Below are 72,089 nucleotides of genomic sequence, written 5' to 3' on the forward strand. Positions count from 1 at the left end.
AATACGCTCATAGTAACTTTCTGTATAATAACAACTCACTCATTCTTTTAAAAAATCAAAGAAAAAACAAAATGATTTATCCCTTCAACCGCTTTTCCAATATAGTGGCAACTTTTTATATAGGTAACAAAACTTTTCAATACGGTGGCAATTTTTTTATATAGGTAACAGAAAAGTAAGATAAGAGAAAACAAAATGATTGGTCCCTTGAGCGACCTTTTCAATATAGTGGTAACTTTCTATTTGGGTGACAAAAAAGTTAGATAAGTTTAAATTGTAACACGCTCACATTTGGAAACTTGAAATTTACACAAAAGAAAATTTATATTTTTTAATAAATATGTTGTCATATTATTTTATTGAAATTATTTGTAATATTTTATATAATATATATAAGGTTAATATCTCATTTTATTTTGATAATTTTTAATATTAATATGATTATAGTGTTATAAAATAATTTTTTATTTAAAAAATTACGTGGAATTCCTAAATATTTTATTTTTATTTTTTATTTTTATTTTTTTCTGCGTAAATACTAATTTTATTTAAAAAGAGAAAATTTATGTAAAATGAGGTCGAGACCTCAGAGGGGGCAGATGCCAGCCCTCAGTCAGAGATTCAGAGACGTACATTTCATGCTTTCTGTTGTTTTCAAATTACAGACTTCAAAAGATTTTGTGTTAGACCATGACCCCCTGAGATATTTCTGTTCTGATTCTAACATGACATAGCTAACATCTTTAGAGATTTTACTAAGACGCATGCTATCATGCCTACCATGAACAAAAAGACAAAATGGTACCCATCAAACCCATAGTTGTAACTGCAAACAGAGAGCAGGTTGGCTAGCGCCACGAGCTTAAACAAGAACATAAACCAGACACAGGACCAGAGACTTGGAAATGAAGACACATAGCAAAAACTACACAGAGCAAAGGCAAGAATGCCACCCGTCAGTGATGAACCGGCCTTAGTCTGCATGCTGTGGAGAGTCGGGCATGTCCTTATCCACCTGGCTAGACGAAGCGACCCAGGTGACGAAGCCATTGTCTTCATTTCCTTCAATGCCACCTTCAGGAGTAGTCACCAGGTTGAGAATGCAGCCTGCACGCTGAGACGACCCACAGGCCAGAATCTCGTTCTGAGTTGAGTCGGCCGGATGCAGAGGCACTTCAGAAATAGGGGTGTCATCCTGCATATTGTCCGCGTTAGACACCACCCTGGCCCTTTCCCCTTGAAGGATGTTATCTTCCTGAGATTGAGAGGAAGTAGCGTGAGCCGAGCTAGTAGGATTACTCTCTTCCTCATCGAGAATAACTGTGATGTTGGCCGTCAATACAGGCTTGTTGAGCCTACTGTGGAAGGTGAACCTGGTAGTCTGAAATGAATTGTGCGAAAGAGACCCAGCTTGACCCGGGGGCGGAGAAGAAGGGGAGGCCGATGCAATGGAAATGACATTCTACGGAGCAGGTCGAGAGGTTCTTCCTCTGTTCCCAGTGTTGCTTCCTCTGCGGGACTCCTCGACGGCGAGGCATACTTTGGATGACAGGTTGACTGAGAAAGCGAAGGAGGCGGAGCTGACGGGTGAGAATCTGAGCGCAGAGGAGCCCAACAACACCAATTAACCAGGCGAGCTTCCAAATAAGTTCAGCTAGGCAAGGGTGCGGGAAGAACCTTGAGCGGAGGTGAAACGAACCAGTGACAATGGCGTGAATTAGAAACGAAGCCATACATAAAACCTTACACAAATGCTCTTGAACCAGGCGCTCATAAATGCTAAACTGTGTGACCAACATACCGTTCTGCAGCAGATTAAATTTGCATGCCTTTGAAGGTGTTTGCCAGACCGAGGCGCATGCGATGGGGGTCGTCCGCCAGCCAGGTGCAGGGCCAGCTGCCTGCTCTGTGCAGCCCCTCATAAATAACATTTATTACCACCCGCATCCGGGTGTGTGTCATCCTCCTGAAGTTTATCCTGCATCACAATTTTCTGGAACTCAGAGAGTTGATCCTTGGAGGCTATGCTGGAGATTGTGCCTGCAAAGAATTCTGCCCCAATTTCCACTCCGAGATTAGCAAGAAAATCAGCGAGCTTGTTTCCTTCCCGCCTGGTGTGTCTGAAGGAAATTTCTTGATGCTGAGAAAGCCATCTGTCTATCAGCTCGAGTCTTTGGGCCATCCTCCAACTGTTGCTAATTTTATGTATGGGGGATCCATGCATTAGTTTTGTGACCATTCTTATAATGATTTGCGAATCCCCTTCTATGATAAGCGGAAAGAAGCTTCTGTCTTGAGCCAGGGTGAGACCTCTCCACAATCCCTCCAATTCTACTGAGTTGTTGGTATCTCAACCTTTTGAGCCCATAAAGATGAGCTGAGGAGTGCCATAGTGATCCCTGAAGACCCCCCCATACCATGCTTTTCCCGGATTACCCTTTGAGGCTCCATCGAAGTTAAGATGGAACATGTTACTGGGCGGCAGAGTCTATTTTGCTGATTCCCTTCTCTTCATAGTAGGATTATTTTTTATGATCGTCTGTTGATTTACCTGAATCTTCCAATTGTCCCACACTATTTTTCCCTGCGGAAATGAAGGGAAATCTTCTGGGTACCAGTCTTTGATTGATAGAGACTCCTCGATATTCTGATGTGTTTTGGTCCATATCTGCTCTATGGACATAGATTGATCCTTAAAAACTCTTCTGTTCTACTCTTTCCAGATGTTCCACATCAGTAGACCAGGGATAAGCTGCCATAGAGTGTTAAGGAGTTTGCTTTGATATGGCTCTTGACTCCAGTTGCGAATAGTAGCTCTTAGATCTCCTTGCACTTTGCCGTCTTTTTGGCATCAGAAGGCCACCTTTTCCCATAGCTTTCGTCCTATTTGACAGGTTTGCATTAGATGTATAGCTGTTTCCTCTTCTTGCTTACAGTTGAGACATATAGATGGGCCCGAGAAGCTTCTTTTCCTGAGATTATCCCATGTTAGAATTTTATTATGACATAGGAGCCATAAAAAAGTGGACACCTTCGGCCAGATGGATGAGTGCCAGATTTTATCCCATAAAGTGTCTTTGATTATCTGATCTTGGACTATTATCTTATACGCTTCCTTTGTGGTGAAGGTCCCTCTCTCTTCATATCCCCATCTTAGTATGTCCGGTTCTTCTGAGATAGGGATTTGCCGCTTTTGTAATTCTATGGAAAGATATTGCTGAACTTGCTCAGAGCCATGCAATATGATTTGATTTGCATCCATCCATTGTCTATATCCCTGTGTGGAAGAGGGGTTCCAAAACTGACTAACCTTGGCTAACTGATTGATATCCTGCTCTGGTAATGGAAGGTTAGGGAGTGCATCCTTTATCTTTGGGAGCTGCTGCCAGGAGTCTTCCCAAAATCTTGTTGTGCTTCCATTCTTGACTTCCCAGAAGCTGTGCTTTTGTATGAGATCTCTGTGTTGAATAGCCGAGTTCCAAATTACAGATCCCGTGCTTAATTCTGTCATCCGAATTCTCTCTTCCATAGGGCAATTGCTCGCATACTTTGCTGTCCAGAGGGAGGCCCAGGGGGTATTAGGATTTGCTAGCCACCTCCACCAGACTCTAGCTCCCATCGTCTTATTACTGTGCCCTGGATCTCTTAGCCCAATACCCCCAGCTTTCTTCGGAAGGCATACCTTGTCCCATTTAACCAGAGCCCACTTTCGATTGTGCCCTGAGCTACCCCATAAGAAGTTGCGCTGGAGATTCTTTATTTCCTTGAGAACCCATTTAGGAGCTGCAAGAATAAAAAAGAGATACAAGGACATGGAGTGGAGAATTGCCTTGATGAGAACAAATCTACTGGCCATATTAAGAGCTCTGTGAGTCCAGAGGGTGAGCCGAGCCTCTAGCTTTTCTAGCAAGTTTTTCCAAGATGAGTGCTTGAGGGCCGAGGCGATTAAAGGAACTCCAAGGTATTTGCAGGGTAGGGAAGCGATGGTGAAACCAAGGATACGGGCAATGGCTTTTTGGGTGGGAGCAGGGGTATTAAAGAAAAAGATTTGAGATTTGACACGATTAATAAGGGCTCCAGAGGCTTCAGAGAAGTTTGAAAGGAGGGATTTGAGGAGGCGAGCTTCTTGAACCGATGGATAACCAAAAAGCATGTTGTCGTCCACGAATTGCTGGTGGGAGTAAGTTGGGGAATTGTTGAAGGATAGGCCTTTTAGATGCTGAGAGAGCCGGGCAGAAGTTAGACTTCTACCTAGTCCTTCAGCCATAATAACAAAAAGAAAAGGTGAAAGGGGATCTCCCTGCCTGATACCCCTGGAAGGACGAAACGTTGCCGAGGGGATACCATTGATAAGAACAGAGAAAAAAGATGAAGACAAAAGATTAATAATCCATCTGACCCATGACGGGGCAAAACCAAAGGCAGTAAGAATTTTTTGAATGTAAACCCAGCTGATACTATCAAAAGCTTTTGATAAATCTATCTTAAGCAGCATACCTGGTTTTTTGGTCTGCTTCAAAGAATGGATTATCTCATGAGTTAAAATAATCCCATCCGTTATCTATCGGCCTTCTACATAACCAGATTGCTCGGGCGAGATTATGAGAGGGAGCAGCGGTTTTAGTCTGGTAGCTATAACTTTTGAGATGATTTTATAGATAATGTTGCATAGAGCAATCGGTCTGTACTTGTCTGGTGTATTGGATTCTTCCACCTTTGGTATTAAAGCAATGAATGTGGCATTCAGCCCTGGGTACATCCAACGTAAGGTGCGGGACTCCTCCACCACTTGCCATACCTCTATTTTAATAAGATCCCAAAACTTATGAAAAAAGTTTGATGTGAATCCATCCGGGCCCGGCGCTTTCCCTGCCTTCAATTGATGAACAACATCTTCAACTTCCTGCAAGTTGGTGGGCTTGAGGAGGAGACTATTATGCTCCTCTGTAATTACTTTTGGAATGTCCCTTAGGATCTTGTTTATAGCAGGCATTCTGTCCATACTGGGTTCTTGGTGAGCTTTCTTAAAGTATCTGAGAAATTCCTCTTCAATGCCTTCATGAGTCTCTATTCTATTCCCCTGCTCATTTTTGATATGGGTGATGTAATTGTTCATTCTGCGCTGCACTGTAGTTTTGTGGAAAAATTTTGTGTTCTTTTCCCCGTCTTTGAGCCATCTAATCCTCGATTACTGCCTCCAGAGGGTTTCCTCTTGTTGAGCTCTATCTAATATTTGGGATTCGATGTCTTGTTCCTGCTTGGTAAGTTCCTCGAAGCATCCTTCAGTGATGATTCTTTGCTGGACCATCTTCATTTCTTGATTAAGAGTAGCCTGAGCTTTAAAAATATTGCCAAAAGTGGTGTAATTCTAGCGTTTAATTTCACCTTTAAGGTGTTTTAGTTTTTGCTGAAACATGGACATCTTTGTACTACTGATAGGATCGAATTTGATCCAGGTTGATCTAACTAATTCATCAAAATCTGGATGAGTTAACTAGAATTCTTCGAACCGGAATGGACGCCTGATACTGTTACCTGGCCTGTTCCATTGAAGTTCGATAGGCCAGTGGTATGAGCCTGAAGCAGGAAGGATGGAAGCAATGAATTCCCCTCCCAGGTGAGTTGCATTGACTGAAATAAGGAATCTATCAAGACGCGAAGCTATCTGTTGTGATCCCTCTCTTTTATTGTTCCAAGTGAAGATGTCGTTGCTTGAAGGAACATCTACCAGCCAGTCGGTTTGAATAAAGTCTTTTAGCAGGTTCCCATATCTGTTTGTTCTGCTTCTGCCTCCCTGCTTTTCCTCCATTCTTGCTATCATGTTAAAATCGCCTCCACATATCCAAAGCGGGTATAGCCTGTCTGAGTTGAGCTCTGACAGTGTATTTAGAATTTGAGCTTTGTGTATAGTATCCTGAGGGAAGTATACATTAGTTAGATGTCCATGGGTGTTGGTGCCGATTAGATGAAATGTTGCCTGAATGAAGTTCTTGTTAGCATGTATGTTGTTGAGTTGAATGACTCGCGCATCCCAGAGAATTGCCAGTCCTCCCGACGCCCCTTGAGCATCAACAGCTGTTACTAGCCCTCCTGGCCAGGCTTTCGCTGCTATTTTTTCCAAAACTGTCGAGTTGCATTTAGTCTCCTGCAAAAAAAGTATACTTGGTTTTTCCTGCATAAGCATATTTTTTAATAGTCTGCCTTTCCTTGGGCCGTTGAGCCCCCTTATATTCCATGATATCAGCTTCATTGAGAAGGATGGGGGTTGGTGTTGAAGTACTTGGTCAGCTTGGCATACCTCCCTGACTCAACTAACACCTCGCCTATCTTGATGGTTCTTTCGAGGGTTGTTTTTCTTCCTCTCTTCTTGCTGTCCTTGGTGATAAACTTGCCATCCCATGGACTTCCTATCTGGACCCCCAAAGAGTATTTCTTCTGTGCACGATTAAGGACCTCTACCAGGTTATCCACTTGCCGGTCTGGTATTTTGTCAAAATTCCCTGTTTTGCATGCTTGCTCCAGTCCTAGGATATCCAATTCACCTATGTCTATATTCTCAGGATCTTCTTCCATGATCTGGGGTTCTTGAGAGGGTTCCTCTCTGTTAGGCCCCTATACTACTAGTGTAACCCCTTATTGTTATTGGTATAACCCACTTATTATATTGATGTACCCATGTAGTGCCCATATTGTTACTATTGTGCCCCACAGAAGCCCACTATTGTTATTATTGTGCCCTTACATTATTATTTTTATGTCGGCTCTGATTATGTTATGACCCCTTAGAATCCTATATATAGAAAGTAGGTCTTTTCATTTGTATCATCCAAGAATTGTTCATTTATGTAATGTAAGGGAGGTTGCCCCCTGAAAGAGGCTAAATTCTAAGGCGTTGATCTATCTTTTCTATCTTTTCTTGAGCTGGTTTCATAACATTTGGTATCAGAGCTTTGGATTCTAGGGTTTCGCTGCTCCAAACAGGTCATCGTGGCATTTTCGCTATAACTTTTTTTTCTGCGACGTTTCAGAAGTTGCAAGAGAAACCCATTTGAGAAGAAATTGCACTGAACCTTGGGTCAAAATTTCAGAGCTTTTTGTGCTATAGTTGCAGAGATATGATCTGAGGAAGTTGGTCTTTTTGCAGACTCTTGAATTACATTCCAAACAGGTGACCTGGGGAAAATCGTCATAACTTTCTTTCTGAGCATCGGATTGAAATTTAGTAAGAAGCTACAGAAAGTGGACAAACTGTAGTTTTCTTGTATATATTTTTCAGAGTCAAAGGTTGAAACAGTGACACGTGGCACTTCATACAAGTTCGCTCTACTGAACTAGTCTATAATCAGGTCATTGCGGGAGATTGTGCATAACTCTTTCTTGGAGAATCCAATTTGGATCAGACTAGTGGCATTGGAAAGAGGACACAGAAGGCTACTACAGGTCACAATTTCAGAACTTAAAGATCCGGAAGTACAGAGTTACAGTCGTTTCAAGGTCGAGCTCCTAAAATCAAGAAAAAGCAAGATGAGGAAGTTTGATGGCAAGGATCCGGTAAATTGGATACTTCAGATGGAGCAATATTTTGATCTAAATGGTGTACAACTGTTACAAAAGGTATGTATTGCATCTTCATATTTAGAACTAGATCAATTTTTATGGTACGAAGGGCTTTGTTCTCGTAAACAACTTGTTACGTGGTCAATTTTCACGGAGGAAATGATAGCACATTATGAGGATACAAAGAGCAACACCTTTTTTAGAGCAACACCACAACAATTGGAAAGAGTAAAAGGGCTTTGTGACATAGTGGAAAGCAAAATTATGGAAACCAAGAAGTGTACCCCTCACAACTATAAAGATGGAAGTGTTGTTTCTCCTAGCCTTCCACAACCTACAAGGGTTACACCACAACAATTGGATGAAAAAAGAGAAAAAGGGCTTTGTTACAATTGTGATAGCAAATGCACTAAAGGTTATAAGTGTGCTAAGAAGAAATTATTTTACATAGAATATGAAGAGGAGGAAGAAAAGGATCAAGAAACATCAAAAGAAGAAGATATATGCCAGGACCCCACCCTAGAGAAAGAAGAAATGAATCAAACCATATCTTGTAAAGCATTGGCAAGAATTACCACTCCTCAAACTCTCAAGATAGAAGGACATATCAAGAAGAAAATGGTGCAAGAAGTGAAATATCACATCAAGAAAGAAGAAATGAATCCAACCATATCTTGTAATTCATTGTTCGAAATTACCACTCCTCAAACTATCAAGATAGAAGGACGTATCAAGAAGAAAAATGTTCAAGAAGTGAAAGATCACATCGAGCATCAAGAAATGAATCTGACCATATCTTGTAAAGGATTGGAAGAAATTACCACTCCTCAAACTCTAGAGATAGAAGGACATATCAAGAAGAAAAAGGTTCAAGCAGTGAAAGATCACATCGAGCATCAACAACAAGTTCTCCAACTTTTAAAGGATAACGCCACTTCGGTGCAAAATCAAACGAAACAACATGTAGATCAACATCGTAGTGAAAAATGTTTTGATGTAGGTGATTGGGTATTTTTACTGCTACATCTCAAGCAAGCTATTTATGAGAAGGAAATGTTGGCAATACTACATGCACTTAAAAAAATGGCGACCTTACCGAATGGGAAGACTCTTCAAGTATGAGGATGTGGAAGCATTGTTTTGTGCTATTTATATTATCCAACCAGATTGGTTAAACGGAGCAAGGGATGAATGGAAGAAGGACGAAGAAGTATGGCCACTTATTCAAAAGTTGCAAAAGATCCCAATTCAAACAATATTGCCAGAAATTGAAGAGGAAGGAAAAAACATATTGGAACCTGGAGCAGTCACAGAAAGAAGAACCCGATAGCCACAAAATCGATCAATTTCAGAGTATCTCATCAAGTGGAAGAACTTACCCGCTGAATATTCCACATGGGAGGACAAGAATTTTATACAGAATTATCAAGAACTACTCAAGCGTTGAGGACAACGCTTTTTGAAGGAGAGGGGCATGTTAGGCCCCTATACTACTAGTGTAACCCCTTATTGTTATTAGTATAACCCACTTATTATATTGATGTACCCATGTAGTGCCCATATTGTTACTATTGTGCCCCATAGAAGCCCACTATTGTTATTATTGTGCCCTTACATTATTATTTTTATGTTGGCTCTGATTATGTTATGACCCCTTAGAATCCTATATATAGAAAGTAGGTCTTTTCATTTGTATCATCCAAGAATTGTTCATTTATGTAATGTAAGGGAGGTTGCCCCCTCGAAGAGGCTGAATTCTAAGGCGTTGATCTATCTTTTCTATCTTTTCTTGAGCTGGTTTCATAACACTCTCTTTCCTTTGGTGTCTTGGAGCTTGGTTCAGGATTATCAACTTCCATTCCTTGAGAATGCCACGATTGAGTTTTGGTTTGGGATTGAAGGATTGATTTCTTGAATGGGACATCCCCTGTTTGCTGTGAAGTTCCTCCGACTGCTCTTTATTAGATTCTTTGTCATTCTACGGTTCATTATCAGGATCTTGCATGTCATTCTTAGCTAGGGCTTCAAAGCTGTTACTCGTTGAGGGTTTTGACATGTTGACTGGATTTGTCTTGGGATTGGCTGTCGATTTTTTGTTCCCTCTTCTTCGGTTCGTAACCTTGGTAAAACCATCAGGCGTTTGGTTATCTGAACTTTCTTGAGAAGGGGGTTTCCTGTTTAGAGGACAATCTCTATAGAGATGCCCTATATCATGGCATTTCCTACATCTAAATGGTACATGCTCATAGTCTATTACTTGAATCCATTCAACATCTTCATGAAAGAAACTTACCATGTCTGGCAGGGCTTGCTTTAGATCCATGTAAACGCAGATCCATGCATAAGACATGTATCTGCATAGTTTTGTTTCCTCTGCGACCTTGACAAACTCGCCCAATGTATTCCCAATCTCCTGAAGAGATTTTTCTTCCCAATATTCCCAAGGAAGCGAGTACAACCTTATCCACACGGGGGCATAGCTAAGGTCTTCCTTGTCTGGATTGAATCGTTCGACCCACCCTTTGAGATATAATCCTGCAGAATTGAAAAAATAAGGACCCCCATCCAGAATCCTATTGCGATCTTCCAGGCAGTTGAAGACTGCAGTAAAAAACCCCTTTGGCCCTGGATGCAGAGTGATGTGTCCTTTTGGGTTACATTTGGTGCTTATCCAGCTCCTCAGTGCTCTCTCAGTTGGCCATATTCCAATGAATTTGCCGATCAGCGCGTGATCTCTCATGAACTGTATTCTGGCATTGATACGGTGACTGGGAAATTCCACTCTTGGCCTATGAGTTTCCACTGGCCTGCATGTGGAGGAACTTGCCTTATTTTTGTCTTCCTAACCTGGCTCCTTGCCCTGTTGCTTGTTGCTTCCCGTATTACTTCCATTCTATTCATTTTCTTTGTCCCATTCTTCCGTCTGCTGCGTTTGACTGTCTTTTTTGGGGGGAGGTGCATCGCCATCCCCCTGAGGGGGCTGCATTCTTCTACTTGCGTATGGCCGGGTCACGTAAACCACTGGCACTTATCCGCTCTGGTGCCTTCAGTACTGCGCTTTTCCTGTCAAGCCTACCGTGGCAGGGGCTGCATAAACCCTAGGATGGGTTACAGAAACCCTAAGTCCAAGAGTAAATTCCTATTCCTCTCCGGAATTTCTAAATATTTAATTAAGTTGTAATTATATAATTAAAATTTTTAATTTATTTGAATTAATGAATTTTTAGTTACATGTGGTCTCTAGTTTAATATTACAACTTAAATTTATTATTTTTTAATATTATTTTAATTTATTTATTTCAACTTTAATTGATACATTTGTATTGTGTAACCATTACATATGTATAATTGGATATATGTGTTTGAGACTAGTGGGCCATGTTCCACTTTGTTAAAGGTTGATGTTATTTTTTCACTGCCAACTATCATGTACACACAATCTTTTACAGAGGAGAAAGTTTCCCTTCCTCACTATGAACTTAGTGAATTGTTTCTTGCAGATTTCTACAACATGGGTGAGACTACTGCAAATCAATTCCAAACACCAAAATTATAGAAGCCGAAGAAAGTGATAAGACTTTCCTTCCAATACTACCATTATGATCGAATGACTACCAACTAATAACCTTAGCACAAGTGTCACAATAGCATGCCTTCATACCCCCTAAGTTTAATCATTTGTGGGAATCATCCTCCTTACTCATAGGCTCACTTAATAATCAACAATCAATAATGGACAAGTGGTCCATTGAAGGTGTTGACAAATGCAGAGGTGGTATTAGAAAAGAAATGCATGAGTGGCTGGAGGTATTTGCATTTAAAGCATGAAGGTTAAGGCAACATCGTCATATGGAAGCATTGTGTTCTTGCTCCTGTTTTGATTTCCATGTTGATTGTCTGATTTAACTGACATTAGTGGAATCTTGGTACAAGAAGTGGTTCATATTTCAAATGGGTAGCACTCTCAAAACTATATATATATATATATATATATATATATATATATATATATAAACTATGACCATGGATTAGATTAGATTTATATGAGATAATTTCATATTTGGATAGGATTAGATTTATATGGGATAATTTCATATTTATATTAGATTATTGTTTGCAATTTGGTCTAAAATTTTAAAAGTATTTCCAAACATGCAATACAAGCCAAATCTTAGAGCTAATGCTAGTTTACTACAAGAGAGTTTCACAAATGCATTTGGGTTTGTTATAGTGTACACACTCGTGGACATTGCAACAATTAGTCCTTCACGCATAGCATTCCTTTCCTTAGTATTTTCCATTATGATCAAAATAAATCTTCTATTAGTTCACTTCTCGTCGATACTTGATTTTCAAATTCATTTTGGGACAACATTTGGTATTTATGTTTCACTCTTACTACTCTATTTGGCTTACAACGTCCATGTGAAATATGCTTTACACTACAACTCGTTGGAATTCCAAAGATTTGCTAGGAAAACTTCTCTTGTCACTAATTGTAAGATGTGGGTGCTTTGTGATTGGTTTGATGGGTTTTATTTTTTTAAAGTTGAAGGATATTAGTGAGAAATTCACTGAGATACTTTGCTATTGACTCTCTACATTGTTTATACATGTTCCTTTAACTGTATAATAGATCTTTTGGGAAAAAGACATTTTGTATTGCTAACTTGAGTGGTTGTAGGCATAATTAAGGATTGTAAAATAATTAGTTCAAATATGAATGAAGAAAGCCAATTATATATATATATATATATATATATATATATATATATATATATATATATATACATATATAGTAATAATCTAATTAATATTTACTTAATTTATAATTATTAACATTGGTACATATGCATTTTATCTATTTAATATTTACTTAGTTTATAATTCTTTGCACCTATACATATGTATTTTTAGTTAGTAATGATCTTGTATTTACACATGGAAGGTGAATGCCATCCTTTTTCAAAATATCTTTGCATAAATAGGTAAACATAAATCGAAATCATTAATATGTTTCATAACAACCAATCATTGATACATTTAGACTTTCCTTGTCATTTCCATGACTAGAGGTCATCTATAATTTATACATGCATTCCCATTTTCCTTGAATTTTCCATCTGGTTGAATCCATTTTATTTTAAATGTTCTTACAATAAATACAACTTCAAATTTAAAATTTCCATAAGAGGATAGTACCAAATATAAATATCAAGATGAAAGTAGACACCCGTTCCCATGTTCCTTGAATTTTCTATCTTTGTTAAAACCCAATAAAATTGTCAATGTTCTTACAATAAAGACAATTTCGAAGTTAAAATTTCCATAAGATGATACACCCAAATATAAAGATCAAGATGAAAGTAGACTATATTTAGCCATTTTCTAAAAGCATCATAAATGCGTTTTAAGATCAAGATAAAAATAGACAATATTAATTATAGTTTTTGTTGTTGTAGTGATTTTTTTTATAATACAATTTATAAAAAAACATCATCTTCAATAAAAATTAAAACAAAGAAGATAAGCTATCAATTTACTAGTAGAAATGTAAAAGTAAAAAGAAAAACCAATTGACCATAAACTTATACATTCCAATACAGTAGTATTTTTAACATCAAAACAAAGTAAATGTTCAGTTTGTTGTTCCAATATGCTTGGTTTGCATTAACATTAAAGCAAAGTTAAATGTTTAATTTGTTATTTACATATGTCTAGTTTGCATATTGACTGCATTTTGATGCCATCTCTATTTATGAGATTTGAACATTATTATTATTATTATCTAAGTTTTAATGTGAATTTACTTAATAATATATTTATTTTCTCTCTCTAACAAAAACATAATTTTTTTAATAAATTATTATAGTGAAACATTTCACCTACTTAAACTATAAAAATATTTCTTAATACAATTTTTTAAATGAAGGGACACATACGCTTTAAAACTACTGTAATGGAAAATCCACAAAAGTATGATCTCATAGTCTAAATCCTCCCTACTTTCGCCATCTCAATCATGGTGGAAGGGGCCACATTTTTGAATCATGCATCACATTTGTTCTTTGGATTAAAAATGGATCTCAACAAGCATATATGCAATGTGGTAACTTGAGAAACACATTGAGTTCACAAACTACATTTAATAGTAAGATGCTTGATCAAATCTTTAATAAAATATTTCATTTACTAACATCAAGTAATTATAGAAGAACAAAGATAATAAATAAAAAATGCGTCAAAGACTATTATATTATATTAGATCTCAGCAGGCATATATGAAAAGTGGTAACTTGAGAATAAATAACAAATGCGTCAAATACTATTATATTAGATCTCAACAGACATATATGAAAAGTGATAACTTGAGAAACATATCGAGTTCACAATGCAACTATATCCAAAATGATAATGACCATATTCAATAGTAGGATGCTTGAGCAAATCTTTAATAAAATATTTCATTTACTAATATCAAGTAAGTATAGAAGAACAAAGATAATAAATAACAAATGTGTCAAAGACTATTATATTTTCTTGCCTAAATACAAATGTCTTGTTGTTACAAGATGAGATATATGCAATTTTAGTTTTTTTTTTTTTTTTTTCAAATTAGCTATATTTAACTAAGCTATAGGTACTAGCTACTATGTAGTCCTTGTTAATTTAGGGTAGATATATGATTTTTATAAGGTTACTAAATTAAAAACTTTAGTTGAAATAGAAAGTTTAAATGGTATTCAAAGACTTACAAATTTAGAGTTACTTTAAAATAATTAAAGTGATTTTAGTTTAATTTAAATATTATTTATTTTTTAATAAATATTTTCATATTTTAATTTTAATTATCAAATTAATAAATGGATCGTAGAGATTTAACTTTCATATAATAATTTTTAACAATAACAAAAATGATGAAAGGTTGAAATTTATCTCAAATGTAGTTATATCTTTTTGGCTTTTCAATTTAATTAATCAAAGCCATTTTAAAATATCACATTTTTAAATATATATTAATAATAAATTAAAATCATTAAATGAAAACCACTCTAAGTTACTAATTCTATACTAATTAAAATTTCCAACTTAGTAACTTTTTAAATGTCATTTAGAATCAAATCATAATTATACTAAATCATTTTAAAATAACAAGGTTTTAAATATTAAATTAAAATCATTTTAATTAAATTAAAACCACTCTAAATTAGTATTTTTTTTTTAAATACTAATTAAACTTTCTATATCAATTAAAATTTATTATTTTATAAATGAACTTTCTATACCAATTAAAGTTTCTTAATCTTTAAATTTCATTTAGAGTCAAGTCATATCTACATTAAATAATTTTAAAATAACAATTTTTTGAATATTAAATTAAAATCACTTTAATTAAATTAAAACAACTTTAAATTAATAATTCTTTCAATACCAGTTAAAATTTCTTACTTTATAAATATCATTGATAATGAAATCATAATTACAAAATGAATGATTTTAAAATAACAAATTTTTGAATATTAAATTAAAATCACTTTAATTAAATTAAAACAAATTTAAATTAATAATTCTTTCAATATCAATTAAAAATTCTTATTTTATAAATATCATTAATAATGAAATCATAATTAGAATGAATCATTTTAAAATAACAAATTTTTGAATATTAAATTAAAATCACTTTAATTACCAATTAAACTTTCTATACCATTTAAAGTTACCCTAAATTAAACTTTGAATACTAATTAAGGTATTTAAATTCTCAATTAGTAATTGTTTTGAATACCATTTAAACCTCGGAAAGAGTTGAGTTGAATTACTAACTCTTTTTTGTTCCAATTAAGGTAAACAAATTCTCAATTAGTTATGGTTTTGAATACCATTTAAACCTCGGAAAGAGTTGAGTTGGATTACTAACTCTTTTTTATTCCAATTAGGGTTATATTGGCAGTTACGCTGAATTAGGAACTCTTTGGATTCCAAAGAGGGTTAAATTAACGTCATTGCAGCACTTATTACAGTGTTCATCCCACATGGCTTCAGTAGAAAATGCCCTAATTAGATATCCACTTCAATCGCATTAGCCTTCTATAAAGCTGTTACAGATGGGGTTTCTCATCAGCAAAATTGATTGATCTCTGTTTCGAGAGAGGGTATTTAAGATGAGAGAATTACGATGCTTCTGAGAAAGTGCTGACGCCTACAAAGAATTGGTGATTGATCTCTATTTCCAGGGGAGTATATTATGATGCTTCTGAGAAAGTGCTGAAGAATTGGTGCACATTCCAGTCGAGCTATTCTCCTATCATTTGAGGCCGAAAGGAAACTGGTAAGCATCTTTTTTATGTTTCAGCAAATTTAAAGGTGACCTACAATTTCTTGCATTGTTTTGTGAGTCATTTATGAATATTTTCCATTGGATTTTTTTAGCTATCTATTTCCACAAGCTTTTCCAAATAGATGCATGGGCATGAAAGTGGTTGACATCTTTGTCTGGAGTATAAGAATGCATGTCCATATCAGGGGCCCAGCAATTGAAACAGGGCAGAATATAACTTTAAATTTTGTTCTTTATGCAAGGTGTCCTGTTTATTTCTGCCTTTTCCATATGGTGGTTGTTTCTATCTAGTCACATAACAGTTTTTTTTTTCGTTTTTTTTTAATAAGAGTCAGCAACTAGGGTTTTAAATACATATAACTTCTCATAATTTCTCAATGTAATTAGCTGCCGGACGGATCAAATATTGAGTGTGCTGGTGCGGGTAGCCTTTACCTAATCAATTCCAGTAATGGGCTGGGAGTCCACATTAACTAAGTCAGTTCCTTCAACCATTACTCTGTGTCGCCATCTCTATTGGATGGATATTCCTCAGCAAATTTCTCAATACTATGTGCCATATATAGTATTACATTCCAACATAGAATGCAAAAAGGGCATAGGAGCGCTGGTCTGGGGGGATTTGAGTATGAGGGGATTGCTGTTTATAATCTTCGTTCGTTACTAAAGCAAAAGTTTGCTCATAGTTGATTCTTGCTTTTCTGTGTGAACCCTCTAGGTACAAGTCTCTGCTTAGGTATTTTAATGATTCAGACTTGTAGTATGTGCAAGTATGGCTTCATGTTCTCCTTAGGTATTTTAATGATCCAAACCTGTAGTATGTGCAAGTATGGCTTCATGTTCTTTGTTTTACTATAGATCTCAAATATGATGTAGTATGTGTAAGTATGGCTTCATGTTCTTTGTTTTATTATAGATCTCAAATATGATGCATGTGGGCACTATGTTTGGTGGATAAGTTCCCCGTTTGTTGCCATATGTGGTGGGAGGGTATGTCTCTTTCCTGGGAATTTTTGAGCAATGAATGAGAGAATCTCAGTGACATCGATTATCAAAGGCCAAATTTATATTGATTCTGTTTTTTTATGGTTGGATTTTTGGTGGGAAAATATATTATAATTCAGTTTTTAGATCAGTAGTGAGGACTATTATCACTAGCTGTTATTCATGAATACAGGTTGACTCATCATCCTTATTCAAAGACAATTTCTCCTCTTGAAATCACTTGTTAGAGGCTGACTCATCATCCTTATTCAAAGACAATTTCACCACCTGAAATCACTTGCTAGAGGCTGACTCATCATCCATCATCCTTATTCAAAGAAAATCATGCCACCTGAAATTACCTGCTAGTTGTCTGTATGAAGGTAGGCTTTCACTCCTACCAAATACCTCTAGATTTTCAACTGTTAATTTTGTTGATTTTTATCTATGAACAAATTGCTATTTATATTTTTAAAATGATTTAAACTTATTTGCCCAAATTGCTGCTTGCATTTTAAAATGACATTTTTTTTATTTTACTTATTTTATAACAAATTGTTGCCTGCATTTTTAAAATGATATATATTTTTTTAATTACTATTAATTTTGTTGATTTTTATCTATAAACAAATTGTTATTTATATTTTTAAAATGATTTAAACTTATTTGCCTGTTATCCATGGAGTAGTCTACCTAGGCTGTAGAATGGCCCGTTTTCCGGCACCGGCCGGAAAATCGTCCGGCTCCGGCTACCGGTAAACTCTCCATCCTCCACCACCATCTCCTAGCTCCGCCACCCTCTTTCTCCGCCACCCTCCCCTGACAGCGCTGACATTCCCTGACAAAAAAATCCGAATGCCGCCTGACATCCCTGACCGATCAGCGACGAGCTGGAATTCATGCGGGGAGTATCGAAATGGTCTGGAGCGCGCGATTCCGCTTTGCACAACACTTCCCGCTCTGCTCTGCGATTCCGCTGTGCTGGGCTTACCGCTCTGCAGCTCGGAGGCCAGGAACTCTTCAGCGCGCAGGTACCCTTCGCTATCAGACCCAACAATTACCTCATGCATAAGGATAAGGGACCCGTGAAATTTAACCCCTGCTACAAACTGTTCTTTTTGAGGTCTAGGTTTCTGAATTGTCCAAACTACCAGTCGCAACGGGTGAAGCGGTATGCGTCTGGGCAGCCCTAGATGGGGAAAAAGGAAAGGTGGAGAGGAATGGAGGATCCATGATATCCAAATCCCCTTCCAACATTCGCACCACTGTTCCCATGGAAGGCCTCAGTGCCCAATCGCTCTGAATACACCACAGTGCCGTCTTTATCAACCTAGGCGCCTCATTCACATCTTCTGTCCTTTCCAATTTCAATCTGCTGTCCAACAATGCTTCCATTTTCCCTTGTTTCGCCTTGCTGAAAGCAATAGAAGGGAAAAACCAGTGCTCCGAATCCTGAGAACTGTCCACGTTTTTGCGCCCGCTGATGATTTCCAGAAGCACCATCCCGTAGCTGAACACATCGCTCTTGGAAGTGATTCCGACTTCATAAAACCACTCGGGCGCCATGTACCCCAGCGTCCCTCTCGCTTGAGTCACCACACGGCTTTCTATATCTCTGTCCATACACTTCGCCATGCCGAAATCGGAGACCTTCGCTTTGAAATTTTCGTCCAGCAGAATGTTCTGAGGCTTGATGTCCAGATGCAGAATGCAAAGCCTCGAATCCTCGTGCAGGTAAGCAAGTCCCCGGGCAGTACCGACCGCAATCGAATATCTGGTTTTCCAATCCAACTGTTTTTCTGAGCCAAACAACCATCTATCAAGAGACCCGTTGGCCATGAATTCGTACACCAGAATTCGATGTTGCCCTTCAACACAAAGACCACGCAAACTCACAAGATTGGAATGATTGATGGAAGATATGGTGGCCACTTCTGCACAAAATTCTCTCTGCCCCTGTCCTGCCCTGTCGCCCAGACATTTGACGGCCACCGGAATACCATCACTCAATTTCCCTACGTATACTTTCCCAAATCCACCCTTTCCAATCTCTTTTCTAAACCCCCCTGTGGCGGTCTCAATATTCTTGTAAGTGAAAATTGTAGGAAGGCTAGTGAGATTCTTCAGATACTCTGTGTCTAATTCATGGGTATCTTCTTTACCATGAACATGAACAGGAGATTGTTTTTTCAGATGTTTCCACAGAACAAAGAAAATCCACATAGCATATATGGGAGCCAAACTGGTGATGTAGAAAACACGATATCGTTGATCCAACAGGGGAATGATAACCAACATCGAAGCCAGGCTTGGCAACGCTAAAGATAATTTTAAAAAATTGATCTTACAGAACCTCAAACACTGCACCAGCAAACACTGCAAATTGCAACACAAATCCTAAGGGCTGCCCAGTTGAGAAGCAACGGAATAAATAATGCAGATTGTTCAGTAGACGTGGCCAACGGACATTGTTCCTATATTTTGTGGCCAACGGATTGTTAATGTTTACTTCTGCCATTATTCTAGGTTGTTTTTTTGGTGTTTGTTTTTCTTTTCTTTTCTGACCAGCTGATCACAACCCTCCATATCAATTTGGTGACAGTTTAGGTTGTGACTATAAAAATAGATTATTATTATTATTATGTGTACCTGATTTAGTGGGTTACCTGAAAAGTTGGGACTCCTTTGTTTTGCAATAGCATAGCATTCCTAGCTAGCCATTTGGCCCAAGAGACCACACAAGGTGGTGCCCTAACAGACTTGTCTTCCATCCAATGTTTCAAGCAATCCTCAACCTCAGCCTCATCCTCATCACATTCATCAACAAAATCACTGTCAAATACATATTCACATCCATCACTCCTTGCAGACAATCTACCATCACTCCCATCCTCTTCTCTACAAGCCTTCTTTGATCTTCCTGCTCCTACATAATCTCTAAAAACATTAACTTTTCTCAAACCTGCTTTGAGAGCAGAAAGCTCCTCCTTTTCTGACAATGGTTCTCCATCCGAAGGTGATGATGGCACAATAGTTCTATTAACTGGGTCCATTACTTCCTGACCAGTTCGAAGCTCCACAAAATTGAGAGCAACCTACACAACACAAGATGAGGAATGAATGACCAAGGATCTTTAAAGGACTCCAAGGAAATTTTAGCTACAAAGAAAATACAAAAAACAGAAACAGTGTATGTATGTGTAGATGTTACCAAAGGCTTTGGATGTATGTCTAGATGTTAGCAAAGGCTTTGGATGCATGTCTAGATGTTAGCAAAGGTGCACACATACCACAGGGAAGGGAAGACTTACAGTAAGTGCTGCTTCAGGTGCCATTCCTCCAGTAAAGCAAGATACAGGAATCTTGGTAGTTTTGATACTATTCTCCATAGGCAATGCATACTCCCCGAGGTTGAGGGAAGCTGTTCCTATAACAGATGGCTTGCTCTTTGATTCTTGAGTCAAACCCTGCCAATTTGAAACAGAGCATATCAAAAATACTAGAATATATGATCAAAAATTATTCATATGTTGTGTTGTTCTATTTGATGCCACATAATTTTCTCTCTAAGAGTCTTACAATTGCGAGATGGCAAACATATGTCAAATAAGAAATTTGCAAACATATTTTCGATCTAATAGATGCACATCCTAATTAGCACTCAACTTCATTTACATGCACAAGGCATGCAGAAAAAGCATGTTTTCTCCCACCATTAGAAGCAAGGCCCTGGTACAGGAGCTACTTTTAGAAAGTCTTTGGTCAAGCTAAAGTCTTTGCACTGCTTTGGGTTGTGGTCTACTAGCAAAGGTGGAACACTTGTTATAAAGATGATTTAGCTTTGAACAGGCTTATCCTTATTTAGGTTTGGGCAGGCTTTGGTAGAGAATTACATAATTGAAAATCCGTGTACTTTAAAGTCTTTGCAGTCCTCTGGTTGTGGTCTACCAGCAAGGTGGAACACTCTTTGTAAAGACGATTTAGGTTTGAACAGGCTTATCCTTATTTAGGTTTGGGCAGGCTTTGGTAGAGAATTACATAATTGAAAATCCTTGTACTCCTTTGGTATGTGGCCTAGCTACAACTTGGAATACTCGCTGTAAAGTTGATTTAGATTTGAGCAGGCTTTGGTAGAAAACTACATAAGTGAAAGTCCTATTGACCTTGACGTTCCACACATGGAACACATTAAATGTAACGAGGCCCTGTTTACCGGTGTGGTTGTCCAAATTTTGTTCTTAGAAAACATAGAAAAAATACACTTCTCCAGAGTAACAAAGTAGCAGAAAAACAACTAAATTGATTACCGTGGGAAAATTGATGGGTCGTGTGACGCTCAGAGAAGAACTTGGTCAGTGGTCTTATTAATGAAGATGCTTTTACTGCGACTTGACAAGCTTGTTTGATATCCAGTTGACATGTGCAGTTGTTTATGTAGCTTACCTTAAGCAATTGCCTTGCATCACCCCGCCCATTTCCAGTCCCACACCAACAGTAGCATCATCTAAAGTGGCAGAGGTAGCAGGGGCAAAGAGATAGCCTAAAAAGAACAGAAGTTTACCCACCGGTTCATTCAAGTTGATCCCGCAGAATCAGATCCTCTCGTTTCAGAGCCAGCATCGGTGCTAGTTTAAGATCTAGTCCCAGTCCCAGAGATAGTTTACCAAAAGAAAGAGACAGTTTCCCTCTCCCTTATGGTCGAGCGATAAATCCCTTGATCCAGTGGACCTTTTTGACCGAGTTGTTTCACCGGGAGTTGACCTCATTGATTCGATTGAAGTTGACAAAGTAGCAAAGCAAATCCAAGTTCTGAAAACTGCTTATGGCAGTGATGATAAAAGCTAAATACACAGCAGAAGAAAACTAAATAATAAACCCACAAATAAAAAGAATGCCATTGAAATTTGGAATTTTTAGATATTGTGGTCTCTTGCTAGCATTAGGGCCATTGACAGTGTGAACCTTATCTGTCTTCTTTTACCTGGTACAAAAATGTGATGTTTTGCAGCTCTTAAGAAATCTGCAATTTTGTTACCCCTCTTTCAATAGCAACCCTTAACAAGAACCATAGACAGTTCATCTCTCCACAGTTAATGGTACCTTCACCCAGTGCAGTCTTCAAATCAATCTATATGGTTTTCCTGAATAAATAGTATGCCTCCTGCTCCCACATACTCCAAGTTTTCCTTGACAGGCCCCACGAAAACCACCCATCTTTCAATTTGTTAATGTTTACTTCTGCCATTATTCTAGGTTGTTTTTTTGGTGTTTGTTTTTCTTTTCTTTTCTGACCAGCTCATCACAACCCTCCATATCAATTTGGTGACAGTTTAGGTTGTGACTTTAAAAATAGATTATTATTATTATGTGTACCTGATTTAGTGGGTTACCTGAAAAGTTGGGACTCCTTTGTTTTGCAATAGCATAGCATTCCTAGCTAGCCATTTGGCCCAAGAGACCACACAAGGTGGTGCCCTAACAGACTTGTCTTCCATCCAATGTTTCAAGCAATCCTCAACATTGTTTCCTTGCATCTGCAGCATCAGCGAAATAGTAATTCCTTCCAAATCTTTTGAAACTTGCAGGCATGTTAGTGCACTTTCAATCGTTAGGTGAAAATATGATCTCTGTCTTCAGTGTAGCTTGCACAACAGTTAGTGGGCAATGGAATAACAAGATGTACCTTTGCTGTTCAGTATGCCAATCAGGGCTTTGAGTTTTAGTTTTTGTGTTCAATGCAATTCTGAGTGCAACTTCTCTACGATCACCTCTATACAGGCCATTCAACCTAACTAATCTGGTCTAACAATCCTTCTCCATGAAATTCATAGAAACACATAGAAATTGAAACTCTCTGCTATCAAATACTGGGCACAAAAAAACTGAATTAATAAAGCTTCCAACCATTGAAACAGGGTAATGGGCAAAACAATTTTATAAGAAGCCTCAAGGGTTCAAAAATAAGAATGTTGGGAAATGATGATGCTGTACAGGATGGTATTTATGACACACCATAATACACTATAATTCTCCAACCTTAGTGTAATGGTACCTTTGTGAGGGGACTAATATACAGAAATGTTTGAGAATAATGAAGCAATATGTTCACTGTGATCTGAATTAATCTATTCACACATCCCAAAATAAGGGAATCTGTACTTACTATCAACAGACACACCAAAGAATGATGTGAATTAGTCTATGATCAGAATTATTCCTATTCACACATCCAAAAATAAGGGAACTGCATACAATATTCACTTCCTTGAGTATCATTTATTTTAAAACTCATAGATGTATTTGGGTCCTATAATGAGCATTTCATCTATATAAAGTGGTGATTGCTAAATGTGTTTTTTGCAGAATAGTTGCCAGTATTAAAAGTGTTGCAGTGTAAATGAACACAAATTATCTGCTTTTTTTAATTATATATGATTGAAAAACATGTTGAGTATTAGGAAATAGATAATTGTCTACTTGTTTAACATGAATTTATTGTTATTTGTTTTTCAGGTTTTTGAAGTGTAAAAAATGGTGCAAAAGTGGCATTTATGCATTGAAGTGTCTTGCTTTCCAAATCCAGGTCGAGCAGTTATTAAATTCGTCCTTTACAATATGGCAACAAATCATTTACTTCATGGAAAGAGAGAAGTGCCTGGAATGATGACAAACAATGAGGCATATTACATTGCCCTTGTTGAAGAGTTAAAAGAGGCAAAACAACATGATGTCAATGATATTGAAGTCTTCACCAACTCGGAGTTGATATGTAATCAGATGAAAGGCATCTATCGGGTTCGGAAGGACAATTTAAAACCTCTTCATAAGGAAGCAATAAATTGGAGTTGTCAATTTCAACATTTTACCATCAATCACTCTGCAGATATTGAAAAGATGTCCACTGATATAATGTCCAGAGCATTTTTAAGCACATATGTAGATGCCAAATATGACATAGGATCACCATCCACTGCAACAGAAATCATTGATCACCATCAATATAAATCCCCATTGTGTGAATGGGTTGTTGTTATCATTTTTCTGGGGTCTATCATAGCATGGTTCTTTCACTAAAGAAGAACCTATTAATATTTTATTTTTCCCCAACATGCAATGATTACAATTTTTTGTATGGGAGACAAATTTATGGACAAATGTAATATATTCCATGTACATGGACAAATGTATTTTGAAAGAAGTAACTGGTTCATGATTTTGTGATTATCATCAATACATTATGATGTTGTCTGATCCTTCCAAACACCTTCTCAAATCTTTGTTTCTGGAGAGATATTGATATGCTATGTGATTTGTTAGTTGGTTGTTGATCAGTGATGAAAGGTTTCTTTACGTATGTGTCCTCCTCATCCAATAGATAGTTGTCTACTTGGGGTGGGAAATCTTGAATGGTATGTCAATGAGGTTTATGCATGCTCCCTCTTCAATTTGTCTCATCTCTTATAGTGAAAATATAGACATCCTTGTTTTAGGCACTGTTTCTATTTTTTAATTGTTGTTATCAATTTATAGGAAAAGTGCATGGTAGATGAGGTAACCAGTTTTAGACTAGTGTGCATTAGTCTAGGAGTGAGGCTCTCTATTGTAGGAAACTTCTGAAAGCACCTTGGGCGCACTTTTCTAGAAGTGAATTAGGGATTTACTAAGCCAATTGCATAAAAGGGATTTACTTCCAATTTGCTTGAATGAGGGGGGAAGATCAGTTTTCTTCACTGGAAAGATTAGAGTGAAGTTGCAGGATCAAGTTATGTCATAAATATATTTATTTTAGAGTTTAGAAAGCTAGAAGCTAATACAAGAATATTTAGCAAGATATTATAGTTCATTATGATGTCACTAGCTCAGATTTGAACTTGGGTAGGGAAAATAAATCCTGAGTTAGAAAGACAGTGGTCATTCCATCCAACAGCTAGAGATACCCCAATTAACATCTCCACAAATAAATAAATTACATACTTAAGGCTCTACTTCTTTTCATAAGATTTGAATCAAACCTTACATCAACATACTGATTTATTTTTCACTGTAATGAGTATCTAGTTGATTGCTTAGTTGTTGGTTGTGCTTGTGTGATGCATTACCCTTCTAGTTACTTGCTTATGGTGGCCAGCAACTCTTTTCTATGTTCTGGTCTAGTTTCAAGACTTCACTGATTTGAGTGCTATGAAAACCAAGGCCAGTTCTCGACAATGGAGCACCCCACTCATCAAAACAGTTCTAAGCATATCCAGTTCTGTTTCTAGTGGTTCAATTTGTTGGCTGTGAGATGCCAAGACAATGCTCTGTACATGAATGGCTACAACCAGCCTCTGTAGGTGATGTCCACTAGCAACAAATCTACAACCTAGTCAATGCCCCTGGATTCCTTGCATGTGTTCAAGCCCAGTGGGAACAATGCACCAGTTTAAACAATTTCTGAGTTGGGAAACAAGGCATGAAGGTGAGAATGTTCACATTCTGAATTGAGGGACCCAATGATCATCAATATTCAAAGTCGGTTACCTCCCAAATCTTAAACCTCTCCCACAACAGCCCAGCATGCATCTTACTATCTTGGCTGGAAAGACACTTTAAATCCACTTCTCTGTCAATTAACATCTCCACAAATAAATAATTTACATACTTAAGGCTCTACTTCTTTTCATAAGATTTGAATCAATAACTTAATGAAACTAAACCTTACATCAACATACTGATTTATTTTTCACTGTAATGAGTATCTAGTTGATTGCTTAGAGTTGGCAACTTGGCATTACCTTGCATTGCAGATATGATAGAGAAAATAGAATATAAACTATTTGCTTTGGATTATTAGAACTTACAGCCAAATTTTTCTTCCCTAAAATTGTTTTTTGTCATTTGTTTGTAGCATAAGTTATAAAGCCACTAATGCCCTAAACTCTGCATATACAGTGCTTGTATCCTGCAAGTCTACACCCGGAAATTGGTAATTAAGTGTGTAGGATTTAAACCAATAAATTAACCAACATTTGTGTTCCTTGTTGTTTAACTTGGTTCCTTGATCCTGATGCTCATGCTCTTCACCCATCAGCAACATCCAACTCCTCAACTTGAAGAATCCCAGGTATGAGCAACATTAGCCTTGCTGTTTTATGCACAGTGTTATATACAGTTTATTTGTGAGATCTTTTCTTATGAGTACAGCATAATAAGTAGCCTTCTGGGAATGATTGTCTTTGAGATCTTTTCTTATGAGTACACCTTAATAAGTAGCCTTCTGGGAATGCTAGTTTTTGAGATCTTTTCTTACGAGTACATCTTAATAAGTAGCTTTCTGAGTTCTATCGTATGGGATCTCAGTTAACCACTAGACTTCAATGAATTTCTTCTCAACAGAGAACCATGCTTCTTCTATGATTGTAGAACTAAAGCCTGCACGAGGACAGAGCACCAGTTGGCGAAGATCTCCAGCGTTGACAGTCGTCAAATATGCATGAAATGTTTGGTAAAGTAGCTAGTGACAAATGTGATCAGAGCATCCAAATGTCAAATGAAAGGACCAAATGTTAAGATCACTCACTTGAAGAACACATGGACCTATTGGAGAGATATTTATCATATTCCAGGAAAGGGAAAATAACCCAAATGTTGATTCTAATCAAACACCAAAGCATATAGATTTCAAACACTCAATGAATATTTGCTAGACTACATATGAATTAGTTCACTTTATAGATCTTTGTTGGAGGCTAATCATATTTATGGTTAGTGTTTATAATTGATAGTGTAAATTTGTTTGTCACATTACTAATTTTATCTCTTGTGCCTCCTCCCATACCTCTCTTTCACTCTCAAGTTTTTTTTCTGTTGTTCAGACCGTGGCCTTCTTTTTTAGTGGCTCAGAGAATAATTTAGCTACAAAACTCTTGATGGTAATTTAAGTAATGTGAAATTTTCAAATATGATACATGGGATTAATTGGAGGGAATTGTATGTACTGCAAATGTTGGTATAGAAATCTATATTAAAATAGAGTTTGGTTACCTCAGACATCTAACATGGTTTGGTGTACTTTGAATTCCTATGTAAATGAAAGTATAGTTGCGCAAGAAAAATCACTTCTTGACAATCTCTCACAGAAAGGAGGAAAATCCAATTTCAATACTTGTGAAATATTGGTTGAAGTTCATGCGTTGGTACTTTTGTTTGGGATGCATCTCATGAGAATTGTATGATTGTGGATTGAAATAGTCACTTTCTGGCCAACAACTTGCAAGTGGGGTAAATGGCAATCTACTATACACTTATGATTAAAGGATGGAATCCCATAATTATGTCTCTCAATAACCCCACTACTTATATGAACATTGTGCAAACAAGTCTACAAGTTTTGGAACACTAATATAAGTGCCTGCCTAAATTATATAGACATTCATTCCCAAATTTTCTCATACTTTGGAATAGGCACGAAGATAAGTTATTAAGATCACATGGATTTAGTCAAATCCCAGTTTTCAAGGCAGGGATTAGCCAATTTGGGACTATTATAGACATTCAAGAGGTAAATTTGACATTTTCAAAGGAAAATGACAGAGTAGTAAAAAGTAAGAGATTAATAACAACTAGCATAGGTTTTCAAAGAAAAGAAACAAGAATTAGAAATCAAATCCAAATTTAATGGCATTAATCCAGGGCATCAAGGCATGAAATCAACAATTCCATATTTCAAGAGTATGAATCATCAATTGATAAAACACATGGTAGCAGAAAATCAACAAGGAAGGTATTAGATCCAAATTCATAGAGATCAAACCCAAAACCTTAAATATATGTGGCAACATTTTTTTCTACATTTGAATTAAAGGTAGCCTCATTGCATTTGAGAACAAGTGGCAGTCTCTGACAAATAACAAGGGGGTTTGACTCCAGCTCAAGCAAAACGAGATACTCTACAAGGAATATCAGATCTATTTTAATTATTTAACAATTCTATTTCCAACAAGACTTAATAATAATTTGTCATTTGTATTTGTGTGTATACTTAATTATTTGTAATAGAATAAGGTTGGGAATTTTTGGAAAAAATCCTTATGTATTTCTGTAGACTTTGAGATTAATATATTTCGCTATAAACATTCTTATATGCCCAGTTTTTAACTTTTTAGAGATTCATGTATGAATGATTTCATGTCTATTTCTACCGTGTTTAACTTCTCATTAGCCATACCTTTTTAACATTAGTCTTCAGTATTTGAATAAATCTTAATGAATAAGAATTCATGTGGAATTGCTCAGATTCATGTTATTCAGATGCTTAATTATTTTTTCAACTTAAATATCACTGCAGAAATCCTAGTGCTATGTTTTGATGTTTTGCAAGTCTACACCCGGAAATTGGTAATTAAGTGTATAGGATTTAAACCAATAAATTAACCAACATTTGTGTTCCTTGTTGTTTAACTTGGTTAATTCATGTCTTACAATATTACCAATTTTGTGATATCTCTACAAGAAAGTAAAGCAGCAAGTCAATTTAATCAATGTCAATTCATTGCTCACTAAGGGAATGTTTTTTTCACGTCAAATGCCTACCTGTGGAATGAAAATTGCCCATGAGTAGCACTTCGGAATGTTCAACATTCATGCAAAAGATGAGTGTTATCTTCCATTTAAGGTCTGGAGTTAATGCAATCCCTAAATAATCATGATTATAAAGCTTTTCTGATATAAATCTACATAGATGTGGGTCAAAATATTAGACACATTGATAATTAATAACATGGAATGCTATCATCAATTTCAATGCTGAACAGGGGTTTGTCGAATCTTATAAGTTTTTGCATTGAGATGAATCACATCAGTTCCTCATTTTCCGAATAAGTTAGATAAAAATGTCATAGTGCACAATGAAGCAGTGTCAAGTTAGTTGTTCAGCTCATTAATTGACAAGAGGAGGGTTCATCTACAGCACAAATGAATGAGGAAGGCATCAAAAGCATGGACAGCACCATGATTTCTTATGTAAAGGAGACAAATGTGTTGCTTGGTATGGACATATTTTTTATTTGTGTACTTTATAAAACTACAAACTTGTATTTATGTAAGCATTGAACGTTATAGAGTATGGACAGGATGTAACCTCTGCTCACTATTTTTCTGAAGGCATATGAGGTTGGTTGTGCTTGTGTGATGCATTACCCTTCTGGTTACTTGCTTATGGTGGCCAGCAACTCTTTTCTATGTTCTGGTCTAGTTTCAAGACTTCACTGATTTGAGTGCTATGAAAACCAAGGCCAGTTCTCGACAATGGAGCACCCCACTCATCAAAACAGTACTAAGCATATCCAGTTCTGTTTCTAGTGGTTCAATTTGTTGGCTTTGAGATGCCAAGACAATGCTCTGTACATGAATGGCTGCAACCAGCCTCTGTAGGTGATGTCCGCTAGAACACTGAGTCAAAATTCTGATACCGTGGAATTTGGATTTTATAAAATGGTTTGTTAATTCAATAGTGAAATCACTTTTTTTCTTGTTCTTTTAGATTCAGATATTAGAAAACTCATTATTGAGAATCAGAATATTCCATAGTTTCAAGAAACAATAAAACAATAGAATTTTGCTCTCGCTTGGATTGTGGTCTAGCAGCAAGTTGGAGCACTTATTGTAAAGAATGATTTAGGTTTGGCCAGGTTTTGGTCAAAAGATAGAGTCTTTGCACTCTTTGGGTTGTGGTCAAAAGCTAAAGTCTTTGCACTGCTTTGGGTTGTGGTCTACTAGCAAAGGTGGAACACTCGTTATAAAGATGATTTAGCTTTGAACAGGCTTATCCTTATTTAGGTTTGGGCAGGCTTTGGTAGAGAATTACATAATTGAAAATCCGTGTACTTTAAAGTCTTTGCAGTCCTCTGGTTGTGGTCTACCAGCAAGGTGGAACACTCTTTGTAAAGACGATTTAGGTTTGAACAGGCTTATCCTTATTTAGGTTTGGGCAGGCTTTGGTAGAGAATTACATAATTGAAAATCCTTGTACTCCTTTGGTCTGTGGCCTAGCTACAACTTGGAATACTCGCTGTAAAGTTGATTTAGATTTGAGCAGGCTTTGGTAGAAAACTACATAAGTGAAAGTCCTATTGACCTTGACGTTCCACACATGGAACACATTAAATGTAACGAGGCCCTGTTTACCGGTGTGGTTATCCAAATTTTGTTCTTAGAAAACATAGAAAAAATACACTTCTCCAGAGTAACAAAGTAGCAGAAAAACAACTAAATTGATTACCGTGGGAAAATTGATGGGTCGTGTGACGCTCAGAGAAGAACTTGGTCAGTGGTCTTATTAATGAAGATGCTTTTATTGCGACTTGAAAAGCTTGTTTGATATCCAGTTGACATGTGCAGTTGTTTATGTAGCTGTCAACATGTTATTTATGAGCTTGCTGGTTTAATGCTTGACTGTTGCTCAACAACAAATTAACAGCGCCGACGAGATTATGTGAGAATTTCTTCCTTTGTTTTGAAAGAGTGGTGCTCCCTCAGAGTTTACAGCCCAAGTAAAAGTGGAACTCTATGCACTGAAAACCCTCTTGTGATTGTAAAGTAATGACTCATAAACATACCCTTATTCTTTGGGTAGCACATATATGAGCCATGTCATGGAAACATTGAAAGGTGTATCATTCATCTCACAGAAAAGAACAGAACTGAAGGGACTTGTAGGAAATAAAATGCTACAAACATTTCTTCCTAATGGACAATGAAACGGAAGTGCTCACATCAAATAAGTGTGCAGAAAGTAACCATCCTACGTACAATAACGTTATAGAGACCCGATGAATTAAACATGAATTCAACCATTGTTTATATTTGGGAGTGATAACAAAAGAATGAGGAAGATACAAGTAAGACATATGTAACAGATATGAATTTAACAATTTGAAAAAAAGCACAAATGAATGAGGAAGGCCTCAAAAGCATGGACAGCACCATGATTTCTTATGTAAAGGAGACAAATGTGTTGCTTGGTATGGACATATTTTTTATTTGTGTACTTTATAAAACTACAAACTTGTATTTATGTAAGCATTGAACGTTATAGAGTATGGACAGGATGTAACCTCTGCTCACTATTTTTCTGAAGGCATATGAGGTTGGTTGTGCTTGTGTGATGCATTACCCTTCTGGTTACTTGCTTATGGTGGCCAGCAACTCTTTTCTATGTTCTGGTCTAGTTTCAAGACTTCACTGATTTGAGTGCTATGAAAACCAAGGCCAGTTCTCGACAATGGAGCACCCCACTCATCAAAACAGTTCTAAGCATATCCAGTTCTGTTTCTAGTGGTTCAATTTGTTGGCTTTGAGATGCCAAGACAATGCTCTGTACATGAATGGCTACAACCAGCCTCTGTAGGTGATGTCCACTAGCAACAAATCTACAACCTAGTCAATGCCCCTGGATTCCTTGCATGTGTTCAATCCCAGTGGGAACAATGCACCAGTTTAAACAATTTCCGAGTTGGGAAACAAGGCATTAAGGTGAGAATGTTCACATTCTGAATTGAGGGACCCAATGATCATCAATATTCAAAGTCGGTTACCTCCCAAATCTTAAACCTCTCCCACAACAGCCCAGCATGCATCTTACTATCTTGGCTGGAAAGACACTTTAAAGCCAATTCTCTGTCACCCAACAATATTAAATGAATCAGCACAGGATGATTCCCAACATTCAAGAAAACATTCAATGCTTCTTGTATAAGATCCTCTAGTTTATTCACAAAAGGCTACTTGTCAAACTGATAGGTGTACAATCCAAATGTATAAAACTTAGAAGCAGTCTTCTAGAATCTCATATGTTTGCCATCTCGCAATTGTAAGACTCTTAGAGAGAAAATTATGTGGCATCAAATAGAACAACACAACATATGAATAATTTTTGATCATATATTCTAGTATTTTTGATATGCTCTGTTTCAAATTGGCAGGGTTTGACTCAAGAATCACAGAGCAAGCCATCTGTTATAGGAACAGCTTCCCTCAACCTCGGGGAGTATGCATTGCCTATGGAGAATAGTATCAAAACTACCAAGATTCCTGTATCTTGCTTTACTGGAGGAATGGCACCTGAAGCAGCACTTACTGTAAGTCTTCCCTTCCCTGTGGTATGTGTGCACCTTTGCTAACATCTAGACATACATCCAAAGCCTTTGCTAACATCTAGACATACATCCAAAGCCTTTGGTAACATCTACACATACATACACTGTTTCTGTTTTTTGTATTTTCTTTGTAGCTAAAATTTCCTTGGAGTCCTTTAAAGATCCTTGGTCATTCATCTTGTGTTGTGTAGGTTGCTCTCAATTTTGTGGAGCTTCGAACTGGTCAGGAAGTAATGGACCCAGTTAATAGAACTATTGTGCCATCATCACCTTCGGATGGAGAACCATTGTCAGAAAAGGAGGAGCTTTCTGCTCTCAAAGCAGGTTTGAGAAAAGTTAATATTTTTAGAGATTATGTAGGAGCAGGAAGATCAAAGAAGGCTTGTAGAGAAGAGGATGGGAGTGATGGTAGATTGTCTGCAAGGAGTGATGGATGTGAATATGTATTTGACAGTGATTCTGTTGATGAATGTGATGAGGATGAGGCTGAGGTTGAGGATTGCTTGAAACATTGGATGGAAGACAAGTATGTTAGGGCACCACCTTGTGTGGTCTCTTGGGCCAAATGGCTAGCTAGGAATGCTATGCTATTGCAAAACAAAGGAGTCCCAACTTTTCAGGTAACCCACTAAATCAGGTACACATAATAATAATAATCTATTTTTATAGTCACAACCTAAACTGTCACCAAATTGATATGGAGGGTTGTGATCAGCTGGTCAGAAAAGAAAAGAAAAACAAACACCAAAAAAGCAACCTAGAATAATGGCAGAAGTAAACATTAACAATCCGTTGGCCATAAAATATAGGAACAATGTCCGTTGGCCACGCCTACTGAACAATCTGCATTATTTATTCCGTTGCTTCTCAACTGGGCAGCCCTTAGGATTTGTGTTGCAATTTGCAGTGTTTGCTGGTGCAATGTTTGAGGTTCTGTAAGATCAATTTTTTAAAATTATCTTTAGCGTTGCCAAGCCTGGCTTCCATGTTGGTTATCATTCCCCTGTTGGATCAACGATATCGTGTTTTCTACATCACCAGTTTGGCTCCCATATATGCTGTGTGGATTTTCTTTGTTCTGTGGAAACATCTGAAAAAACAATCTCCTGTTCATGTTCATGGTAAGGAAGATACCCATGAATTAGACACAAAGTATCTGAAGAATCTCACTAGCCTTCCTACAATTTTCACTTACAAGAATATTGAGACCGCCACAGGGGGGTTTAGAAAAGAGATTGGAAAGGGTGGATTTGGGAAAGTATACGAAGGGAAATTGAGTGATGGTATTCCGGTGGCCGTCAAATGTCTGGGCGACAGGGCAGGACAGGGGCAGAGAGAATTTTGTGCAGAAGTGGCCACCATATCTTCCATCAATCATTCCAATCTTGTGAGTTTGCGTGGTCTTTGTGTTGAAGGGCAACATCGAATTCTGGTGTACGAATTCATGGCCAACGGGTCTCTTGATAGATGGTTGTTTGGCTCAGAAAAACAATTGGATTGGAAAACCAGATATTCGATTGCGGTCGGTACTGCCTGGGGACTTGCTTACCTGCACGAGGATTCGAGGCTTTGCATTCTGCATCTGGACATCAAGCCTCAGAACATTCTGCTGGACGAAAATTTCAAAGCGAAGGTCTCCGATTTCGGCATGGCGAAGTGTATGGACAGAGATATAGAAAGCCGTGTGGTGACTCAAGCGAGAGGGACGCTGGGGTACATGGCGCCCGAGTGGTTTCATGAAGTCGGAATCACTTCAAAGAGCGATGTGTTCAACGACGGGATGGTGCTTCTGGAAATCATCAGCGGGCGCAAAAACGTGGATAGTTCTCAGGATTCGGAGCACTGGTTTTTCCCTTCTATTGCTTTCAGCAAGGCGAAACAAGGGAAAATGGAAGCATTGTTGGACAGCAGATTGAAATTGGAAAGGACAGAAGATGTGAATGAGGCGCCTAGGTTGATAAAGACGGCACTGTGGTGTATTCAGAGCGATTGGGCACTGAGGCCTTCCATGGGAACAGTGGTGCGAATGTTGGAAGGGGATTTGGATATCATGGATCCTCCATTCCTCTCCACCTTTCCTTTTTCCCCATCTAGGGCTGCCCAGACGCATACCGCTTCACCCGTTGCGACTGGTAGTTTGGACAATTCAGAAACCTAGACCTCGAAAAGAACAGTTTGTAGCAGGGGTTAAATTTCACGGGTCCCTTATCCTTATGCATGAGGTAATTGTTGGGTCTGATAGCGAAGGGTACCTGCGCGCTGAAGAGTTCCTGGCCTCCAAGCTGCAGAGCGGTAAGCCCAGCGCAACGGAATCGCAGAGCAGAGCGGGAAGTGTTGTGCAAAGCGGAATCGTGCGCTCCAGACCATTTCGATACTCCCCCCATGAATTCCAGCTCGTCGCTGATCGGTCAGGGATGTCAGGCGGCATTCAGATTTTTTTGTCAGGGAATGTCAGCGCTGTCAGGGGAGGGTGGCGGAGAAAGAGGGTGGCGGAGCTAGGAGATGGTGGTGGAGGAGGAAGAGTTTACCGGTAGCCGGAGCCGGACGATTTTCCGGCCAGTGCCGGAAAACGGGCCATTCTACAGCCTAGGTAGACTACTCCTGACCTGAACAATTGCTGCTTGCATTTTAAAATGACATTTTTTTCTATTTTACTTATTTTATAACAAATTGTTGCCTGCATTTTTAAAATGACATTTTTTTTAATTATTTTATTTTATAGGTGGGAAATGACTCCTTTTAATTTTATTTATTTTGTTTTATGGGCAGGGGATTTTGAACTATGTGCTTATACTATGAATTCATTTTAAATGCTTCCATACATGGTCATGGACACTTCTCCCATCAATATTGTGTTAGGAATACCTATGTGTACATGGTCACAACTATCAGTATATTCAATGCAATCAATTCTTTAATGTGGGTGGACAGTATATGCTATCCATTGATGAATTCTGTACTCACTAAAATCTATTAATTAATATATACTACCACTGCGCATTACTTAAGAAATAGTTAATTAAGAATGTTAGATGACAAAATTTCAATTATATTGATAAGATACAATTTAGGATAACTGTATATGTCATTTTTGAGTATATATGTAAATTAAAATGTTTGTGTGCCGGGAGGTTTGCAATTTTGGAAGTTATATTTTGTTATCATTATTCATTTATGTTAAATGAACCAATTCTTCTTTTTCATTAGTGTGTATGTGTAAACCTGTAAAATCTTCTTTATATTTGTATGCATAATTTTCATTGCTAGTAGAATGTTCGTATTTTACATATTGATAAAATTTGGTTACATCAATGAAGAGTAGGTGAACATTTTAAAGAAAACTGTAGTAGTTATTTTTCCCAAGGAAAATCAAATCCCACAATTGTTTTGATTTAAAACACTAAAGTGTGATAGATAACCTATTGACTACCATAATTTTTTTGATTCTAAACACTAAAAAGTGGTAGATAACCTATTGATTGCCACAATTTTTTATTTAAAACACTAAACAGGACTGCCACTTGAGAATTTATTACCATAACTAAATCAAGTTTGGAACATAAGTAAAAAACACAGCTCTATGAGAAGAAAAGCCGCAACAAAACAAATCAAATTATCTATAGTGAGGAAAGAGCTATCCTTCCATGATTGAAAACAAAATCAAGATTCAAAAAGCTGTCGCATTTTTACTACCTCAAAATAAAAATAGCGTCAAGGCTTCTGTGAAGGCATGTCTTCAACATATTTTTTCAACGAAACCCTTGAACAAAAAAAATGTATTTTTCAACCAAATTTAAACAATAAAACCATTAAACACTATCTCCAAAACAAATACCTGTAACGAGTTGAGCCACCCAAAAAATTTACGAATATCATAAAATAATATCATTGAAATTTGAGACTGTTGATTTTGAAAGCAAATTATTATTCGAGTCGCCATTTACTAATCGAATACGGTGACCAATGAAGCCTACTCATAAAATCAAAGAAAATGTTTAAACAAATTTCCTATGACTTTCAAATTTGACGGAGGAATTTGGGTTTCAAATTCCAACTCTCATAGCTTTCTATTTTGTTGACTTACAACAAGTGGACGGAGCAGAGCTTTGTTTTATAACAATATGCAATTAGGTTATGACCTCGGCATACTCTGAAATTTAAACCAGATTTTAGATGTTTCAAATATTTAATGTTGTATTTAAGTATTTAAATTAAATATTTAGTGTAATTTTAAATGGGCTATATTAGAAAATAATATTATGAGAAAAATCATGGGTTAAAAAATTTATGGGAAAAATGAGGGGTTGTCAAAACTTTGAGTCTGAAAACCATTAAGATTTACATAACATGAGAAGACAAGATAAAACATGACAAGACATTACAACATCTCTTTCATACAGGGCAGAGAGTAATAAGACTAATTTGAGTCTTGTGGATGATTAAAAAAAATCAAAATAATTATGAACAATCAAGTCTTTATGAATTAATATTGATACAATAAATGAATGTTTGTGCACTTGGATCCTTGCATTGCAAAGGTAAGTTCATGCACTATTCTTCTTTGCCAAAATTGTTCAAAGTAAATGATTAAGTTGCCATAAATGTAAGGTTGATTCAATAAATATAATGCTTGTGCATTGCAATCCTTTCAATACAAAGACGCATGTGTTGATTAAGGTGTTGCTAATAGTAGCTTATGCACTAGTGACACCTTGAAATCTATGATTTCCATCTTATGTTAGGCCTTACATCTTACTGAGCAAGGTGGGCAGAATTGTAACTGCTTTGAAAATTTGCATCGATATTCCAAAAAACAAACACTAGGGTTGCTCATTTGAACTTGTTTATTTCCTTGGATTTGCATATCAAAGCCCTGCCTTTTTGCCTTATATAAAACTTCCTATGTCACAAGGTTCATTGAACTTGAACCTCCAGGTTAAAAATTTGGCGAACCTAAAAAAAATGAGGTTTGTCTAGGGTTGTTGAACCTCAAAGATTAACTTAGTAAGGAACTTGAATGAACTTGAACATGAAGACATATAAGGAAAATCTAATAAAAATTTGAAAGGTTTGAACACAATTTTGATTTAGGTTTCGTTCAATTTGATTAAAATAAAATAAAATTGAAGGGCTTGTAACATGTACCTCATTTATGAGCTTCATTCTCAATGGTGTGCACCTTACTTTTGACCTACGTACCTCGACATCACAATTTATCTAGTGGGTTGTGCCTCAGACATCCCTCTTTACTGCAGTGCACTAAGTTTTGTGTATATATAGGATGTGCTGGTATGTGTCTATGAATCATAAAAAAACAATGATAGGGTCCATGATCTTAATAGCAAGATCTACCTTCTCCCACCAAGAATCAACTAATACTACGTTCCTTGAATATTTTTGAGGCTACTTGATATGTATTTCTCCAAAATGACCAAAATTATAATAATTGTGGCCCCAAGAGCAATCTTGACCTCCCTCAACCTCTTCAACATGATGAAAGTGGAGGCAAATCATGTATTTTCAATCTTCAATAATTATATATGTGTGTACTCTTTGTAGATTGTGAGGGCATTGGTATGATTTTATACAATGTTGTTGATATGTCGTGCATCGTTAATATGATTTTCAAACCATAAAACATTAGAAGCTATATATCTAAATGTTAAATTCAAGGAATGGACAATTCAAAGTGTCCAAAATATTTTTGGATAAGGAGACACCAATTCAAGTTAGAAGGGCAAAAAGAAGAAGGATCTGAGAAAGATCAAGTTCCTCCATTGCCATGAGTTCAGACACTGTGCCACTAAGTGTTCTAATTGGGAGAAGGAATCCATAAAGGATCATCTAGTTGCATCAATAGAGGTAGATGAATTTTCTTCCAAGTTCAAGAAATATTTCTCATTGATTGCTTGCATGGTAAGCTTATTAGACAATAACATATGGTATATTGATTCATGAGCATCCTTCCACATGATTGAGAACAAGAATTATTTCAATCACATGAAGGAGAAGAAAATGCAGTTTCAGATCGAGCTAGGAGATGATGGTATATCTGCAACTAAAGGAGTTGCTATTTGTTAGTTTTCAGAGGGAGTTAGGTAATCCTCTCCATCTTAAAGATATCCTGTATGTTCCAGGCCTTGGGAAGAATCTTGTTTTGGTAGCTACCCTTGAGGATAAGGGTTATGATGTCATCTTCAACAATGGCAAGGCTTACCTCCAATGCTTGTCCAAGGAAGAAAAATATGTACTTATTAAAGGTTGAGACAGGTGCATCATTGTGCAACAAGGTAGGAAGCTCTTATAGTAGAGAAGTGATGGTTGAGTGAGAGTAGTATAGAGCTCTCAAGATGAGGCCTTAGCTAATATCTTAGTTTGAGACTTCGCTATTCAAAAGTATAACTAGGTTCAATTCTCATAATGACATGTGTAATTATGATTTTATGTAATTGATGTAAAGAAGAAAATAAAATTATTTTTGTAATTCTTAAATCATGGGTTTCATGATCAATGAATTTTATTTTTATAGTTAAGGCTCCCATTGTGATCCTTTAGGGTCATAGAGTCTAGGAAGTCAACATCATGTATTGAAGACATGTTATATATTGTAAAAGGAAATTTGATTGTGTAACTAACTCTCCAAGACCTTGTCACAAGCTACTTCTCATGTCGGCCCTTCTAAGAAGATGAAGGTGTTTCTAGACAAGCATGTCAACCCATATGCAAGAAGAAGTCACCTCATTTTGATGGAGGGATCACTATATATAGACGTGCCCAAAACAACCCTTTCTTCCATGTCGTATCCTCCAACCAACATCGCTTCCATAGAGATGTATTATCACAAGATTGGATTCACAAGGATGTGTCTAATGAGGTTGGAGGTCACCTTTACTTATTCAAATAGTTGAGGATCAAGATACATGTCACTTGGGCTTCATGATACTACATGAAGGTGTGGCAAAACTTGACAATTTGTATTGGTGGGATTCACTTCAAAAACATATTTCTCCTTGTCCAAATTTAGTGATCTTTAGGTTGATTTTGGTCCTCTCAAAAAGAGGAGTTCAACGCAATAATTATGTCCATCAAATGAGTTGTCTAAAGTGGAATTTGGCCCTAGTTGCCAATTTAAACACTCCCTCTCAACTAGGGAGAATTCCATTTGCCAATATCTGACCATTGATCAACATGTCATCTTGACATCATGAACAATATCTATATCTTGTCTTGCCTCTATTGAACATTAGTATAGATAATAAGAATAATCGATCGAGAGTGAGTCACAAGACCTTACCACTCTCCACTGACAAAAGTCAATCCACATAACCAGGGATAGAACCCCAAAAAGACTTTATCCCAAATCAAGTTGTTGAACACCATGTATCCTATGCTTAGGGAGTATGGTAGTACACGATGTGTCCATCTGTAGTGCTATGGTCCCTATCCTCTTTTCCCAACTCATTAGCCAGATGAGAGGTACTTCCCATGAGTCCTAGAGTACATGGTTAGGATGTATGTTGGGGCATCTACAAGAGAAGGTGAACCACTCATCCTGTTCATATTCCATAGGAGAAAGTGACCCACTCACTCTTTGTGACATCATGGGGTATCACAAGGGAAGCTGAACCACTCACCTTGTACAAAACATACGAAGGGGAAGGTGAGCCACTCACCCTATGGTCGCATGGCCCCTAGGAGCTCCCAGAGTTTAACGTTCAACCAGGACCATCATAACAGGGTCTTCCCACAACTCCCAACCTCTCTCTGAAGGAAGTTAAACTTGACCTTATCGAGAGGTTTGGTAAGGATGTCAGTAACTTGCACATCCATCCTGAAATGGATATTTATTGCTCCCCACTATTCCATATCCCAAATAAAGTGGTACCTGATGCCAATATAATTAGAGTAGTCATGGAACATAGGATTCTTTGAAAAGTGAATCCCATACTGCAATATATAACTAGTGGTTTCCAATACATGCTCAAATGGATCACTGAAGAGCTTCCTCAATCAACTAGCTTCATAACAATAAGCCATGCATGCTTCTTTATACATTTAGCCTCAATAATGATCCCAAAGAAATAAAATTAAGAAATATAGTACTAGATGTTCTCTTTCCACTCATCACCTTGCCAACTGAGCCAACATTAGAAGATCTATGAAATCTTAAATTTTGAATCATAGAGATATCTCAACAAGAAACTATCCAATATATGAGGCTCATCCATAGATTGACTCAGAGTCTGTATAACCTGGCATATGATAGGTGTTTATTAAGAACAATAGGGATCCCACAAGATATATATATCCAAGACCAATAACTTCTCCATCTCATCATACCTTTATGTGCAGGAAATAATAGCATCAAGGCTAGGTCTTCCATCTTGACTTTAAAAGTCAACTTCCTCATACATTAATAAATGAGAGGGTAATCATATTTTAAGAATACATCATCAAAGGCTGCATATTTACAATCCAATTGACATTTCTTGTCCACTTTCCAAGACATAATCATTGAGCTATCTACAACCTACACCTTTCCTATTATTGAATCTTAGGTCCTTGTACCAAAGTAATCAATCATAATTATGCAGCTTCCATACATCCTCCAAGGTAACAAAGATATATATCAAGGCATCATCAAAGTCATCATGCTCAGATGTCATGACTTGCCTTCACCAATAATCATCGAGCAAGAAAAGTTATCAGGTCATTTTTCTAGGGATTTTATAACTCCCTCTAAAGCATTGCTTCAGGTGATCATATATTCTTTAATCAAGAGCCTTCTCATACGAGAGATGAGAATTTCCATGGGGCAACTACAAAAATAAACTTTTAGGAAGCTTGCTTCAGCTCAGAGATGAAAACTTTGAAGAATCATCATGTTCCTCTTCAACCAGGGTGAAGAAATCCTCCCATGAGATTATACCAAAACAACTGCATTATCCTTCATCGCGAGATGACTGCTACCAACACATAAAATTTCCTAATCCATGATGAGGAGGGGTCCTTTACATTCAGGAATCCACATCTATAAGACAATTCTTCATATGATCATGGTGTTAACACCAGAAAATCATACACATATTATACAATTTAGAGTGGATGAGGACTAAGGCTTTTTTTATGGTGGCTCATACTTCAATGCAGGCTTGGAGAGGTTCTTGTTGATGTAGTAGATTATGTGCTCTCTATTAGCATGTTCTTCTTAGACTAGTACACCAGTGATGGCTACTTCAGATGTTGAGAGGTAAAGGGTATAGTCTTTGTTATGGTTAGGATGGCTAATCAAAGGTGCCTGAGACAATGCGTATTTTAGGGCTTCAAATGAGTCTTGTGCCTCTTGGTCCCAGTGGAAAGGGATATCCTGATGAAGAAGGCATAAGAAGCTATGTGCACAGGTGGCGTAGACGGGAACAAAGCAACGTAAGAAGTTGGCCTTACCCTGCAAGCTTTGGAGCTGCTTTAAATTTTTTGGAGGTGAAATTTCCTTAATGGCTTGGAATTTGAGAGCGTCGAATCTAATACCTTGATTGGAAACAATGAATCCTAGTAGTCGTCTTGCATTAACGCAGAATACACACTTGAGAGGGTTCAAGCGTAGGTTATGTTGTCAACATCATTGACATACCAACCACATGTCCTCTAAATGGTCATCTTTCTTTCTGGATCGTACGATAGGGTTGTCCAAATAGGTGAAAATAAGATGAGCTAGATCATGGAAGATATAATTCATGGCTTGTTGGAAGGTGGCCCCAACATTTTTAAGGCCAAAGGGCATCACTCGATATGCAAATGTGCCTCATGGGGTTGTGGAGGCCATTTTATACTAATCAATGTGAAAAATTTGATTTTGATTATACCCAGAGCATGAAGGATAGGGCCTCATGTCCTACACAAGCATCGATAACTTGGTTGATGAATGGCATAGGGTAGTTTTCCTTGGGATAGACTTTGTTGAGATCTCAAAAATGGGTACAAACTCGTATGGTGCCTTGTTTTTTCATGATGAGTACATGGTTAGAAACCCAAGACGTGTAAGTGATAGGATAGATGAAACCAACTATGTGGAGTTTTTCAAACTCCTTCTTGATTGCTTCTGCCTTAGAGGAGTGTAATTGACGTCGTTTCTTCCTAATAGGGTGGGCGTCAGGCCAGGTGTCAATGTGATGTTCCACAATGGTGGGCCTAATGCTTGACATTTCAGACTAAACCCATGTAAAGATATCCCTATATTCTTGGAACAAGGCAATGTATGAGGCCACCTTATTTTGGTAGCTAGTTGCCCCCATGAGATCTCTTCAACTACGCTAGGCTTGTTTGAAATATTGACCTTAATCGTAGATGAAATATTTGCCATGTTCCCTTCCTTGAATGCATCTAGTGTTGGGATGGGATTCTTAAACCAATCTACCTATCTTAGAGGCAGGAAATCTTTTGATTCTATGATGCAAATATCAAGGCTAGGTATGTCAGTAGGTAAAAATGCTTTTTCATGTAGAACGTACGAGCGATGATGCATGGTGTCCCATGGACATTCAGGTTTCATCATGGCATCTAGAATATATTTGTTTGAATGAAAAAGATTATCTATCATTGAATTGGGTTATGTAGGGCCTTGAGGTTGGAGTTTAGGCCTAGTAGTGCTGGTCGAGAAGAAAGAATAGGATTCAGTGGTTGATGTCGTAGAACCTAGTGAAGTTCACAATGTGAAGATATGATAGGTCTACACCGTCGGTAAAGGTACCACTGGTGTGGTGGGTTTAGCAATCTCGAGACCGAAAAATGACGAGAAAACATCACAAATCATGGTTCCTATGGATGAAGAAATGAATCGTATGTGATGTCGTGCGTTTCCAGCATTAGGTGGTGTAGAATTCTGTAATGGTGGGTTGATAATGAGTGGGAGGAAGTTCTTGTGACTGTGTTGGTGTATAAGGAGCAAAATTTTCTTCCTCAATGGGAGGTTAACGTTGAATGCTAAGTTTTCGAAATGTTTGTAGCATATGATATGTCTCGTCACTATAAGAGTTACTGGTGAAAATGTTTCACGCAAGGTAGGTACTGACACATGGCTCAGCGCATCAAACTACTCAATGACCCAACCAAGATGCCAAAATCAGGGTCTTCTTATCAAGATTATCAAGACATAGAATCTGTCATGCATTTTCTTCAAGGAACCTCTGTTTTCATGCTCATAAGGGTTGTTACAAGGAACTGCTCCAAAGTGCCATGCACTTCTTCTCCTAGCTGCCAGACTTCCAAGGGTACCCAAAGGTGCCAACATAAAGGTGTTGCATGAACTTCCATTGCTTTAACTTCTAGACAAAGATATAAATGGCTACTACTGATCTTTTCAACAAGATCTCATTAGCTTCTAGGCATCTTCTCATTGTCCTCCTTGAAGAGAACTCTTCTAACAACCTTTGACCTTTGATTAGGGCCTCAAACTTCCATCTATAGAATGCTCAGAGTAGAGTTGTATGAGTATCTTTACTCTTACAAATTGTTTCAAGGACAACTTCACTAGGACTTGGCATAAATAGGAGACAAAAAATTACATTTTTTACTGAGGCTTGACCTTTCTACAAAAGAGAGCATACATTTCCAAAACAACAGGCCAAACCAAGGCACCAAATCCATCTTAGTCAGTTGATCCTTCTCACTGTTTAATTTTGCATAAGATATTAAATAGTAATGATAATCCCAACCTTGATATCACAAATCTGTGCTCTTGGATATAATGTATCATGCTAATCAATAAAATATTATAAGTTTAGAACAACTCGACTCCATGTGCCATACATTGTAGGTTGTGCAAAATATTTGGATTTATTCTAGACATACAAGACTTCACAATAGGGCTCCTCACATTGCATGTTTTCATACAAGAATGATATGAATCCTCTACAACTGAGGATATTTATTTTTAGGCTCTCAGCCTTATTACCAATCAAGACACCCAAGGCATTTTATTTTGGAGCTTAGAGAAAAATGAGAATGTTGGCCCATTCAAGCACCCTTATCATGTCATATATGAGACTAGGTCATAGCTACTCGAAATTTCTACCACATGAATGCACAAAACAACAATGGCCCTTAAAGTGGATTCTTTAGTCATATGGATAAGCTCAAGACTATAAGGAGACTCTGCTCCATGGAAAGATTTTCCAACTTACTTGAATCCTTCCTGAAGAGCTTAATAGGATTGTAACATAACTCAAGTTGTTGGGAAAATCTTGACCAAACTGTTTCCTTACAATTTGTCCTTCAATAGGTACTGAGTTTTAGTTTTGAGATTATAATGTAGCTGCACAAGAAGGACTCATATCCCTTTGAGGATGAATTTTTGGGCTTCCAAATCTTCTTAAAATTAATGAGGCTCAGATATGAATCTTTCTTACTAGACAAAAAAATAATTTGATCCTAAGGTTGTTGTTGTTGGCAACATGTTTGTATTTGTGGTAGACATAAATCTAGCACTTGCTAGATTTCTCTCTCTACAATTTTTCTGTGTGCTTGAATTTGCGCTAAAAGGAAATCTAACACATGTTAGATTTTCTTTTTCATTGCAATGTTGTTAATCTAGCACACATTAGACTAATTTAGTCCTACAATGTTGTTATGTTCTTGTGTTTGCGTTAGAAGGAAATATAGCATGTGTTAGATTTCTTTCAAATTAAAATGTGCTTGTGTTTGTGTTGGAAGGAAATTTTTTACAAGTTAGATTTCTTATACTCTACAATGTTGTTGTTGGCAACATGTTTGTATTTGTCATAGACATAAATCTAGAACTTGCTATATTTCTCGAACTACAACTTTTCTATGTGCTTGATTTTGCGCTAAAAGAAAATCTAAACATGTTAGTTTTTCTTTTACATTGCAATGTTGTTAATCTAGCACACATTAGACTTATTTACTCCTAAAATGTTGTTATGTTCTTGTGTTTGTGCTAGAAGGAAATATAACATGTGTTAGATTTTTTTCAAATTTAAATGTGCTTGTGTTTGTGTTGGAACAAGCCAGATTTCTTATACTCTACAATGTTGTTGTTGGCAACATGCTTGTATTTGTGGTAGACACAAATCTAGCACTTGCTATATTTCTCAATTTACAATGTTTCTATGTGCTTGACTTTGCACTAAAAGGAAATCTAACACATGTTAGATTTTCTTTTACATTGCAATGTGGTTAATCTAGCACACATTAGACTTATTTAGTCCTGCAATGTTGTTATGTTATTGTGTTTGTTCTAGAAGGAAATATAGCATGTGTTATATTTCTTTCAAATTTAAATGTGCTTGTGTTCGTGTTGGAAGAAAATTTAGCAGAAGCCAGATTTATTATACTCTACAATGTTGTTGTTGGTAACGTGCTTGTATTTGTTGTAGTCATAAATCTAGCACTTGCCGATTTCTCACTCTACAATGTTTCTATGTGTTTGAATTTGCGCTAAAAGGAAATCTAACACACGTTAGATTTTCTTTGAGCTTATAAATAAAGGGGCTCTGTTGCTTTATGAAATACAAAATGACCAAATTTTTCTAAACAGGTTTTTAATAATTGGAAAACACATATTTCATTAAATTTGGAAGTTTTTTATTACAAGGCCTTCAACAACATTCATTCTTTTGTAAATCTCCATATTAACTTGATTCAACATTAAAATAATTTAGTAATTTCAAACCAATTAGAGATCATGAATAGGTCAAACATGGGGTTTTATGTACAATAGTATCAATACAAAATAGGAGTGTGAAATCAAACTCTTAGAAGAAACTGATTTAAGCTAAATCATATTAGTACGTCAAACATCCAATAAAGAAATTATAGTTATGGATAACATACTAGATTCCTCGATGTTTAAATTTTATGTCTGGCAACTCTAACCCCTTTCCCCCCAAGCTACAGGGGATTTATTGATTGAATGATGGTGAAGTGAGGATCTTATTGTGAATAACAAGGATAGGTGTCCCTTGCATTGCATTGAAACTAGTCTACTAAAACCTTAGTAAAATGTTCTTGTGATCAATTTTCTATGGTCCCTTTGTGCCTTTATGAAGCACTAATGAGGGGGTCATCATTCATCTTCATAGCACGCAGACATCCACTATAAAATTTATACATTGTTGACCTAGGTATTTCAAGAAGGTTTGGCATCATTGATCTATCTCCACTCAAATCCAAGTACATCAAATGAGAGTTATTAAATGGGTATTCAAGTCATTCCATTATTATGCACGGTGTCACAAATTGAAGTAAACAAGAAACTTTAGTGGTGGCTTCTTTTCAGTAGTGGAGGCAAGAGTTTTCAAATATTAACACAGTTGATGGTAGTGCGGATATTGATCTCTCATTGTCAACATTGTCAAAACCAATAATAATCTCGATGTAAATTTAGAAGAAATAAATGTGAAACATAACTCATGTATTTTAGTTGAAATTTATATAAGTCCCCGTGTTCTTTAATTATTAAATACTTAATGTAAATACAAATAAATTATCATTAATATATTTATTTTGAAAGTTAAATATGTATTAAAAGGCATTTATCTATGACACTTGATTTTTCATGTAGTTTGAATAAACCACTTAAAGGTTATTATCAATTAATTCTAATTAGATTTCTGTAAGATAAATCTTTACTTACATTAATAGCTTTATTTCAAAAATAAATTACATCTATAAACTTGTATGAATACATATAACTAAATGAGATTCAATAAATAACCTCTGAGTCTTGTTGGATTCTATGAGATTATTTTAAGTACAAATAGTTTATTTAAGAATTGAAATTTATAGAATGTTAATATTGATGGGAAAAGCATGTCATATGGTCCAAAAATATTAAAGACATTACTTTATGATCATCTCTTGAATGAGCTTAAATAGTCTACTTAATGGTCATTGTGAATTTGTTAATCCATGTTTTATTAGAAAATTCATTTTCTTTACATGGTTTTTTATTTTAGAAATAGGAATGTCACATTTATACATTCATATTAAACCACGTGATCATTAAATAAAAATCAATTAATGGTTTCTTGACTTATTGACTTATATTACATGATTGCATATAGGAATAATTGATTTAATAATGCATAGTTAGAAAAAGTTGTCAATTCAAAATAGAATAAACCAGTTAGAACTCATAAAAATATATTTTTACACCTTGAAAATTATTTTGAGTTAATTTTATCGTTTTTATTTGTTCATATAATAAAAATATACAACGTTATGGCAGTTACAAGCATTAGAGTTTGAAGAATAATAAGATAAACAAGAAGACAAGTTATAAGTATCTGATATGACATTATCTTCATATTTGTAATGTTGCACCTCATCATCATCTTTGTTACCTTTATTTGTCTCCTTATTAAACATATAAAATATTTTGAATTGTGAAAATGAATAAAATCATTAAATAATAAGGAAAACAATTGTACAAATAATAAGTACGTGATGTTATATTTTGTTCTTGATTAAAGTTTTGTTTAACTTTCATTTGATCAATGTCTGGGTTCTCCTTGCTTGTCACTATAATAAATATAAAAAAATGTTATAAATGGTGACAATGAATAAAATTCATTAAACAACTATACAAAAAGAATCATCTATAATCGTCCATATAATAATTTTGTCTTGATTGTAGTTTTGTGGGACAGTCCCCTGGTCATTATATTCATTCTCTTTTCCATGTCAGTTGCAACCAGTTTTACATACTGACTTTGTTGTTTTGGATACATTGGATTTCAAAAAAGAACAATTCCACAAGGGATTTTATATTTAATTTTTTTGATTTCCTATTGGGAAAAAATGAGTTCAAGGACTTTACTACAGTTCTCTTAGTAGAACTTTGATTTTGTAATGACATATGCCAGTTTTTGGAAATTTTCATAAAGAACTCCAAGTTCAGCTATAAAATGACTAGTGAAATTTATGAATATAAGTCCCAAAACAATTATAGTTATGATATAATTCTTACTATACATTTCTATACTTTAGAATTAAAAAATTTCATAATGTGTGAGAGAATTTTTTAATTCTGAAGCATAGAAATGTGTAGTAAGAATTATATCATAACTATAATTGTTTTGGGACTTATATTCATAAATGACACTAGTCAAGTTCAAGGGAAATTTCCAAAGACCGGCGTACATAATTACAAAATCAAAGTTCTACTAAGAGAACTATAGTAAAGTCATTGAACTCATTTTTTTCAATACGAAATCGAAAAAATTCAATATAAAATCCCTTGTGGAATTTTTCTTTTTTGAAAGCCAGTGTATCCAAAACAACAAGGTCAATATGTAAAACTAAGACATTGATCAAATGAAAGTTAAACAAAACTTTAATCAAGAACAAAATATAACATGACATACTTATTATTTGTCCAGTTTTTTTCCTTATTATTTAATGATTTTATTCATTTTCACAATTCAAAATATTTTATATGTTTAATAAGGAGACAAATAAAGGTAACAAATATGATGATGAGGTGCAACGTTACAAATATGAAGATAATGTCATATCAGATACTTATAACTTGTCTTCTTGTTTATCTTATTATTCTTCAAACTCTAATGCTTGTAACTGCAATAACGTTGTATATTTTTATTATATGAACAAATAAAAATGATAAAATTAACAATCAAAATAATTTTAAAGGTGTAAAAATATATTTTTATGAGCTCTAATTGGTTTATTCTATTTTGAATTGACAACTTTTTCTAACTATGCATTATTAAATCAATTAATCCTATATGCATGTCATATAAATCAATAAGTCAAGAAACCATTAATTGATTTTTATTTAACTATCACGTGGTTTAATATGAATGTATAAATGTGACATTGCTATTTCTAGAATAAGAAACCATGTAAAGAAAATGAATTTTCTAATAAAACATGGATTAACAAATTCACAATGAGCATTAAGTAGATTATTTAAGCTCATTCAATAGATGGGCCATAAATGAATGTCATTAAATTTTGTGCACCATATGACATGCTTTTCCCATCAATATTAACATTCTGTAAATTTCAATTCTTAAATAAACTATTTGTACTTAAAATAATCTCATAGAATCAAACAAGACTCAGAAGTTATTTATTAAATATCATTTAGTTATATGTATTCATACAAGTTTATAAATGTAATTTATTTTTGAAATAAGGCTATTAATGTAAGTAAAGATATATTTTACACACAACTAATTAGAATTAATTGATAATAACCTTTAAGTGGTTTATTCAGACCACATGAAAAATCAAGTGTCATAGATGAATGCCTTTTAATACATATTTAACTTTCAAAATCAATATATTAATGATAATTTATTTGTATTTACATTAAGTATTTAATAATTAAAGAACACGAGGACTTATATAAATTTCAACTAAAATACATGAGTTATGTTTCACATTTATTTCTTCTAAATTTAGATCGAGACTATTATTGGTTTTGACAATGTTGACAAGGAGCGATCAATATCCACACTACCATCAACTATGTTAATATTTGAAAACCTTTGCCTCCACTACTTAAAAGAAGTCGCCACTAATATTTCTTGTTTAGTAACTTCAATTTGTGAGACTGTCCATAATAATGGAATGAATTGAATACCCGTTTAAGAACTCCCATTTGATGTACTTGGATTTGAGTGGAGATACATCAATGGTGCCTAACCTTCTTGAAATACCTTGATCAACAATATATAACTTTTATAGTGGATGCATGCATGCTATGAAGATGAGTGATGACCCCCTCATTAGTGCTTCATAAAGGCACAAAAGGACCATAGGAAATTGATCACAAGAACATTTTACTAAGGTTTTAATAGACTAGTTTCAATGCAATGCAAGGGACACCTATCCTTGTTATTCAGAATAAGATCCTCACATCGCCGTCATTCAATCAAAAAATTCCCAGTAGCTTGGGGGAAAGGGGTTAGAGTTGCCAGACATAAAATTTAAACATCGAGTAATCTAGTATGTTATCCATAGCTATAATATCTTTATTGGATGTTTGACATAATATGATTTAGCTTAAATCAGTTTCTTCTAAGAGTTTGATTTCATACTCCTATTGTGTATTGATACTATTGTACATAAGAATCCCATGTTTGACCTATTCATGATCTGTAATTGGTTTGAAATTACTAAAATTATTTTAATGTTGAATCAAGTTAATATGGCGATTTACAAAAGAACGAATGTTGTTGAAGGCCCTGTAATAAATTTAAAACTTCCAAATTTAATGAAATATGTGTTTTCCAGTTATTAAAACCTGTTTAGAACAATTTGGTAATTTTGTATTTCATAACGCAACAGAGCCCGTTTATTTACAAGCTCAAAGAAAATCTAAGATGTGTTAGATTTATTTTTAGCGCAAACTCGAGCACATAGAAACATTGTAGAGTGAGAAATCTATCAAGTGCTAGATTTATGTCTACCACAAATACAAGCACGTTGCCAACAAAAACATTGTAGAGTATAAGAAATGTAGCTTGTGTTAAATTTCTTTGAACACAAACAAAAGCACAATTAAATTTGAAAGAAATCTAACACATGCTATAATTCCTTCTAGCACAAACACAAGAACACAACAACATTGTAGGACTAAATAAGTCTAATTATGAGCTAGATTAACAACATTGTAATGTAAAAGAAAATCTAACATGTGTTAGATTTCCTTTTAGCGCAAACTCAAGCACATAGAAACATTGTAGAGTGAGAATTCTAGCAAGTGCTAGATTTATGTCTACCACAAATACAAGGACATTGCCAACAACAATATTGTATTGTATAGGAAATCTAGCTTGTGCTAATTTTTTTTCCAACACCAAACATAAGCACATTTGAATTTGAAAGAAGTCTAACACATGTTATATTTCCTTCTAGCACAAACACAAGAACATAACAACATTTTTGGACTAAATAAGTCTAATGTGTCCTATATTAACAACATTGCAATGTAAAAGAAAATATAACATGTGTTAGATTTCCTTTTAGCGCAAATTCAAGCACATACAAACATTATAGAGTGAGAAATCTAGAAAGTGCTAGATTTATGTCTACCAAAAATACAAGCACGTTGCCAACAACAACATTGCAGAGAATAAGAAATCTGGCCTCTGTTAAATTTTCTTCCAACACAAACGCAAACACATTTAAATTTGAAAGAAATCTAACACATGCTATATTTCCTTCTAGCACAAACACAAGAACATAACAACATTGTAGGACTAAATAAGTCTAATGTGTGCTAGATTTCCATTTAGTGCAAAGTCAAGCACATAGAAACATTGTAGATTGAGAAATCTAGTAAGTGCTAGATTTTATGTCTACCAAAAATACAAGCATGTTGCCAACAACAACATTGTAGAGTATACGGAATCTGGCTTGTGTTAAATTTTTTTCCAACACAAACACAAGCACATTTAAATTTGAAAGAAATCTAGCACATGTTATATTTCCTTCTAGCACAAACACAAGAACCTAACAACATTTTAGGACTAAATAACTCTAATGTGTGATATATTAACAACACTACAATGTAAAAGAAAATCTAACATGTGTTAGATTTCCTTTTAGCACAAAATCAAGCACATAGAAACATTTTAGAGTGAAAAATATAGAAAGTGCTAGTTTATGTCTACCACAAATACAAACATGTTGCCAACAACAACATTGTAGATTATAAGAAATCTAACTTGTGTTAAATTTTCCTCCAACACAAACACAAGTACATTTAAATTTGAAATAAATCTAACACATGCTATATTTCCTTCTAGCACAAACACAAGAACATAACAACATTATAGGACTAAATTAGTCTAATGTGTACTAGATTAACAACATTGCAATGTAAAGCAAAACCTAACATGTGTTAGATTTCAATTTAGCAAAAATTCAAGCACATAGAAACATTGTAGAGTGAGAAATCTAGCAAGCGCTAGATCTATGTCTACCACAAATACAAACACGTTGCCAACAAAAACATTGTAAAGTATAAGAAATCTAGCTTGTGTTAAATTTTCTTCCAACACAAACCCAAGCACATTTAAATTTGAAAGAAATCTAACACATGTTATATTTCCTTCTAGCACAAACTCAAGAACATAACAACATTGTAGGACTAGATAAGTATAATGTGTGCTAGATTAATTTCTATCATAGACACAAACACATTGCAAGCTAAAGGAAACATAACACATGCTAGATTCCTTCTAGCACAAGCAACCATATTTCCAACAACAACATTGCACTGTGAAATAAATCTAGTGCATGCAATATTTCCTTCAAGCCCAAAGATAAGAACATTTCTTATGACAACGTTACAAGGTGAAATAAATCTAATGTTTGTTATACTTCCTTCTAGTATAAACACAAGCAGACAAAAACATTGTATGGTGAAAGAATTCTAGCACATGCTAGATTTACTTATAGCGCAAACACAACCATGTTGATAACAACAACATTGTTAGATCTTAGTCTTTTGTGATCCCTATTGTAAATGAGAGAGTCTTTTGGATTAGTAAAATCCTAATGATGTGATTAATCTGAAAGACACTAATTAACAACAACATTATAGGGCAAGGAAATCTAGTGCTTGCTAGATTTCCTTCTAAAACAAACACAAGCACATTACAGGATGAAATAAATCTAACTCGTGCTAGATTTCCTTCTAGCACAAACACAAGAACATAACAACGTTGTAGGGTTAAAGAAATATAACACACACTAAATTTACTTATAGCATAAACTGAAACATATTTCCAATAACAACATTGCAATAAAACAATTCTAACATGTGCTAAATTTCCTTATAACACAATCACATGCAAATTTCCAATAACAACATTGTAAGGTTGAAGAATTACAACATATTTCCTTCTAGCAAAGACAGCCAAATTTCCAACAACAACATTGCATTGTGAAAGAAATCTAGTGCATGCTAAAATTTCCTTCTAGCTTAAACACAAGCACATAAAAACAACGTAAGGTGAAAAAAATCTAACATGTGTTATATTTAATTGTCGCAAAAACACAAGCCTATTGTCAACAACAACATTATAAAACAAAATGAATCTAACACATGCTAGATTTCATTCTATCATAAATACAAGTGCACTGCTAATAACAACATTGCAAGATGAAATAAATCTAAAGAGTGTTAGATTTCCTTTAGCACAAATAAGCACATAACAACATTATAGCTTCAAACAAATCTAGTGCTTGTTAGACTTACTTCTAACAAAAACACAAGCATGTTTCCAACAACACTGCAGGGCAAAAGAAATCTATAATGTGTTAAGTTTTCTTCTAGCACAACCCCAAGCACATAACAAAATTGTAGGATTAAAGAAATTCAACACATGTTAGATTTACTTTTAGCACAACCACAATTATATTTCCAACAACATTGCAAGGTAAAATAATTTTTTCACACAATAGATTTTCTTCTATTGCAAATATAAACACCTTATCAAAAACAAAATTGTAAGGTACAGTAAATCTAACGTGTGCTAGATTTCCTTCTAGCACAAATAAAAGAGCATAACAACATTGCATGCTAAAAGAATTTTAGCACATGTTAGATTTGCTTCTAGAAAAAAAGCATGCATATTGTGAACAACAATATTATAGGCCAAAGGAAGTCTACCACATGCTTGATTTTCCTTTATCAAAAATAGAAAAGAAATTGCCAATAACAACATTGCAATGTGAAAGAAATCTAACATATGCTAGATTTACTTTTAGCAGAAACACAATTTCCAACAACAATATTACAGATCAAAAAAATTCTAGCACTCACTACATTTTATTCTATCACAAACAAAAACACATTGCCAACAATAACATTACAAGGTGAAGGAAATTTAACGCATGGTAATCTATTTCTGGTGCAAACAAAGAAATCGCCAATAACAACATCACATTTTGGAAGAAATATAGCACAAGCTAGGTTTCCTTTTAGCACAAACATAAGAATTATCAATAAGAATATCACAAGGTGAAAAATTTAATAAGTGCTAGATTTTATTCTAGAACAACATTACATCACAACATAAATGAAGCACATGCTAGATTTATTTTTTGCACAAACACCATTGCAAGAAAATCTAACCCATGCTAGATTTTCCTATAGAAAAAACACAAGCACGTAACAACATGGTAGGGTGAAAGAAATCTAGCTCGTGTTAGATTTACTTTTAACACAAACACAAGTATATTTCCAACAACATTGGACCCACATTTTACAGTTGATCTCACATTTTACGCCTCAATACTTTGTCATGGAGAATAATATAAACACCTGTCAAATAAAAGTGTCTTGATATTTATTATACAAGGCCAATCGGAAAATTCAAAGGTGGAAATTCAACACCTTGGGTGTGTTGCCCCGAAGCTCTGTAGAATGAAAGATAAATGTAGGTGGTAGAAATTTGAAGGTTCGGTATTTAGGTTTGGAAGGTTTTATGGTCTGAAATTCATTGTCCTATGATCTAATCGATGGCCACACGATCCCCTAAAGATGACGTCTATTGCCTAGTTCAACAAAATTTGAATTTGGTCGGGAAGCAAACTGAAAATGGAATAGGTAAAATATGGTTAAATCGTAAGAGGATACATGGCCCCCACGCATGTCTAAGGTAGGTGTGAAAATTGAACGGGTGGAGACAAAGCTCGGACGAAAAGAAAAATTAGGGTCATTGGTTGTTGATGTTGACATAGGCCGAGGGATTGTAGGGACGCCAACATTTATGTTCTCATAATTACTAATTTTTTTAATGGAAATTAATTTTTTGGATTAATAAATTGTACATTACTTTTCTTTGGTAATATTTGGGTCTTCTTGAATATGAATTCAAGCTCTTCTACTCTCAAGAATGGCTAAGGAGTACTGTAAATTACTCTAAAATGTTTGATGATAACACATATTTGTTATAGTAACTACATTTTCATGTTTTTTCTGAGCAAGAATGGTCTCAAGTCAAGTAATAAGCTCACTATCCTACGTGTCTCCTCTTTCACCTGTACAAGATTGTTCATCTCCTGTTGTTACTGCAAGCTCCCCATCTTTCAACCATACTTTGGGGGCTTTAGGCAATATGGCCTTGAAGTTTGTTACTGTTGAATTCAAAAATACCTTTCTCAATTACATTTGTTCTTGTTGAATGTAAACATACCTTTTTAAATTAAGTTTGTTTCTGTCTAATGAAAAAATACCTTCTTTCAATTACATTTGTTCTAAATATACTGCAGTGGTGATATTATTGATGTAATTTTTGTACATGAAAGTTCAAAAGGAAAAAAAACCTCAGGCTAGTTCAATGTCAGAAGACGTTGGAAAAGATGTGGTGAGAAATGCATCTACAATGAATGGGAACAACTGCTTATTTACAAGTTCAATGGGAGTGGGTACAAAATTGGCTGACCCAGAGCAAGCAGTTGATGGAAATCAAGTCTAGACAAAGGGTAGCACTAGACAGAACCCAGCACCATCCATCCAACATTATTCTCTATGATTTACTCCATAGTAGTCTTCACAAGCGCAATAAAAAATGTTTCTCTCGCACCCCCACAGATTCCTTAGATTATTGATAAACCTACTTTTCAAGACAACAATATTCCACACGTAGAATCCAACAATGATAAATTGATAGAGAACGTTCCCAACACTTCATTGGTCATTGGGAAATGGAATCCTGTCTGTAGATTGGGAGGGTTGAGCAACATTTGCGTTTGTTCTCTAGCTGTCTCAACTTGGTTTCTTTGAGGTATGTTTTGAGAAAGTTTGGTATTGGAATGTTTGTGCTTGACTTCTTTGATGGTCTAGGGGTTCATAGGGAAAAAAATTGAGTCTGTTTAAGTATCTCTTCATACTCCTAGTCTATCCTAATTTAGAGAGTTTAATGTAAAGTGTTCCCTCTAGGAAACTTGTGGCTTTATTTTTGGCTAATTATATTGGGGTATGTGGGTTCTAATGTTGGGGTATCCACTTCAATGGGGGTTGAGATGGTGATCCCTTCAAGTAGCTTGTTCTATTTGATGAGTTTAGGTGATGAATTTCTATGGTGGTTTCAAAGCCCTGAGGATGTTGTGGTTGGCATATTCTCCTATTTCTTTATAGGTCATGTAAGTTATAACAATTGCTATAGTTGCGATCTCTTTATTTCCTTCATGTTGCCCAAGAAACACTTGTGTTGTAGGCAGAGTGGGGGAAACATCCCGAAAGGCTAGTGTAGAAGGACACTTTTTACCCAAGATGATCATACTATGTGTTTCAATGTTGTGCCACCTGATACAAGAAGAGAAATTTGCTAGCTTGAAACCCAAGATGGGGTGGAGAGGAAATGCACTCATATTGTAAAACTATGAATGAGGTATCTACTTGGATTAGATATTGATCACACCAAGGGATGAAAGAATAAGTATTTGAACTTAGTGGAAAATTGCATTGGAAGATGAAAACTCAGTTGATATTGGTTTGTAAGGGCAAATAGTTTGAGAGGTATAATGTCTTTATCTCCTTGTAAGACATTAAAACAATGTTAAGGAACCAACACTTCACCCAAGATAGGTTAGATGCAAGGCTTGCCCATGTGGAGGGACACTTATAATGCGACTCTAACACTGTTGCACCTTTAGGATCGAGTGTCCGAGACCCAATTACCATTTCATTTTCTGAGTCTGAATGATTCTCTTTCTTGTCACTTTTTAGTTCTCTGTCATGTATGGCTTGGATAGCCCAATAATAAGGGATTTTGTAATCTAGATCTAGTTACATGGCCTATTTTCAGAGAAAAATTTATTTAGGAAAGTTCTAGCCTTTTGGACCTTGGTAGCCTAATAGATACACATATAAATCCTCTGTTTGATATATGCTACAACCATGTATTTATGAACATTTTTTAGTAATTTAAATTATTAATTTACAAAAAAAACACAACATTAAGATATTCTATAATTAGTTAAAAAATTAATATAAAAACCATTAATAATGAGTCAAGAAATTGAAATTAAATTCAAGAAATTGTTTCATATTTTAAAATAAATTTTAAGTGAATCATAATTTCAGAATAATAATATAGTTGAACTTAGAAATATCCTAAGAGAGAAAAAAATATTAGATGAATAAGAATTTTATATGAAAGATGTGAATATCAATTAGAAATATTTGAAATAAATTTTAGAGTTTCATTAGATATCTCACACATTTTATATCATGGTGAGAAATTTTAAAGTTAATATCTCACACATTTTATATCATGGTGAGAAATTTTAAAGTTAAAAATAACATATTTTTTAAATTACAAGTTCAAATATTGGTGTAAGGTTTGAGGGTTTTGTTAGTGCCTAGATTTACCTCAGGCTGAAAAGGTAGGATCCAGGGCCCAACATCAAACCACGCTCAGCCTGGTAGCTAGCCCTACCAGGTCAGGAGAGGGCTCTCTCTGAGTCAATCTCAGCAACTTATCGTCAATGAGGGCTTGAGATGACTGAAATATCTTCTGATCTTAGGCTAGGTATGAGTGCTAGAGAATTTGATTGAATAAAAAAATGATTTTGTTGGCTCAGATGGAAAGATAGATTTTGGGTGCGGGGATTGAGGATCAGTCCTGCAGAGATCTCAATGGGGCAAGGTAGGCAATCGTTTTGGCACTTAAATTTGAATGAGATGGAAGGAATAGATAGGTGAGGTGTTGAAGAGGGCAAGAGAAATCATAGATCCTCCCCAAACAGCTGAAAACATCAAATAACTAAAGCAAACTTCAAGTAGATCATTACACTTTCAATGGATTCTACTTACACTCTTGTTTGTTTAGTTAAGAAGAAACAAGATAGATAATGGCATACAATCACATAAACAAATTCATAATTATAAAGAGAAGCACTGTACCAAGACAAATTGCCACATGAATCCCAAATAGTGCTGCAAATCCTCGTCTCAATTCTTTAGCCAAAATGAAAGTTTGAGTGTACAATGGAGTTCCTTTCTTTCTCAAGAGTCCAACCATGTTAATGACTGAAAAATAACATAATATAGAAAAAAATAGATCATCCTTGCCTCTAGGGGTCGAGCACACATTTTTAGGAGTTCATCCAACTGACTCTAAACTAAGAACTAGAAACTAGGCAACATAACAGCATGCCTCTAGAAACAAGGGAACTGATTCATTTAGTTTCAAACAACCTTTAAACTGATGAATCTACATCTACAAGTGAAACTTTAACATATTTACATCATGATCCATCAATGTTCATCCAATTAAATCAAAAATTTTCCATTGGGAAAGTGAAAAAGTCAAACTAGGCAAAATTGGGTGAAAAACAGAGCAAAACTTGGTCAAACTGGCAATTTTTCCTCTATGTGTCAGGCGTGATTCTCTACGCGTCACGCCCATTTGGACCCACTTTTGGAGGCCTTCCTGGTGTCCAAATGAGCTCCAAGTGTGCTTGCTGGAAAGGTATGCCTATCTACTTTCCAACCCAAGTGGAATTTTTCAATTTGGCCTCCATTGGCCCCTCCAAAAGTCCATGCGCCCAACACTACTTCCTGTGTGTCAAAATAGGGGCAGTGAGGTCATTTTTTGAGTGTTTTTGACCTCTTTGAGGGCTCAAAACGTGACCAAATTTCTTGGCCATAGGTAGGCAAGCATAATTTTTCATGCCAAATCCAAAAATGCTGAGTTTTTGTGATTTGGAGGCCCCTAGCAAAAGCGAGCGTCACGTGGTGCGGCGCATAGGGCAGAAAATCTTGTTTTTGTGCCAAAAAATTTCCAAAATGCAAAAATTGATCCAAATTTTTTGAAATTTGGGCTGAGTCTTCTCTATAAAGAGCTATTTTGGGTCAAGGAAGCCTCAGCCAATACCTAAAGTCGATCATACTCCTTTTGCCTCTTTGATGCCTTCTTCAATTTTGCTTTCAAATTATTGATTCTTGCCTTGCAAACTTTGTTCCTCGCCATGTAATGAACAACCATGTGTCTCAACAAGTTTTTCTCCTTGTTGGCCTTCTCCAACAATATCTCTAAGTGGATGTTGGCTCTTTCAATCCATCACTCCCGATTGGCATTGATCTCTCGTTAAAGTGAAGTGAACTCCACCCTCCTCCTTTGGAAAGCTTGGCGATTTTCCCATATGTTTTGTAACTCCATGATTGCTTGTTGATCTTCAAGTTGCTTATTTCTTTGCTCCAATGTATGTCTCTTCATCATGGTCATATGAAGGATCAGATGCCATCTCTGCTAGTGGATGAACTATCTTGGAGCTGCCTTGATGAGAAGTAAGTGATTGTGATGTTTCTTGACTTTTGCCACCAAGGGAAAAGTGAGATAAGGGATTGTGGAGGGAGAAAACAGTGAGGGATTTAGGGATTGTTGGGGTAGGGTTTAGTTAAAGGACTAGGGATTTAGAGAATAGTTTGGGAGTTTTTAGTATAGGGCTAGGGTTTGGGAATTTTCATGGGGGATTTTGGGAAATGGGAATGGGGATATGGGATTGGGATATGGGATTAGTGAATTTAGGGATATGTAGGTTTAAGGAATAGGGAAATGAGGAAAAATGGAGTGAGGGAGTAGAAAAGTGTGGGAATAACTTGGCAGCCAAATAATTGATACAAACCCTAGCACTATTTTCTTTGGAGAGAGAGGTAGGGTTTGATTTTCTAAGCCAACCACCATAAGACAACCACCATCAAACAAACACCAAAATTGGATGAAAAGCAGTGATAGCGGCTCAACCTACTTGAAAATATGATGACCCAAGCATATTGGGAAATTTGGAATGAATTGGTGAATATTTTGGGCTTGGAAACTCTACCCACCACACCTCAAACCCAATGCACCACGCCAGTTGCCCAATGCCCCGCACCACCACCCAGTGCATAGCAATTTTTGCAGGAGACCTTTGGAGGCCTTCTCGGTGTCAAAATTGGGCATGGGATAGCTCATTGGAATGGTATTTGAGCCTACTTTCCAACCCAACTAGAATTTCTGAATTTGGAGTTCATTTGCCTTGTCAAAAATCAAATCTCCCAAGACTGGTCAAAATGTGCCAAATGAGGCTGCCTAAAGGCAGAGTGCTGTTGCAGTCAACTTTTGAAGGTATTCCTCAACTCCAAATTGAGCTCATGATAGATAATTGGAAATATATTTATGCTTAATTATCATTTGACTCATCAAGAAAGTCATTTGGCCAACCAAGCTAGGAGAAAACTTGATTTTTCCAAGGTCACTTCAGAGGTGCATCAATTCTCCCAAGGCAACTGTATTTTTGACATTTCTCTAAAACCATGACACCTGTGTAAAAAGTGAATGAGGTTTTACTTCCTTGGCCTATTTTGGAAAAAAACCTCTCTCATATTTCCAAAATTCATCTTTTATTTCTCATAAAAATTATTTGAGTAAAACCTACCCCGATGTGTGGAACAGGGGATTTGTTGAAATGAAGCGAAATGAAGGGGATAAGGGGCTTTTAAATTCTTGAGAAAATATTTGGAAGTAGGGAGGGATGTTAGGAAGTAGAGGAAAGTGGAATTTCAGAGATTGAGTGAGGGGAAGGGGTCAAAAATGGCTAAACACAAGCCCAACCTAGAAAATTGTTAAGTTGTAGCAAGAAACTAGGGTTTGTGCGAAAATGAGGAATTTGGGGGATCTCAGTGATGGGAAGTGTTTAATAAGGTACATTAAGGATAGGGGAAGGTGTATGAACATCAAGATATAATTTTTGCTGATGATTTGACCATCCAAGAGAAATTTCCTTCAAAACCCAAGGAGAGGGAAATGAACCTTACCTAGGCGCAACTGAAGCATGAACAAGGTGTAAAATGACCCAGTGGAACTTGACCTAATGATGACATCCCTCTGAATGATGGTGCACTCAGCTGAATGGTTACATGGACCAACATTCAGACAACTTTGATAGGAGTAAAAGCAAACCCTAGGCCTAATACCTAGTGACTAAATTTTGCTTGAAGACTCATTGAAATGACAAAATTTGACCTTGACACCTTAAAATCCCTTTGTAAGAGAATTTTTGATCACTGGAGGAAGGTTGTAAAGACTGACACTAACATTGGCTCCATTGGGGATTGTAGCTACTTGGAGGTGCCAAGAACTACAGATCTTTGGAAGAGCAGACAAGTGCCTTCATCCATTGGGCAATGGAGTCAAAAACTCAAGCTGAAATGCATGGCTGAAAACTGATGACCTGACGACACAAATTGACTCTCACTCAACTAAAAACTGACTCTATACTTAAACACAAATGACAAACTAGAAAATATTCTCAATATGAAGCTTATTCATCAAAATCTATTCTAACAATTTCATTCATCACCTGATCAAGTGAAATGAAACAACCAATGCAACCAAGTAAGTACTCCAACTGCTGTTTGAATTCTTCGCAAGTGCTTGCTTATGAACAAGAAGAGAGAACTACTGAAAGGAAACTCCCATGAAAACTTGTGAGATCCGTTGAATTCTTTATCCGCCTCCAAAAACACTGCATAAGGATCTCGAAATTCATGCACACTGGGACTTAGCTCATCCAATGGATTACTTTTCTTCTCTTCATACCATGAATGCAAACTGCTATCGCTTAAGAATTCTAATTCCCAAATTGCTCACATCAGTTTGATGGTAAAAGTTCGGTGCTAGTCTAGGTTTGATTTTTTTTTTTGTTTACCTTATAGAGTCTTAGGAGTGGTATGCTTAAATAAAGGTCCACTATTCATTCTCATTCATCACTGGCCTCATAACTCACACAATTTCCATGTGTCAGCTTTGTTCAAAGGTTATTATGTGTTACAAAGCTTTGTATGTGATTCCGTAGCACATAAATCCTTTTTAGGTGTTTTCACAGCGCAACATGCTTTAGGTGATTTCGTAGCGCATAACCTAGATTTTACACTGGCTGCGCTACGAAATCGGAGATTCATGCAATTCGTAGCAAATCTTTCTTAACTGTCAGATCTGTCATGTTCAGTTATGGTTGCATCATCCAATGTCAGCTTATACACTTCACATATCATGTCCAACCGCTTATCTTCATTATTACAGTCGTTAGGTACCTTGGTACACTCGGATTGCAAGTTTCAAGAAGAGCCAGATATTCACTGTCATAATTATGATTATACTCATGGCATGAGGAACAAATCTACAAGCATTCAATTTGAATGCATTGTACATTAAGCGAGGCAGTTATCAGGCGAGGCAGCCATCAAGCGAGGTAGGGATCGAAGATTGAGCAGTGCAAGTATTTCAAACCTTCATTATGCTGAAGTCTCATGGAAGGATCTCCAGAAAGGAAAGAGCACAGCTCAGGTAGATGTTTGAGGAACGAACTTGAAGGGGTAGACATTATCTTGAGGAACAGAGAAGTTGAGCATGCATTCAAACAGGTTGGATGTTGGAATTTTTGCGAGAAACTCCAGGGAGGTCATGCGCAAATCACCAAGGAATTTTCCTTGAATTTCACAGCATTGAATTCAAAGTTTGGGATGCTTGAATTGCAAATCTCACTAGAGGTAATATCCATAGTTACTGAGATTCCAAGGGGACAAGAAATTTGGTTTAAAATTTTTAAATTTGATATGACCCCCTGCAAATAATTTCTGAAGCCGGAATTCATTGACTCAGATTTAAAGAAGTTCGTGCCTAGAAATTATGTCAAGGACTCATATGCTAATCTGCTTACCTGCATACAGAGGTACCTTACCTATTAAGGGAGATATAACAAGGTGTATTCATATCATTTCAAGCTTCTGCTGCATTTCACAGGAAAGATCTCTCTTGATTTACCTTTCTACTTATTTCATAGCCTAAGCAAAATGTGTGACAAGGTGCAGCTAAGGAAAGAAGCCTGTGAGACCTCCTTGTTTCACCATGGCTTAGTTAAGTCGATCGTTCTACATGAACTCCAGAGAGTAGGTAGGGACTGGCCCACGTTTATGTTTATGTCTAATTTTAAAAATAAAACTGTTCTCATTCCCCAAGCTGTGAAAAATTCTCCACCAACAACTGGTCATCATACAGAAAGATCCAAGAGATTCATCAAATTTAAAGCTAGGAAACAAGTAAGGGAGCCCGCCAGATCAATGGTTATCCAAGACACAGCCTAGCAGTCCCCGAAAAAGAAAACTCAGGTTAAAGAAGGTAGACGTGAATCATCTACAGGAGAAGTAGTCCAGAGAAGAATGACCAGGAATAAATTAGCTAAGGAAAAAGGCAAGAAGGTGGTCGCTGAGGAAAGCCCTGTTTCAAAGGGAAACTTGAATGACTTACTGCAAGCCATTGATATTGAAGAATCTCCCCTGGTTCAAGCAGATTTGATAGCATCAGGTAAAGACAAGACTAAAAGAACCAAAGCCTTGAAAAAGCTCAAGTTTGATGATCAAGTTGCTCAATCCTCGAAAAAGCTCAAGTTTGATGATCAAGTTGCTCAATTTGTCTTTAAGCCAAGAAGACCCATGATGAGGAATTTCAAACAGATACAGGAGATGCTGCCAGAAACAGGTGAAACAACGGAGATCACAAAAACTCATTATAAACCTGTAACTTCGTTACAATCATCATCACAACTGCATAAAGAAGATAAGCGAAAGGAAATCATCCCGCAAGAGGAATGTAGTGTTGAAGAATTGAAAATTAAGTTGAGGTTAGCTAATCTTGAGATTGCTAGATTGAAGAAAGCCTCTAGGAAGCATGCAATCAAGGAAGCTCATTTTGACAAAATGCAAGCTCTGTGGGAAGACAAAACAGTCCAAATACCCGAGGTGGTCGACTGTAATGCACAATATTATACCTGGTCAGTCCCTGCAATAAAGGAAGCAATGTTCATCAGGAGAGTTAATATGAAACTTAGAGCTAGGAACAGGGTTATGAAGAGACAAATTGAAGAGTTGAAGCTGCAGCTAAGCCAACGGGAAAGATCTTCTTAAGGAAACCACATAGCAAGTAAGGTTATATTCAAAATTTTGATGATTTACCTTGTTACAGTTTCTTGAAGAATGGTACATCTCTACTTAGTTTTGATAGCTTTAGGACAGTTGAAAGGGATATGTCAAGATAAAAGAGGCTCAAGTCACTTAGATTTTGAAGTTGAACTGTGTTTTGTGATTACACAACAATTTTGTAGTGCGCTACGGAACTGTTGTAGCTACATAATTAAAGCTCAGTGGACCGAATTTTGAGGAACCAAGGGAACATTTTTGAAATGAAATCTCAAAAAAGATCGTTTATAATATGCAAGCAACCAGCCATGGGAAAACAAGCGGAAAGAAGTTATATGAATTTTAAACTTTTTGTTATACATATGATAGCATTGTAAATGAATTTTCAATCAGCTTTAAAAAGAGTTTTGTCATCACACATGTATATGGGTCAGGCTTACAGCACATGAGGAACATGGCACTCAAATAGATGGATGGGTAATTAAAGAAGATCAACATGGTTAATTGGTTCCGAATATCTTTGAGGAAACCAAAAGCATAAAAACAAGGCAGTTTCCTACTTCTCAGCAATAGTAAAGGGATAAGACATTAAGGACCATTAAGGAGCTTCGAACATCCACCACAGCTAAATTGAAGGAGACCACTTGGCAGAGAACGAGATTTGATTGTAATTAATGTTATTATCAACATGATATGGAGTTAGACTCCTAATTGTCTTAGGTTTCTAAAACGTCTAGTTAGTAGTTTGTTGCATTTAATAAGTAGTTAAAGTTTGAATAGGTGTCATAGAAGGCAAACATCGAGTTCCCCTCATGCTGGAGGAGGAATCTCAACCTTTTAAAGAATTCTATATATAGCAGAAACAACAATGTACTCATGGTTGGAAAATTTCAGAGGAATTGGAACTATTGTGCTATGTATATGACTCTGTTTTAGTAATACAAGACTTGACTTTACTTCTCAGGAATCAGAAGGAGTTTACTGTTCAGAATGTTGTGTATTATCTTCTCTTCAATATTTGCAGTGGTATAGATGTGTGATTACTTAGATATCACTGTATGTGCTCTAATTTCCTTCACATATTTATAAACTGTGTGCCCTATATGTTTCTGGTGTGTTCTGAATGGTAGAAATCTAAATGCCCTAACTTCTATGTAAGGTTGATATCATTGTTATACTGAAACGATTGTGACTCCATAAGCCCAATGGATACCTTTTAATTGTGTTTCAAGCACTCTCATTTTTCTATATTTGTTTCACAAGAGTTAGCCATCTTAATCATAATCAAAAACATTAATCCTTTGAGAGAGCACTCTCAGGTTGGGGAGGCTAAGCCTCAGCCTAAAGCAGGTTTGAAATAGTTACTTAAGGTATTTCTGGTCAACAGCCTTCCAGGGTCTGATTTTGAGATAACACAAACTTTGATCTGAGCTTTGTGACGAGACTCCTGTTGAAAATGACAAAGAAACTAGCTATCAGATCAAGTTTATATCAGCGCACATTTCAAGCTCACATGTAGTCAATGGAGAAGGACTTTGACTACATACATCATCCAACACATCAGCTATTGGATCATGAAAAACTTGAAAAGATTGCTGCAACCCATTTTCTATTGGTTCCGATGAGATTACATGATTCCCTACAGGCTGATCATCCTTTACTGAAAATGTATTATGCACATTTTCCTTCAAAAACTGAAATGATTCAAAACAGAAAGGTACAGAATCATCTTGCATCATCTGATCATATGTTCCAGCTTCCAAGTCTTTATTTGCAACTTGACAATCAAAGGCATTCGGGGACTGCAAATCTGGATTTGAAAAGTCTTGAACAAGGTTTTCATTGCCCTCAAGATGATCCAGATCAAAACTTGTTGACAATAGATTTCTGATTGCATGAAAGTTTTCTCTGATGAACTGAAATGAATCAAAACAAAAAGACAAAGATACTTTACTTACTTCAAAATTTGTTGCAATTTCCTCCTCACTTCCATGACTGATATGCATTGGCTGAACATTTATTCGAGCTGCTGAAAGTGAACTTCTTCCTCCCACAAACTAGCTGCCGATTTGTCTACAATATTAGCTTTTGTTTGGAGAACATAATCATCATCATCATACTGATCAAATTGAGGCAAATCGTCAGTATAAAACACATCATCAAGCATACATGTCATATCAACAGATCTCTCTTCTCCAAGATGATCTATAAAACAATCATTATTAGATCTATGACAGCTGGGATAAGAAAGAAAATATTTTGGATCAACAACTAGTTCTTCTTCAATCAACAAGCCATGGGCTTTAACATCATAATCATTCCTTGCAGTGATATTTTGCATCATCTCTTCCACTGCACTTGCCAAAATGTCAAGCTTTACCTATAGAGATGTCGATTCCTCCGGATCTGTGTTTTTCATCTCTTCTTCCTTCAACTTTGCCCTTCAGATCAACAAATGAGTCTCTACATCTACTGCACTGTTTTGCATCTCTTTAAGTGTTGCCAGGTTCCTTTCCCTCAGCTGAAACTCCATTTCCAGATCAAAGGCACCTGGGTAGTGCAAGAGAGCGGATCCAAGAGGAGGTCTTATATTAACCAGCATCGAAAAATAAACTTGGTTAAATCTGGCAGAAAATTGTTGTATTGTCTCCCCTGGAAATCTTTTTAGTTGGTTATAGTCTTCTATAATCAAGAAAGGGTTTTGTCTTACCACACATCTGTCGAGGAAAACTTTGACGAATTGCTGGAAATCTGAGATGCTCTCATCAGGTAGGGTTTTGAACCAACTCTTGACTTTGCTTTGCAAAGAAAGAGCAAAAAGCCTAATACTGACATCTTCATCAACTTCAGAAAGGTCAAGAAAAGACTCAAAATTCAGAACATGTCTCTCAGCAGTGATGTTTTCGTGTTCACCATCAAATCTTGGTAGATATAGGTCATGAATTTTAGGGAAAGCATGGGATATAGGAGGTAAAATCATAGGCTTGTATTGATCTGGAATTTTACAAGGTATAGGGGTATGTAAAGAAGGTATAGAATTAGTCTTGGTCTCTTTAGGTTCATCATTTTGAAGATGGTCATCGCAAGCTTCAGAAAAAGGGTCTTGATCAAGATCAAAGGCATGCAAATCTTTGGTATTTACAATCTTCAAAGGGAAGGAATCAAATGCAGGCCGAGGATCTCTTCTCAAACATAGTATAATTTGCAAAGCCTTCTTGACATTCTCGGGAAAAGAGAAGAAATAATTTATAACAAAGAACAAAATGTCTTGGATGAAATTCCAACTTGAATACTTGATCTGTCCATATTGTCCTTTCACGTTTCTGCTGGTCAGGTTCATCCTCCAGTGGAGTCTTTGGATCTGATCTCGAAAATGATTTGGAATCACCTGGTGAATTATTTCAGCCTTGTTGTGTCTGATCGTTGTCCACCATCAACAATCAAATCTGAACTTGATACATGTTATTGGGGCAATTTTCAAGTCATATGTTCAGCTTATAAGACTAGACTAGAGATTGACTAAAGCATCTTTTATCTACTTATGCACTCGCAAAGAAATGTGCAGTTTGAAGGCTTCCTAGCATAACTTTAGGCTCCGTCTGTAGTTTATAAAGCAAGAAAAATATATATAAAAAAGCTTTTATTCCCTAGTATGGTCGTCACTATGTTAGTGCCTAGATTTACCTCAGGCTGAAAGGGTAGGATCCAGGGCCAATATCAAACCATGCTCAGCCTGGTAGCTAGCCGTACTAGGTCAGGAGAGGGCTCTCTCTGAGTCAATCTCAGCAACTTATGGTCAATGAGGGCTTGAGATGACTGAAATATATTCTGATCTTAGGCTAGGTATGAGTGCTAGAGAGTTTGATTGAATAAAAAAATGATTTTGTTGGCTTAGATGGAAAGATAGATTTTGGGTGTGGGGATTGAGGATCAGTCCTGCAGAGATCTCAATGGGGCTAGGTAGGCAATCGTTTTGGCACTTAAATTTGAATGAGATGGAAGGAATAGATAGGTGAGGTATTGAAGAGGGAAAGAGCAATCATGGATCCTCCCCAAACAGCTGAAAACATCAAATAACTAAAGCAAACTTCAAGTAGAGCACTGCACTTTCAATGGATTCTACTTACACTCTTGTTTGTTTAGTTCAGAAGAAACAAGATAGATAATGGCATACAATCACATAAAAAAATTTGCAATTACAAATAGAAACACTGTACCAAGATAAATTGCCACATGAATCCCAAATAGTGTTGCAAATCCTGGTCTCAATTCCTTAGCCAAAATGAAAATTTGAGTGTACAATGAAGTTCCTTTCTTTCTCAAGAGTCCAACCATGCTAATGATTGAAAAATAACATAATATAGACAAACATAGCTCATCCTTGCCTCTAGGGGTCAAGAACACATGTTTAGGAGCTGATCCAATTGATTCTAAACTGAGAACTAGAAACTAGGCAACATAACAACATGCCTCTAGAAACAAGGGAACTGATTCATTCAGTTCCAAACAACCTTTAAACTGATGAATCTACCTCTACAAGTGAAAATTTAACATATTTACATCATGATCCATCAATGTTCATCAAATTACATCACAAATTTTCCATTAGGAAAGTGAAAAAGTCAAACTAGGCAAAATTGGGCGAAAAACAGAGCAAAACTTGGTCAAACTGGCAATTTTTCCTCTATGCGTCATGCTTGATTCTCTATGTGTCCCGCCTATTTGGACCCACTTTTGGAGGCCTTCTTGGTGTCCAAATGAGCTCCAGGTGTGCTTGGTGGAAAAGTCTACCTGTCTACCTTCTAACTCAAGTAGAAGTTTTCAATTTGGCCTCCATTTTCCCATCCAAAAGTCCATTCTCCCAACACTGCTTCCTGTGTGTCAAAATAGGGGCAGTGAGGTCATTTTTTGAGTGTTTTTGACCTCTTTGAGGGCTCAAAACTTGACCAAATTTCTTGGAAATAAGTAGGCAAGCATAATTTTTCATGCCAAATATAAAAATGTTGAGTTTTTGTGATTTGGAGGCCCCTAGCGAAAGCGAGCGCCACGTGGCACGGCACATAGGGCAGAAAATCCTGTTTTTGTGCCAAAAAAATTCCAAAATGCAAAAATTGCTCCAATTTTTTTGAAATTTGGGCTAAGTCTTCTCTATCAAGAGCTATGTTGGGCCAAGGTAGCCTCAGCCAATATCTGAAGTTGATCATGCTCCTTTTGATTTTCGCCTTGCAAACTTTGTTCCTCGCCATGTAATGAGCAACCATGTGTCTCAACAAGTTTTTCTCCTTGTTGGCCTTCTCCAACAATCTCTCTAAGTGGATGTTGGCTCTTTCAAGCCATCACTCCCGATCAGCATTGATCTCTCATTCAAGTGAAGTGAACTCCACCCTCCTCCTTTGGGCAGCTTGGCAATTTTCCCTTATGTTTTGTAACTCCATGATTGCTTGCTGATCTTCAAGCTGCTTATTTCTTTACTCCAGTGTATGTCTCTTCATCACGGTCATATGAAGGATTAGATGCCATCTCTACTAGTGGATGAACTGTCTTAGAGCTGCCTTGATTAGAAGTAAGTGATTGTGATGTTTCTTGACTTTTTCCACCAAGGGAAAAGTGAGATGAGGGATTGTGGAGGGAGAAAACAGTGAGGGATTTAGGGATTGTTGGGGTAGGGTTTAGTTAAGGGAATAGGGAATTAGAGAATAGTTTGGGAATTTTTAGTATAGGACTAGGGTTTGGGAATTTGCATGTGGGATTTTGAGAAATGGGAATGGGGATATGGGATTGGGATATGGGATTAGTGTATTTAGGGATATGTAGGTTTAAGGAATAGGGAAATGAGGAAAAATGGAGTGAGGGAGTAGAAAAGTGAGGAAATAACTTGGTAGCCAAATAATTGATACAAACCCTAGCACTATTTTCTTTGGAGAGAGAGGTAGGGTTTTATTTTCTTAGCCAACCACCATAAGGCAACCACCATTAAAAAAGCACCAAAATTGGATGAAAAGCAGTGATAGTGGCTCAACCTACTTGCAAAAATGATGATCCAAGCATATTGGGAAATTTGGAATGAATTGGTGAAGATTTTGGGCTCGGAAGCTCTATGTGCCGCACCTCAAACCCAACGCACTGTGCCTTCTCTATGCACCTCACCAGTGTAAATTTTCACTGGAAATTGCAGCCCAATATGCTGCGCCAGTTATGTGCGCCACGCCAGTTATGTGCGCCACGCCAGTTGCCTAATGCGCCGCACCACTACCCAGTGCGTAGCACTTTTTTCAGGAGACTTTTGGAGGCATTCTCGGTGTCCAAATTGGGCGCGAGATAGTTCGTTGGAAATTATTTTGAATCTAATTTCCAACGCAACTATAATTTTTCAATTTTGAGTTCATTTTCCATGTAAAAAATCAAATCTCCCAGGACTGGTTAAAATGTTCCAAATGAGGCTGCCTAAAGGCAGAGTGCTATTGCAGTCAACTTTTGAAGGTCTTTCTCAACTTCAAATTGAGCTCATGATAGCTCATTGGAAAGCTATTTGTGTCTAGTTATCATTTGACTTATCAAATAAGTCATTTGGCCAAAAAAACCAGGAGAAAAATTGATTTTCCCAAGGTCACTTCAGAGGTGCATCAATTCTCCCAAGGCAACTGTATTTTTGACATTTCTCTAAACCCATGACACATGTGTAAAAAGTGAAGGAATTTTTTACACCTTGGCCTATTTTGGACAAAAACCTCTCTCAGTTTTTGAAAATTCATATTTTCTTGCTCAGAAACATCATTTGAGTAAAACCTACCCCGATGTGTGGAACAGGGGATTTGTTGAAATGAAGCGAAATGAAGGGGATAAGGGGCTTCTAAATTCTTGAGAAAATTTTTGGAAGTTGGGAGGAATTTTAAGAAGTAGATGAAAGTGGAATTTCAAAGATTGAGTTAGGGAAAGGGGTCCAAAAGGGCTAAACACAGGCCCAACCTAGAAAATTGTCAAGTTGTAGCAAGAAACTAGGGTTTGTGCGAAAATGAGGAATTTGGGTGATTTCAGTGATGGGAATTGTTTAATAAGGTACATTAAAGATAGGGGAAGGTGTATGAACATCAGGATACAAGTTTTGCTAATGATTTGACCATCCAAGAGAAATTGCCTTCAAAACCCAAGGAGAGGGAAATGAACCTTACCTAGGTGCAACTGAAGCGTGAACAAGGTGTAAAATGACCCAGTGAAACTTGACATGATTATGACAACCCTTTGAATGATAGTGCACTCAATTGAATGGTGACATGGACCGACATTTGGACAACTTTGAAAGGAGTAAAAGCAAACCCTAGGCCTAATAACTAGTGACTAAATTTTGCTTGAAGACTCACTAAAATGACAAAATTTGACCTTGACACCTTAAAATCCCTGTGTAAGAGCATGTTTGATCATTGGAGGAAGGCTGCAAATACTGACACTAACAGGTTTTAACATAATTACATTTTTTTCTTATTCTTAAATTGTATATTTTAGTTTATTGTAATGTAGTCTCTCTCTCTCTCTCTCTCTCTCTCTCTCTCTCTATATATATATATATATATATATATATATATATATATATATATATATATATATATATATATATATATATATGGATTTGTGTAGTCAATTTAAAAATAAAATGAAAATAGAAAATATTGAAAGAGATTTTAAAAACAAATTAAGGTTTTGTTGTTTTTCATTCAAAACAACCAAAATGGTTATGCCAAAGTTAAATACAAAGTAACCAAATCAACAAATATGTAGGTAAATTTTTTAGAAGAGTATATATATTCTTTTCAATCCATGTCCTTGCCTTGCGGGACCTTGAGACGGGTATATATATTCTTCTCAATGGAAAAAGGTTTCTGTTTGTATGGTTGTTTATGATCTTTCCATATATTGACGTATTTTTGTAATATGTGAAAAGTTGCAACCTCGTTAAATGACACTTACACAACTAGAATACACCAGTGCTACCTCTAGAGAGATAAAATCAGCAACAAGTTCATCTGATTCCTTAGTGTTCAAGATATTGGCCCATTGTATACACATATTTGAAGGGGATATCCTTCACTTTGACAAGTGAAATAGCTAGTAAACTCAA

General features: G+C 36.2%; 1 protein-coding gene and 1 pseudogene across 5 annotated transcripts; both read left to right on the forward strand.

The window, feature by feature from the left end:
* The first annotated feature begins 15,452 nt into the window (after positions 1 to 15,452).
* On the forward strand, positions 15,453 to 24,101 carry LOC149259796 (uncharacterized). Of its 4 annotated transcripts, none has more exons than XM_089377379.1 (2): positions 15,453 to 15,886; positions 23,393 to 24,101. In XM_089377379.1, the coding sequence occupies exon 2, from the start codon at positions 23,411 to 23,413 to the stop codon at positions 23,951 to 23,953; it is 543 nt and encodes a 180-aa protein (XP_089233505.1). In that variant the 5' UTR covers positions 15,453 to 15,886; positions 23,393 to 23,410; the 3' UTR covers positions 23,954 to 24,101. The 4 variants fall into 4 exon arrangements, with proteins under 4 accessions (XP_089233505.1, XP_089233527.1, XP_089233519.1 ...); XM_089377401.1 differs by lacking the exon at positions 15,453 to 15,886 and adding an exon at positions 16,261 to 16,372; XM_089377393.1 differs by lacking the exon at positions 15,453 to 15,886 and adding an exon at positions 16,382 to 16,613.
* Positions 24,102 to 31,794: 7,693 nt separating this feature from the next.
* Positions 31,795 to 34,171, forward strand: LOC149259797 (G-type lectin S-receptor-like serine/threonine-protein kinase SD2-5 pseudogene; annotated as a pseudogene). The gene is made up of 2 exons (XR_016265515.1): positions 31,795 to 31,995; positions 32,205 to 34,171. The product of XR_016265515.1 is annotated as a G-type lectin S-receptor-like serine/threonine-protein kinase SD2-5 pseudogene (transcript).
* Positions 34,172 to 72,089: the final 37,918 nt, after the last annotated feature.

The sequence above is a fragment of the Pinus tabuliformis genome, chromosome 6 (assembly GCF_031772625.1).
Source record: "Pinus tabuliformis cultivar Carrire ecotype Pingquan chromosome 6, CPIR1, whole genome shotgun sequence".
NCBI lineage: Eukaryota > Viridiplantae > Streptophyta > Pinopsida > Pinales > Pinaceae > Pinus > Pinus tabuliformis.

Coding starts and splice junctions, on each gene's coding strand:
- LOC149259796 (XM_089377379.1), top strand. CDS start 23,411: ATGGTGCAAAAGTGGCATTTATGCATTGAAGTGTCTTGCTTTCCAAAT.